The sequence below is a fragment of the Papaver somniferum genome, chromosome 10 (genome assembly GCF_003573695.1).
Source record: "Papaver somniferum cultivar HN1 chromosome 10, ASM357369v1, whole genome shotgun sequence".
In the NCBI taxonomy this organism is placed as follows: domain Eukaryota; kingdom Viridiplantae; phylum Streptophyta; class Magnoliopsida; order Ranunculales; family Papaveraceae; genus Papaver; species Papaver somniferum.
Window position 1 is genome coordinate 23,499,074 of NC_039367.1, and position 72,089 is coordinate 23,571,162.

Here is a 72,089-nt window from a genome sequence, read left to right on the forward strand (position 1 = left end):
TTGGGGTCGAGAGGAGGTCCAGAGAAGCAGAAATCAAGAGTTGATGAAACTCTGTTTCCGCTGCTGCTGATGATGAAGAACACCAAGAACACGAAGAACGGACTTGCAAGGACAGTGGTTTATCAACAGTGTCTAAGACGCACAACCGTGGGTCGCAGTGCAGTCTAAAGAGCAGCAGCACTTGTGTTTTATCGTTCATTATGTGACGCTTTTTGTGCGTCGCAGATTACAGTTTTACACCATTTTCTCCTTTTCTCTTCATTGTAAACACCATTTGAGCAATAAATAAATATTTTGAGCATTCTTTTATCATGATGAGCTAAATCCAACACTTGGACGACGGAGGAGGGTGAATTTCATACACGGGTAAATTTATTTTATTCTTTTTTATGACTTTTGCATTAATTTAAAATTGAAATATGATTTTAATTAATTGGTTGTTATTTAATTTGATGATGTATGCTTAGCTTAGGTGTTTTGATACATCATGCTTAGGACTTACAATCGATGTTTTGAGAATCTATCTTGGCAAAATCAGAGTCTGTGTTAATTTTATTGAGTTTTAATTGTCAAAGAATATATGAATGAACCCTGTGTAGTGAATTCAGCCAAATCCTTAGTCCCAGTACCTCTTACCATTGTTAATATTTTATTGTATATATTTATCTTTTTTATTAAGTCTAAAAAATTATCCTTCACAAATCCGAGAGTTTGAACCTCATTACTACAACCCACAACGAAAAATCATTAATCATTTTGGCGTCGCCGACGCGGATTTGTGTTTAGGTAGAATTTTTAGGTTTTTATTATTCCATTTGTTCTTTTTACGTCTCTTTGGTATGTCTTTGTATTACAGGTTTGAAGTTGGATACTAAAGACCTTGGAATCAAAGCTTAAAGCTAAAAGAGAAGGAAAAAAGACAAAGCAAAAAAAAAGAGAAAAAAAAAGAGAGAAAAAAAAAGAGAGATTTTTTTAAAAGAGACTTTCCATTTTTTTTTTTTGTAATTGTTATTTTTATTTATTTATTTATTTTCTTTGGACTGGACAATCGGGACATTATTTATTTTATTTTTTTTAAACCCTACGGAAGGGTTATATATAAAAAAAAAATTATATATAAACTGTGTGCAGGGAAGGACGACGATTACTATATCGTCTCGGCTCCTCGGGTTCGTACATGACATAGGAGTCGTGGCCCGAGTCGACTTCAACGGTTCATCCCCCGTCTGGTACGGGAGGTAAGTCCACCGAAACACTCGCGAATCTCCTGTAAGCGAGTTATTGTATTCCTTAAGGTGATTCATTGATTGAGGACGAATTTGGACTTTTTTTAAATTCCTAGTAAAGGGAAAGGCCTGGCCAATACAAGATAAGGGTTCGGATTTCATCACCGCTCCCTTCTTGCCCGCCTTAGGAAAACGAAACCTAACGCGAACCCAAGATTAAAATTTGGAATAGAACGAGACCGATAGGGTAACGAGCTTAATAGGAAACTTGTTCGAAAAATATTGGTTGCTCTTTAAGCACACTCCAAAGTTCATGATGGTTTCTGTGAGTTGAATGCGTGACTGCGCCGCCTTGTGATAGCGGTGAGGCCTTGGGTATCAAAGCTCCACTGAGCTTCCCTCGCCTCAATTCAACTCACTTTGACTCGGATTGATTCCAGAGGGGTTTGCTTAAATTGTGACGAATTCCCTTTCGAAAGATAGAAGCTGGTCTAGAAACAATCTAAGTGGAGCCATCATGCTTTTTGTTTGCTAGATTTTATAGGTTTGATTTGGTCGAGTCAGCCTTGTTTGTGATTGTGTAGAATTCCCTTACAATTAAGAATGTCGAGCTGGTATGATAGAAGCCAATACAATGAATATCGACCTGAATTTGAATATGGACATCATCAGTTTTATTACCATGGTGGTAATAGTGGTTGGGAACGCCAAACTTTTCAAGGTAATGGTTCATACCATGGTGAGCCCAATCACTATCCTCACAACCATCAGTCATACGAGAAAAATTCTGATAATTCCTCTTTACTTGAGTCGACACGTAAGTTAGCTAAGACAGCACGTAAGTTCGCTGAAATGAATAACTTAGTTATGGACGAAAATAATGCAATGAGTGAACTTTCTTTACCTGATTTCCTAGATTACGTCAGGAATTCATGTGAGTCGGCCCAAAAGCTTTTGTTAGAGACCCAGAATAGAACTTCTCTAAAAGATCTAAATTTCCAAAATAGTGTTTCCAATTTTACCCTTGATGTAAATAGTGAATATTTGCCTAATTTAGAGGACGAGGTTAGAATAAAAGACACTACTTATTTAGATAAGGTTCAATCATCTTCGTACTATGATGATGAGGATAGCAGTAATGAAGAATCTGAAATATGTAGGCATAGTGATCAGGAGTCTAGTAATCCAATTGAGTTGTATAGTGATTATATTATTTCTAGTTCAAATCCAAATAATTTTTATGATTATTCACCTATTCAAAAGGACGAGGATTTGATTAGGGATACCACCGTTTTAGACGATGTGGTTTTTCCTTTTGATTACGAAGCCGATAGTGGTTTAGAGGAACGGGTTCATTTCGAAAATACTGTTTTAGAGTCTAGCGACTTAGAAACAATAGTCTTGGAAGAAGAAGATAGACCCGTAGAGATGAGTAAAGATGCACTACCTGATAATAACTTAGAAGAATCTCTTGAATATTTTAAGGACTCTGAAGATACGGAAATTCAAGAAATAATTAGAGGTCTATCTAGAGACACTGAAAACTCTAAGTTTGGGGGTGATTATCATTTTCCTAGTGCCTTACCTTTAACTCTCAAAAATTCCCCACACTTAGGACTTGATATCTCTGCCTCGACCATTTTGCAAGATTACCTTCATACTCGTTTTCCCGAACCTAATGATGTCCAGGAAGAAGTTCAGTCGTTAGAAACCCATCCTCTGGTTGATGTGGTTTGCCCAGGCTATGATACCCAGATTGACTTTGTTTTCCCACCAAATAGTTTTCTTCCAAATGTGGGAACGTTTATATTTCAAATGTGTCGAATATTAAGTTGTGAGACTAAACCTAAATGCTTTAGGAAATTAGAATCGACACATTTGCTTAAGAATGACCACTACTCTCATTTTGGTCAATATTGTAAGTCAAATCTTATTGACTTAGAGGATCCTCAGTTATTTAGGTTATTATTGTGCGCTTCTAAGATCATATTTGAGTTTTTCCAGACTCTAGGACCTAATGATTCGGATCCCACCTATGAAGAAACGCAACCTATGAAAATATTTTATTTAGACCCTTTCTTAGAACCTGAAACTGAACCACAATTAGATATAAATATCTTAATCAGGAAACTAGATAAGGGCATGTTAACCTTGTTCACTTTCTTGGGTTATTGTAGTTTCCTTTGGTCAGCTCTTTTTGGTTTTGAAGACTCACAGTTATTTCGGCTGTTACTTTTTGATTCTATGAGGTGACTAATTCCTTCCGATGTCTGGTTGAATACTTTAAACTTAGCACTTCTTGGGAGGTAACCCAATCTCATGCAACACGGTAATATCTTTCCTTATCTCTTTTGCTTCAAATGGTAACAGTTTCTCCTTGTTCATGCTTTTAATTTCATCTTTAGAACATTGAGGATAATGTTAGATTTAAGTTTGGGGGTATGGGAAAACTTTTTAGTTGCAGTACGAATAAATAAACTCCAGAGCCTAGAAATTTATGCGTATTTAGGATGGCACTAACCAATCTAAGTGGATGGAAACATTTTGGTTGTAGGAGTTGGGGAACCAATCTGAATAGATGGAAACATCTAAAGAGTCTATTCATAAAATCACAGAGCTCAGGTGTTAGAAATAACATGATAGTTTCACCATATCTCGTTGAGTCCTTTTCACTTCTATTTTTATTTTATTTTGTTTTTAAACCATGTTTCTCTAAGTGATAGGTGGGGCCCACGATTCAGGTTGTTACCAATGCTAGGATGAATTAGAGTGATTGAGTTATCAAAAAAAAAAAAAAGTTGAAAAAAAATTGAAAAAAAAAAGTTGAAAAAAAAATTGAGACCAGCCCATTCGACCAAAAGGAAAATTCAATAAAGTCGACCACTGGTACCCTTGTATATGCCAGTTGTGTTGACCTAGAGTTAGGTTATCGACCACTGGTACCCTTGTATATGCCAGTGTGTTGATATTAGTCAGACTAGTATCTCAATCCATTAGGATAGGTTCATTTTGGCGGAGGCCTTCAGACAGATATGGGAAACGCCGTTCACTTAGTAAACATCAAAACCATCTATGTTTTTCTATATCCATCTCTTAATCTTTCCATGTGATTAGTTTGACTCTGAATATGATGTCTATAGTGCAACTATCTGAGTAGAGCTCTGTCACTTATATATGAATTTTAGTATGCTTGAGTGCAAACTCGTGTACATCAATTGGAATTTCGCATCAGGGTACTTCCTCTTGTAGTCAATAAGTATGCCAACCAAGGAGATTCTTTAGTGCCTTCCAAGGTTCGTTGTAGATAGCTAGGGTCTGGAGTATTGGTTTTGTGGGTACACCTCTGGTAAACCCTCCCGAGATTAACTCGGTCACTAGGGACACCTAGTGAGTTAGGATTTTATTTTCAATATTATTTTTGCTCCAGGACTAGCAAATAATAAGTTTAGGGGTGTTGATAGACACATTTATGTGTCTAATATGTCTCAATTGTATGTACTCGATATTCTATTTATTTTGTTATTTTATGTCTTTATAGGTATTTTTAGAGAAATAAGCTCTTGCGGCAAAAATTGGCTCAAAAAGTGGTGTTTTACACCCTAGGATAAAGTACTAAAGACACTCCAGAAATGCACCGGAAGAACCCCAGAAATGTCCCGGAGGAACCCCAGAGAAATGTCCCGGAGGGACCCCAGGAATGGATTAGGGGGAGGTCACTTTCTTCCCAGAATTTGAAAATATTTTTGGCGGGAAAATTATTTCATACACTGGCAGATTTTACGGGCATGATTTGAAAGGGTTATGAGTAGACTAAAGAGCTGAAAATCAAGGGATAGACTCCTTATGGGTATATAAATATATTTTGAGTGTTGGAATGGCCTGAGTTGGGCCCAATCGCCGGATATTTTTCACAACAGTTAAAAAAGGAAAATAGGGTTTCAAGTTGATTTATGGAAATTAAAGGAGACTAAAGGCAAGAAAAATAATTCTGAGGATTCATATACATATTTAGAAGATATTGGAATGATCTAAACATCTCAGAAACGCGTGGAGAAAGAAAATATAGAAATTATTGCCCGTGGAAAATATTTGTGTTCAATGAAGATTATTTGGAGTTATGACGAGATTCAATGCGTGATATGGGTATAAATAGTCTCTTAGGGTGATGTAGAAGCGGTGTCGAGAGTTTGGGGTCGAGAGGAGGTCCAGAGAAGCAGAAATCAAGAGTTGATGAAACTTTGTTTCTGCTGCTGCTGATGATGAAGAACACCAAGAACACGAAGAACGGACTTGCAAGGACAGTGGTTTATCAACAGTGTCTAAGACGCACAACCGTGGGTCGCAGTGCAGTCTAAAGAGCAGCAGCACTTGTGTTTTATCGTTCATTCTGTGACGCTTTTTGTGCGTCGCAGATTACAGTTTTACACCATTTTCTCCTTTTCTCTTCATTGTAAACACCATTTGAGCAATAAATAAATATTTTGAGCGTGCTTTTATCATGATGAGCTAAACCCAACACTGGGACGATGGAGGAGGGTGAATTTCATACACGGGTAAATTTATTTTATTCTTTTTTATGACTTTTGCATTAATTTAAAATTGAAATATGATTTGAATTAATTGGTTGTTATTTAATTTGTTGATGTATGCTTAACTTAGGTGTTTTGATACATCATGCTTAGGACTTACAATCGATGTTTTGAGAATCTATCTTGGCAAAATCAGAGTCTGTGTTAATTTTATTGAGTTTTAATTGTCAAAGAATATATGAATGAACCCTGTGTAGTGAATTCAACCAAATCCTTAGTCCCAGTACCTCTTACCATTGTTAATATTTTATTGTATATATTTATCTTTTTTATTAAGCCTAAAAAATTATCCTTCACAAATCCGAGAGTTTGAACCTCATTACTACAACCCACAACGAAAAATCATTAATCAATCTAGCTAAAGGATTGAAGGTTTAAAATCCATTTTTCAGCCTTACCATCGAGATGTATAGCCGTCATATTCACCTTTTGCATTTCATCTCTGATGTTATGGAGCTGGAAGTGGTGGTTTCGTTTTTGAACCCATCCCCTTGGATTACCACCATTAAAGCGTGGGAAATCAAGTTTAGGCATACAATGTTGTGATATAGTTTCTCAACCTCCAGTTTGAAAGGCGAAGACAGATTCATCATCTTCATTGTCAAATCTATCATTTGAGGTATTGTTCTTCATGGATCTAAAGGATGAGATGGTTTGTATGAATTTTGTTTTGCAAAGGACTCCATTTTTAGTTTGAAATCCTCTTTAGTAATTATCTTATTGATCTTGCCACTCAAGGAATTGATCTGTATCTGTTGCGAATCATACTTATTTTGCAAATCTTTACGACTTGGATTGTCACTGCCTCGCATGATAAAAAAACAAGAAAGAACGTCTCTGATGACAATGATTGTGTTACCACAACAATGAAACAAACAGAAGATAGCGTTTATTCCCAAACCTCATGGAGACAGCCTGCTAGTTCGATTGAACCAGTTTGAGAAGATATTACTGTTAGAGCATTGGTCGGTCGAACTCACAAGTGTTTCTATATCAAGCTTGTTTTCAAATTTAGATGTAAAAATATATCTTGATTTCTAGTCTACAATTAGTTAAGTCTCAGTCTAGTATATTGGAGTTGAGAAATGAGCCAGTCATCATTTTCGTTCTACTGTTTGAAGGCGAAGATCAACCGAAACTCTTAGAGAACTTCATCAACAAAAGGTAAGTGAAGACTGAACCACCTATTTCTCAATTTATATTCACTTTTCTATCTTGAGACAATTGTTTCATAACTAATTAGACTAAGCTTGCATAGACAAGAATTTCGAGTCGAGAACTTATTATTTAGTTTACGAATTTCTCGAAATATAATGATTAGGCTTAATGAACATTTCTTCATACTTGATCAAATTCGGTGGAGAAAAATTTATTGTTTGGAACCAAATCATGATTCAAGTTCATCATTCGAAAATAGCCTGGAACAATGAAGTGTCATTGTTGTTACTCAGGAATGTTTCGAATTCATTTAAAGAAATATAGAACTACTATATTCCGAATACAAGAATAGCGTATCAGTCTTACAAACTGAGAAAACTGTTATATGTCTGAAGCCATATTAAATGTATTCGTACACATAGCAGAATAGATATATATCGACTTTCAGATTTGTGTGATGTGCATATTTGTATGTACATCATAGGAAAATCTGTTTGTTTCGTGATCCGAGTAGGTTTGTATATTCATATACAAACAATTTTTGAACTGTGGTAAGGTAACCGGGTTAAAATAATCAAACCGGTATGCGAACAAAACAGTTTTGTGTTCTAGAACCAGTTTAGTACCCAAACCGGTACGCAAGCTGATTGGTCTGTGAACTCCGAAATCGGCAAAGGTCTAAGAGTTTGCAAACCGGTACATGAACTAAAACATTCTGTAGACTCCGGAACTTTGAATTGGGTTAAAGTTTGAAAACCGGTACGTGAACTGAAAAGTTTTTTAAGAGTCCGTAACTTGGTAATTGCATAAGTGTGCAAACCGGTTTATGAACTGAAAAGTTCTACTGACTCCGGAACTCCGTAATTGCATATGAGTTTGTAAACCGATACGTGTATTGTGACTCGGACGATTCACGAATGGTTCGAGTAACTTGTACATTTACAAAATATGTTGATCATGATTCGATTGTGATTAAATTATTTCTATGAAGTAATTTGCATTTGATATGTTCTCTACTTAATACTAGACTCAACTGATCACATGATTGTGACTCAATCTTAATGTCTTAGTGAAGATGAAAATGAGTGTTAAGCTTTTAAGTTCAAATCGTCTAGTTTCGGCTAACTATGTTGAACATATTTTTTGTTACACGGTTCGGTTACGGTTTACCCACCCATACTGTATATCTTGTATATGTGACTAAGATTCATAGCTTTCATCTAACAGTGGATATTATTTACTTGGTTCTAAAGCTATATTAGCTTAAACCTAAAGAAACCTGGGCTTTGAAGTCTATATAAGGGAAACTCTTGGCAACTTGGATTTTTGAATCCCGACGCTACATTTTGGTGTGTCGTAGTTATATCTAGAGTCGTCCTCTCCAGAAACCCTTTTGGAGTTTAGCGACTATAAATACTTCACAAGGATTCGTGAAGCCAGGTCCAGATATCTTTTATCTTGATAACTTGAGTATCCTGATCTTGATTGTTTGTAGAGCTTGCTCCAATGATCAACTAATCAACAGAGTCTCTTCGTGTCATACTTTGTTGATTTTGCAAGTTTTATACTTGTGAGGTGAATAATAATCTAGGCTACACTTAGGTTTGCATAAGTTTAGATTTTGAGGATAGCCAGACTTTTGTCTAAGTTGTTATCGATCTCCATCACCTGGCTATCTTTTGATCTGATCATCCGTTTAGGTCGTAAATCAGAAAATCAATTGTAGGCTTAATCTCTGGGAGGCAGATTTGGTTTATAGTTTTCAATTTTGATTGAAGCAACTCTTAGTTGTGGGTGACATCAGCTAAGGGAATCAATTGTGCAGAGTCTTGCGAGATTCAAGAGGCGTAAAGAGCGCGATTGTACCTTAATCGGTGGATTTCCTTTAGGGCTTAAGTACATTCCAGATCAAAGTTAATTGGTAGTAGGCTAGTATTTATAGCGGTTTAATATAGTGTGGTGTTCAATATGGACCAGGTCTCGGGGTTTCTGCATTTGTGGTTTCCTCGTTAACAAAAATTATGGTGTCTGTGTTATTTTTTCCCACATTATATTGTTTATCTTTATAATTGAAATATCACAGGTTGTGCGTTGATCAATCACAGTATCTAGGTCCAACTTTGTTAGTTGGAAAAGACTTGATTGATCTTGGACATTGGTCTTTGGTATTGTTCAAGAACTCTCCTTGCAGTTAGGTTCACGGATTCAATTCTCTGTAAACTTTCTAACAACAAGAGAAAGAGGGATAACTCTAGGCACTTTCCTTGATTGATTTTTTTACTCTCGGAGTAGTGTTGAGTTTGTTCATACATATTGCTTAAGAAAAAGTTGGTGATGTATCTTGGTACCCCCTTGAGTTTTCAGTTGGTATCAGAGCAGGCAAACACGTTAAGACCTAATAAGTCTGTGTTTGAAGCAGTCTAACTATATGGACATAGACAAAACCTCTACAAACACGCACCAGAATTCCTTAGTGATTGTTCAGGATCTGTTCTCCTCAAGACTTAATGTCTCACAGGATGATCTCGATTCACTTAAGATTCATAATATTTTGAGTGAGTGTAAAAAATCGATGAAAAAATTTAAAGAATCCTCTGCAATGGTTAAAAACGAGAAACGTCTTGTTAAGAGTAAGAAGCTTCGATGTCTTAAAAGATTGTTGAATAGTCTGTTTAAGGAATGCAACGTAATAGGATCTGTTGACGAAGATCTTTTTATGGATTTTGAAAAAACATTTAAGTTCTTGGAATACATTGTTGTGATCATAAGTAAGGAGGTGCCCCTTCATAATTCTGTCTCTGAAAAAACTTGCTATCAGTGTGGGAAACCTGGGCATGACAGAAAAACGTGTATAACTGCTACAGTTTTGACTTCTTTGGATAACATTGGAAAATCATCTCTTGATCACCATGAAGATGAAGAACTACTCTAGAAAAATGTCACGCCAGATTGGATTGTGAGCTGACTGCTCATCCAACCTCTTGTTAGCAAGATTCTGGCTTCACCCCATCATGTATCATTTAAGATGGGGAAATTTGTTGTAAAGGGTTGTTTCTTCCATTCTTTTAACATCCATATTCTATCTATCTTATGTTTAATATTCCTGACCAAATATCTAAAAGAAGAAACTTGCAACAATTTATGATCATAACATCACAAGTTGTTGAGCTGGCTCCGATTTCATGATGTCGAAAGATCAATATAAATTACGGGTCTATCTTTGTGTGTTCCATAATCCTTTTTCTTGTGCTCTGGAATTTTTCCAGAAAGCTAAAATAAAATTAATTATCTTATTGAAATTGATAAGTTTGACAATTTTTGGGGTTGATCCGGAATTCAAAAACATGGTATGATTGTATCTTCTGACGAAAAAGGGGAAGTTTGAACTTGAAGTCCCACACCCGAACCCGTCCAAACCCATTGAGGGATTATTAATAGAGTAGCGTACTCCCATACTCCTTTTTCTTCCGTGATCTCACGAACGGGATTAGAATTTGAGGTTAGGGTTTCCAAGCCGGTGTGATGTCTTCATAATTCAATTCATAATTGTTGGATCCTTCACTTTAAAAAGGTACATCAAGAAGGAGCAAATCAAGAAATCGTCTTCAAAAGGAGCTATTCAAGTAAGATCAAATCTTTTCTATTTGTGTTTTTATGGCAAGAACAAAAGGAGTTAGTAAAAAACCCAAACTTAAGAAAATTCCTGAAGAACCCAGGATCCGTTTTATTAACACGAATTGTAATGAGACTTTTGAAAGAATTGCAACTAGGGAAATTATTCTAGAAAATAAATTAGATGAAGGGTATGCTAAAACGAAAGATTTTGCCTGTTTTAATGAATATGATTTAGGAGACATCTTTAGTGGACTTGGGAAAGGTTTTGATCTTCTTACTAGAATGTTTTATGCGAACATGTATGATGTTACCCTCAATAAGATGATTGGGGGAAGAAAAATTATTGTTAATCGAGATTTCATCTTGTAACTCATAAATATTCCTCTTGGTGATTTTCAACTTCCAATACCTAAAGAAGAAAAATCATCCCTTGAAACCATTTCTCTTGAACTTTGTGAAAATAATGTTGGTTGGAAAGATGGGAAGTTTCCTACTTCAGAGCTTAGAATGCCTCTTAAGGTGTTTGGCAAGTTGGGTATCCCTAAAATTTGTCCATCCAAAATTGGGGATGCATATTGGAGTCATGATTTTGCGGAGTTATTTTATTTCTTTAAAACGAGAACTAAAAATATTGACATATGTGGGTTGATCATTTATCAAATGGTATCGATGACGGTATCCAAGAAGATTTTAGGGTTTCCTTCTCTGATTGGACGCAGTTGTGAAGAACTTGATATTGATCCAATTGGAAACTTCATTGGAGCTCCCACTTTAGTATGTTCGAACGTATGAGAACGAATGACAACAAAAGAAAGTGAGCATCTATTTCATCTCTTGACGGTTCTTGTGATCCAAAACATTGAGTCTTCTTCAACGTGTTCACGAGGGTGTATGCAGGTTCAACTCAAAGTTAAAAGGTATATAAAAACAATTATTGATTGCTAAAAAATTTCCCGTCATCAAGGACGAAATAGACAAGATTCAAGCTTTTATGGGTGATTCTGATAATGTAATTCTTTGACATTTTATTTTTATCTAAGAAACGTCTTTTGAGGATTTTATTCTTGAAAAGGATAACTATGGTTTGGTATAGCAAAGATTACGATTACACATAGCTATTTCTAACGTTTTTCATCTTGCATGTTTTTAGATTTATTTATTTAAATTCTAGAGTTGTTGGAAGATGAACTTGCAGTATGTAATCATTATTGGTTCAATTATTGCAAAAATCTTATGAAATATTTGTGCTTTTACGTTCTCGGGAATCGAGCTAATATTTTCACATATGCTCAGAAGTTAAATCTATTATGTTTTAGTAAACGGAAAATAGAACAAATTCTTTGAGATTTTTCTCGCAGTATTGATCTTTTTGATCACGCCTTTGTGTTTTGCTTCTTGACACACTCCGTAAGATTCTCTTATATTGAGTAAAATCGAGTAAAATTTTCTCGTTGTCCGTAACTAGCCTTGAGATTAATTTATGTCGATACTTTGGATACAAATCCTTGTGATTTGTTAATGTCCACAAATCCTTGTTTTTCGCGAAAGAAAGGTCACTCATGTTGTTCTCTCGGGAATGGCATTTTATGTGGGAGAGTTACTAAATGAACTTGTGCTTAGTTGCTATATCTTTGTGGGGAGTATAGTTGTGGAATTATAAAGGGGATGCTTGTATCTTTTTAATCTCCTAGGATGAGTGCTAAGTATTTATTATTATGTGATATCATCTAAAACAAGTTGAAATGAGGAGTAGTATGTCCATCTTCCTTAAGTTTGAGATATCTTTTGGTTGTATTCATTATGATCCCGCGATTTACGTACTTTTGTTAATTTTATTGAGAAAAAGAGGGAGAATTATTTAGTAGGTTCATAGTACATACATATGGTTTAAGGATCATTACGTAAGGGGGAGTGAATCATTTAAGCAAGGTTTACTTAGTAAACAAAAGATGTAAGTGTTGATTAAGGGGGAAAACATATCACCGTAGTATTACTTCAGAGTTGAGATACAATTGAACTTTGGACAGAAGATAATAATATTATGTGTCTGCATAATAACGATTGAGAATATTTTATTTTCAAAAAGTTGTTATCGCTATGGAATCGGTTCTTCAATAACAATGATGCTGAGTTGAACACATTCAGAATCACTTGAAATAACGAAGAGTTCAAAGAAAGTAGGAGAAACCAAGGAAATCAAGAAGACATGGTGGATCGAGGAGTTTTTTTTTTTCAAAACTTTATTTTTTATACATATGTATTAAATAGTTTTGTCACTAAAATTGACAAAGGGGAAGATTGTTAGAGCATTGCTCGGTCGAACTTACAAGTGTTGCTATTTCAAGCTTATTGTCAAAACTATATCTTGATTTCGAGTCTAAAATTAGTTAAGTCTCGGTCTAGGATAGTGGAGTTAAGAAATGAGCAGTCATGATTTGCGTTCTACTATTTGAAGGCGAAGATAAACCAAAGCTTTTAGAGAACTTCATCAACAAAAGGTAAGTGAATACTGAACCACCTATTTCTCAAGTTATATTCACTTTTCTATCTTGAGATGATTTTCGCATAACTAATTAGACTAAGCTTATATAGACAAGAATTTCGAGTCCAGAACTTATTATTTAGTTTACGAGTTTCTCGAAATATAATGACTAGGCTTAATGACCGTTTTTTCATACTTTATCAAATTCGGTGGAGAACAATTTATTGTTCGGAACCAAATAATTTTTCAAGTTCATCATTCGGAAATAGCCTGGAACAGTGAAGCGGCATTGTTGTTACTCAGGAATGTTTTGAATTTATTTAGAGAAATATAGAACTACTATATTCAGAATACAATAACAGTGTTATCAATCTTATAAACTGAGAAAAATGTTATATTTCTGAAGCCGTATTACATGTATTCGTACATATAGCAGATTAGCTATATATCGACTTTCAGATTTATGTGATATGCATATTTGTATGTACATCACGGGAAAAATCTGTTTGTTTCGTGATCCGGATAGGTTTGTATATTCGTACACGAATAATTGTGGAACTGTGGTAAGGGAACCGGGTTAAAATAATCAAACCAGTATGCGAATCAAAACAATTCTATGTTCTAGAACCAGTTTAGTACCCAAACCGGTACGCAAGCTAATTGTTCTATGAACTCCAGAATCGGAAAAGGTCTAATAGTTTGCAAATCGATACATGAACTAAAAAGTTTTGTAGACTTCGGAACTTTGAGTTGGGTCAAAGTTTGAAAACCGATACGTGAACTGAAATGTTTTGTAAGAGTCCGGAACTTGTTAATTGCATAAGTGTGCAAACCGGTTTATGAACTGATAAGTTTTGCTGACTCCGGAACTCGATAATTGCATATAAGTTTGCAAACCGGTCCGCGTACTGTGACTCGGACGATTCACGAGCGGTTCAAGTAATTGTACAAAAAAACAAACTATGTCGATCATGATTCAATTGCGATTAAATTATTTCTATGCAGTAATTTGCATTTTATCTTTTCTCTAATTAACACTAGACTCAATTGATCACATGATTGTGACTCAATCTTAATGTCTTAGTGAAGATGAAAATGAGTGTTTGATGCGTGTCGTTAAATATATTTCCCACTAATTGACTGGTAATATAGCGGTAGTAAGAGATCGCTCCCGCAGAGAGCTGTGTAATTGATAGGTTATTTGTATTAGCAAAATAAAGTAAATAACAAAGGGGGATTGGTTTAAAGATAATAGAAAGACAATAAAGAAGAAAGAGATGATTAAGGAATCCTTCGCTGTTACCAAACCTTAACAGGATTAGAATACTTATCTGTTATTCGTAAAAACCATTCATCACCAACCGTAGAATAACAGCTAGATCAGTGTTATCCCCAAAACTCCTTCAATCACTGGATACAGAAGTTCTCGACTACCAGATTCTATCCAACGAACCACCAAGTAGTAGATCACTCAAGGTGTAATCCAATCGAACGCCTTAAGATTTGTGAATTTAGGTTGATCCCAGTAGGTAAACTCTTAGATCAAGGTTTACTTGCTGGTGTTGTCTATACACATGATTTCTCCACAGAATCCCTCTGTAAGATCCCGCGATTTCTACTTGTGTAGAGAGTTAATCGACGATTACTTATCTCATAACTTCTACTTGCGATAGAACAATCAATAGACTAATCTAGTATGCATCCCAAATCAATCTAAAAATCACTCATAAACCCTAGATATGGTAAAGACAAACGATGATGATTATAACCTCAAATAGACTTGTATCATTAATAAAGCTTCACGCTTAGAACATTGAATTCATCCTTAATCAACAAAGGATTTAGCTACTCATATTACAAAGAAAATGAAGAATGGTGGTTTCCCCCTAAAGGGGTAAACCCTAAGTTTTGATGTAGAACTGGTGATATGAGATGATCGATCTTCGATTGATTATGTGAAAGGCCTAGTACCTATTTATATAGGTTTACATTGATTAGTCATCAAGTATCTAGTTCGGTTCAAGAACCCGAACCGAAAATACAAAATAAGGACCCAACAGTGAGTTTTTGCCTTCCAAGGTACGCATACCCATTTGCATACTTGTTAAGTATGCGTACCTAAAATTCCAGCAGAAATTTTTGGAACTAAGTATGCGTCCCGTTTTCATACTTGCTTGTCTTCGGTATTGGATAGAAAGCTTATTTGGCTACAACTTCTTCGTCCGAATTCGGAATGACCTCATTATTTTTTCATTATTTTTCTCTTTCAATTATATTCAATATGGTGGTGATAAATCCTTAATTTGAATGAGTTAAGCTTGGTCTTTGGCCCGTCTCTTGATTTTGAGCGTTTTGATCCTTTTCGTCGTACTTCTTACAATTCTCTTGGACTTGGGTACTTGGAATACTTCTCTTCATAAGTCCTTTCAGAACTTTGTATCTCCTTTTTGTATGCTTCATCTATTAGAGACAAACAAGATAAAACAAGAGTAATAATACGAAAATATGCAAGAATAATAGCTAAAACAAGTATGGAATGGACACTAAAATCATATGAATTATGCACTTATCAAATTCTGCCACACTTATATTTTGCTAGTACTAGAGCAAACTAAATAAAACTAATCCTAAATACAACAACTGCATGTCGTTGAGAACACAGTTATACTTGAGGGATTACAAGAGGTATACCCACAAAAACTACTCCAATTTCTCGCCTTGGAAGAACCACTAAGGATAGACACGAAGTAGTAGCTAATAAGATAATCAGCCTACATAAGTTCTTTAGCTGCAAACATCCCACACACATTCCAATCATCACATATAAGCAATTACTTATGTGTGACATTCAACCTGATTGTAAAACTCTACTAAGATATTCATCGTACTTGTTGCAACGTTTTTCACAACACTCGCATACTGAAATCACATGGATAGATAAGAAAATCGAAATAGAAAAGCGAAGTGTGCAAATGTTGACTAAAGTGAAAGATGTTACCCACAATACTTGTATAAATATCGTCAAAGGATATATATTTATAGCGCAATAGTTGAGAGAAGCACCCATTTAACTCGACCACATGATTAGATACTCTAAGCGCATGTTCCTTTTCAGCAAGTACGTGATAGTTTCTTTGGATCCTGCATTCCACGCTTGTTTAAGCGACGGAGATAGGGACAACGTTTCACACATACTGCTATCCAAGTGTCGAGAACCTCATCAATAGTATTTTTGACTTGCTATATAATGATGATAGGTTTTTATTTTCATTGACTACATGATTAGTCCGCAATTCCGATCATTTATTAGTGTGGATAAATGAAGAAGAGCCTTATATATATTTTTATTTTTATTTTTTCTTATTTATTTATTTATTTATTTATTTTGGCTCACTTTTTACCAGTGTAAGACAATTGTTTATGGGGCTTTTATATACTCAACCAATGATTACCTTGCTACAACATCAACGGCAGTATCAGGATCCCACCAAATCACTTTAAAGAAACATATAACTGCAAAAAATAAAAAGAAACTGATTCAACAATTATTTATTGCGAGGATGAATCTTTCAAACGACTACCATAGCTGAGTTTCACATTCAATTATGAACGCATATATAAGGATTGTAGAATGATAAAATGGAACTTAATATACAGTCGTAAGAACTGTTTCAACCTGAAAAGGTTTAGAGTGTCATCCTAAATAGCTCATAGTTAACTCCAAAAGATGAAGTCTCAAGAATGCAAGAAATCAAAGATTATCTATATTTGTTTATATATGTGTATATGCAAATAGTATGATACTAAATGATCCCCCACACTTAAACTCAATGTTGTCATCAATGTTCAAAACCGAAAATTCTGATTTCTGACATAACAACCCTGAAAAACTCGAAAACTGTACCAATGGGTAAGGAACTGGGAAAAACATCCTAAATTAAAGTTGTTCGCCTACATCTTTTCTATAACGTGTCAAAAGGGAATATTGTTTTGATAAACGGTCTGACTTTTATGGCCTCTGGACTGGCTGACATGCAATCTGAAAAAGTTCTGGAAAATTACCGAAACTCAAATCTCCAGGCCTATCGTTCCAACTTAACAGACTCCGAATTCATATTTTCTTTTTGGAAAATAAAGTTGAGTCTGTCCTCTTTAAAATTTGTGGTCAACCAATCAAATCGTACTTCGTATGAAGTCTCGAGAGATATTTTCGTGACAAGTGCACAGTCATAATTTTCTGACGAAAATTCGTCAAAACTTTAATTATAGATATAGGAATTTGTAAAATATAAGATGAGAATGCAAGATATGATATGAAAAACTAAGAAAAATAAAAATAAAAGATATAGAGATACAAAACCTATGTGTTTCCTCCCACGTAGCGCTTGGTTTAACGTCGTCAGCGCGACATTATTGTTATCGCCCGTACACCAATAATCTGAAAATTTGGAAGTCTTTCCAAATAACAATCTGCAATTCATATAACAGCTTCAAAAAACCATTAGCACAAAATATAAATATTGAAGCTATCACTTTATTGAAGTTTCCCCCACACTTAGTCCTTTCTACACTCGAAAGTGGATATATAACATAAAATTCGAGAACTTCAAAAGGTTCCTCAGCTTAGTGAACCTGCATAATACTCGAATCAAACACATCAAGTGGTGGATACTTAAAAGCAAAATAATTCGTTAAAACTTTTGAAACACACAACTCCAATCCTAAGTGAGGTATTTTCCTAAAATTTGGGTTAACTCTTTCGGAAACTACTTCAATAGGATGGAAAGGATCAATAGATATATAATTATGCAAAGGATTAGACAAACCTTGTTTTGGATCCTCATTCATAATTAACAGTGAATTATTTACCTCAAGTATATCGTGGTCCTCTATCAAACTATTATTATCTAGCTCAATTGGGTCTTCCACGACTTCAATCAATTTGGTTTCATTCTAAATCTTCGTCTCTTCAGCAACCTCGTCATCGGAATAGGAATCCTCTCCTAAACGTCTAGTTCATTTATGCAACTCCTAATTTCTTCGTTTGAGTACGTTACACCATTTATAACAATAGATATGTCATACCCGATCTCCTCATATTGAATAGGCGAGTGATCATTTTAACGATCCGGAGTTGAAATAATCGTATTATTCTTACAAGAACTTTCGAGAGGTTGTTCATCTTCATCAGAATCATTGTAAACCTCAAAATCGTCAACATCCCAACGACGTTCGAATTCATGTATATGGACTTCTTCATTTCGTCAAGAGTCTCTTGTGATGCACCAGCTTCTTCCAGTTGGTTGTATCGCGCATATAGTTTTCTGATGTTAACACGCTTTCCACCGTTATGCACAATCTTCTCTTTTGGAAAGAATGAAGGAAAAGCACGATAAAGAGGAGTAGGTATGGATTCAGTGTCATAACTTTTTAGTTCCATACTCTCTGTTATCTGCACATTACTAGAAAATAATTGATCAGAAACATAATTATCCTTCCATCCTCGTGATTGTTCACTTACATGTCCGTCATAAAGTTGTTGACATGTATGAGAATATCCATAAGGTTTCTTGGGATATTGATCATAGCCAAAAGATTGGTTTTTATTACACCCATAGGATGGTTGGTAGTTTTCATATGAGTGAGATTGAAAACCATATTAATTAACACTGTCATATGAGTGATCTTGTGCTCTGTACATGTTATTTCCGTAATGAAACATGACGACTCACAAGAGCAAAAGAGAAAATTAAAAAAAAAATCTAAAAACGAAAATAAAAACAAGCTAAATAAATAACAAATCAATTAGCAACTGCTCCCAAGCAGCAACGCCAAAATTTGATTTATGTCGCTAATGCAACAAATTAATAAATATATTTCCCACTAATTAACTAGTAATATAGCGGTAGTAAGAGGTCTTTCCCACAGACAGGTGTGTAGTTGATAGGTTATTTATATTAGCAAAATAAAGTAAATAACAAAAGGGGATTGGTTTAAAGATAATAGAAAGACAATAAATAAGAAAGAGATGATTAAGGAATCCTTCGCCGTTACCAAGCATTAACATGCTTAGAATACTTATCTATTGTTTGTAAGAACCATTCATCACCAACTGTAGAATAACAGCTAGATCAGTGTTATCCCCAAAACTCCTTCAATTACTGGATACAGAAGTTCTCGACTACCAGATTCTATCCAACGAACCACCAAGTAGTAGATAACTCAAGGTTTAATCCAATCGAACGCCTTAAGCTTTGTGAATTTAGGTTGATCCCAGCAGTTAAACTCTTAGATCAAGGTTTACTTGCTGGTGTTGTCTTCACACACGATTGCTCCACAGAATCCCTCTGTAAGGTCCCGCGATTTCTACTTGTGTAGAGAGTTAATCGACGATTACTTATCTCATAACTCCTACTAGCGATAGAACAATCAATAGACTAATCTAGTATGCATCCCAAATCAATCTAAAAATCACTCATAAACCCTAGATATGGTAAAGACAAACGATGATGATTAAAACCTCAAATAGACTTGTATTATTAATAAAGCTTCATGCTTAGAACACTGAATTCATCCTTAATGAACAAAGGATTTAGCTACTCATATTACAAAGAAGATGAAGAATGGTGGTTTCCCCCTAAAGGGGTAAACCCTAGGTTTTGATGTAGAACTCGTGATATGAGATGATCGATCTTCGATTGATTATATGAAAGTCCCAGTACCTATTTATATATGTTTACATTTCTTGGCCATCAAGTATCTAGTTCGGTTCAAGAACCCGAACCGAAAATACGAAATAAGGACCCAACCTTGAGTTTTTGCCTTCCAAGGTATGCCTACCCGTATGCATACTTGTTAAGTATGCGTACTGGTATGCATACCTCAAATTCCAACAAAAATTTTCGGAACTAAGTATGCGTACCCGTTTGCATACTTGCTTGTTTTCGATATTGGATAAAAAACTTGTTTTGGCCACAACTTCTTTGTCCAAAATCGGAATGACCTCATTCTTTTTGAATTATTTTCCTCTTTCAATTTTATTCAACATGGTGGTGAGAAATCCTTTATTTGAATGAGTTAAGCTTGGTATTTGGCCCATCTCTTGATTTTGAGCGTTTTGCTCCTTTTCATCGCACTTCTTACACTTGGACTTGGGCACTTGGATACTTGGAGTACTTCTCTTCTCAACTATTTTCAGCACTTTGTAGCTCATTTTTGGATGCTTCACCTATTAGAGACAAACAAGAGAAAACAAGAGTAATAATACGAAAATATGTAAGAATAATAGCTAAAACAGATATGGAATGGACACTAAAGTCATATGAATTATGCACTTATCAGTGTTACACTTTTAAGTTCAAATCGGCTAATTTCGGCTAACCATGTTGAACATAGTATTTATACATGGTTCAGTTATGGTTTACCAAACCATAGCGTATATCTTGTATTAAGATTAAGATTCAAAGCTTTCATCTAACGGTGGATATTGTTTGCTTGGTTCCAAAGCTATCTTAGCTTAAAACTAAAGCAACCTAGGCTTTGAAGTCTATATAAAGGGAACTATTGGCAACTTTGATTTTTGAATCCCGACACTGTTAGAGCACTGCTCGGTTGAACTCGCAAGTGTTGCTATCTCAAGATTGTTTGTCAAGTTTAGTTTCCAAAACTATAAGTCTTGATTTCTAATCTACTTATATCTAAGTCTCGGATTAGGATAGAGTGTGTAGTTGAAGACGAAGAACTATTAAGGGGATCTTGTGGAACTTCGTCAACAAAAGGTATGTGGAGACTTGAACTCATATATCACTCAAAAGTCTATCTACTCTATCTCCTATTTGAGACAAAAGTCGTATAGCTATATAGGCTTTAATTATGCACATTTGATATTTCGAGCTGAGCTTAACTCGCTTACATATTTTTCGAAATATGTGTTGGTAAGCTTTTGCTTTAACCAAGTTCATCTTATATTTTTGACGAAAGTCAAAATATGATCATGTAAAAATCGTCTGGTAACATCTTACATGATTTGTGTGAGACAGTCATTTGATGTAGACTCGGAATGTTTCGTATTGATCATTCGATCAATTGAAAATTTCTTTGAAGATAATAATTTGTGTGATAAAGATATTGTCGTCTTCCGAGAATGTTTCAATAGTTGAAATGAGAGTTTAGAACAATTAGATATAAGCACAGTATGCGTACTTGCATATGTGTGATCCAAGTCTGGGAACCATGGTATGGATACCCGTATGCATACTGATTGGTTTAGTTGAGGTCCGAGAACTAAGTACGCATACTTGTACGTGTACTGGCGTGAGGTTCAAGTTCCGAGACTTTACTGAGTTTGGTGGTATGCGTACCCATTCGCATACTGGCGAACCCAAACTTAGTTCGGCCACTAAGGTATGAGTACCCGTTTGCATACTTGAGTGGTTTATGTTCTAACATCGGTTTGTTCATGAACTGATACATTTATATAATAAGGAATGCAATCTTTTGCAAACCGTGGCTATAATGTTCACGACTTGATTTGAGTGAATCAAAATCGATTTTTCTTCAATTGTGTCTTGTATGATTCTATGAGAATATAAACAATTGAACAACTCTAGAACTAGTTTCATTTGAGTCATTTGAACTAGTTATGGTTAAGATGAATAAGGTTGATATGAAAGTGTTCGTATGGGTAACTTCGGTTAACTATTGTTGAGCCAACAAAGGTGTACACATTTAGGTACGGTCACTCATATCTAAATGAATTCACTTTTCATTTGTGTGTAACAAGCTAAGTTCTATCTAATGATTGAAAGATATTAGCTTGAATCTAATCAGGTTTTCATCTAACGGTGAATATTGAATACTTTGTTACCAAGGTAACATTGATTGCAAACCCTGATTTCAAGACTATATAAAGGAGAACTCTAGCAACCGGGAAACCTAATCCCCACACCTCCGTTGTGATACTAGTCGCGACTAGAGTAGATTCTCCTTTAACCTTAGGCTTTTCTTAAACCCTGTTAGGTTAACGACTTGAAGACTTCATTAGGATTGTGAAGCCAGACCCAACTATTTTCTCTGTAGTTGCATGTTTTGATCTTGTTGTTTTCTATCGTGATTGAGTACTATCTTCTCTAAGATTTGATCGAGATTTAGTCTCCGATAGGCAAGATAAAAAGTAGTCACAAACATCTTCGTCTCATCGTTTGTGATTCCACAATATCTTGTTTCGCTACCATACGATTATTATGAGATCAACTAAGGGAATCAAGTGCGTAGAGTCCTGCTGGGATTCAGAGACGTAAGGAGCGCAACTGTACCTTGATCAGTGTGAGATTGGTTAGGGATCAACTACATTCCATTTTGAAGTTAACTTGGAGTAGGTTGGTGTCTGTAACGTCTTAATACAGTGTGGTGTTCAAATCCGGACTAGGGCCCGAGGTTTTTCTGCATTTTCGGTTTCCTCATTAACAAAACTTCTGGTGTCTGTGTTATTTCTTTTCCAGATTATATTTGTTTATATAATTGAAATATCACAGGTTGCGCGTAAGTTCAATCAACTGTGAATCCAACCTTTGGTTGTTAATTAAATTGATTGACACTTGGATATTGTTTTTTGATACCATCCAAGTTATTTCTTATATTCAATTGGGCTCGCAAATTTCTATTTGTTTGATTGTCGATTGAATTGATAAATTGAGATATAACTGTTTGATATACTTTTCTTAAGGTTGATTCTGACTGTCTAGTTGATTCTCTTGAAAGTATATTGGAGTTGGTCCATACCAATTGCTAAGCGAAATATTGGGTGTGGTTGTTAGACCCCCACTTTTTCAGACACTACTTTTTGGTGTGTCCTAATTATCTCTGGAGTCGTCATCTCCAGAAACCCTTTTAGGGTTTAGCGACTATAAAGACTTCACATGGATTCGTGAAGCCAGGTCCAGTTATCTTTTATCTTGATAACTTGAGTATTCTGATCTTGATAGTTTATAGAGTTTGCTCCATTATCAAGATAGATAGTAATCAACAGAGTCTCTTCGTCTCATACTTGTGAGGTGAATAGTAATCAACAGAGTCTCTTCGTCTCATACTTGTGAGGTGAATAGTAATCTAGGCTGCATTTCGGGTTGCATAAGTCTGGATTTTGAGGATAACCATACTTTTGTCTAAGTTGTTATCGATTTCCATCACCAGGATCTATCGTTTGATATGATCATTCGTTTAGATCGTAAATCAAGAAATCAATTATAGGCTTAATCTGTGGGATGCAGATTTGGTTCAAAGTCTTCAATTGAGGTTGAAGCAACTCTTAGTTTTGGGTGACATCAGCTAAGGGAATCAATTGCGCAGAGTCTTGCGAGATTCAAGAGGCGTAAGGAGCGCGACTGTACCTTAATCGGTGGATTTCCTTTTAGGTCTCAACTACATTCCAGACCAAAGTTAATTGGTAGTAGGCTAGTGTCTGTAGCGGTTTAATACAGTGCGGTGTTCAATCTGGACTAGGTCCCTGGGTTTTTCTGCATTTGCGGTTTCCTCGTTAACAAAACTTCGGGTGTTTTTGTTATTTCTTTTCAATATTATATTGTTTATATTTATAATTGAAATATCACAGGTTGTGCGTTGGTCAATCACAGTAACTAGGTCCAACCTTGTTAGTTGAAAAAGACTTGATTGATCCTTGGACATTGGTCTTTGGTACCATCCAAGAACTCTCCTTGTAGTTAGGTTCACAGATTCAATTTTGTAAACGTTCTAACAACAAGAGAGAGAGAGAGAGAGAGAGATAGCTCTAGGCAATTTCCTTGATTGAGTTTTTACTCTCGAAGTTGTGTTGAGTTTGTCCATACATACAGATTGCCTAAGAAAAAGTTGGTGGTGTATCATGGTACCCCCTATGTTTTCAGTTATTGAAAATAAGTTGATTAATAATTGATGATGAACAAAACCGCCTTCTTTTATATACTTATAATGACTAAATCTATTTCGAGAAGGCAACACAATCCAGATAGTACACCTGGTGACATCCTACCGGTGCACAACGACTATACTAATCACCCTAATGATTACTAACGGCTATCTTATTAAATGAATAACTTTCCATGCATAAGGACACCCACTAGACTGACTACTAAAATCACCCAGGCATATGACATCATCCCTTTAGTACCACAACATAAGTGAATTTGCATCTAGAAAGGAATTGTTACAAATGTTGCAATGCTATCAATTGTAGTTTAGGAGATGTTAAGTAGCCAACAAATTATGACATTTATGATTGTCTTGAACTTCTCAAAACTTTTAATAAGTGAGGAAGATCGAAGACTTAATGACACAGACCGTGCAAACATATACCTAAAGAGTCTAATAATAAATTATGGGTATCGAGACGGATCATCGATTAGAGAAAACAAAATCAAAGATGACATTAGAAGACAAAGATTAGAGTGGTTCGGCACTAACGCCTACATCCACTATGAAACCCCGTAGGGTGAATTGGATTGATCTACATGCTTACTGGGATGATTATATTCGCTTTAGTTAATCCTACTTATAGATGATAGGATACTAAACCTAGGTAAAACTAGGATATCTAGAATACAAGATTTACAACTGACTTGATCCTATTTTCTAGTATGTGACTTGACTTGACCCCACTTCACTTCACTTATCTTGATTCGAGTCCACAGTATTCATTTCAGTTGCACCATAATAGCATATACGTGTGATACTTCAACACCCCCCCTCAAGTTGGACACTGAGAGAATGGAAGTGTTCAACTTGAACAATTTCTTCAAATTAATCTTGTAACATAACTTCTGATCGAATCTTGTAACACGAACTTTGGTTACCACCAGTCACTTGATCTTCTATCTTATCGGCAGTTGATTTTCACAACTTCAATATTATAGCTTGATTGCCTAACAGGCTCAGAAAAGGATAGATGAGTACAATGGGTTTAACGGGATTGGTTTGGTAATTACTAACCAAGGCAAGATATGATAGATAAACCAATGAATAAATGATGGTCGTCTAAGACAAAGTTTTCACTTGTGAAAACTATAGATTTAGAACTAAGAAAAAGGTTTACAATTGGTTAAAAAATTTGTTATGCTTGACAGGTAAGTTCTCTGTATAGAATAACATACATAACAAGCGAGCAGTACAGTCTTCCTGCTCACAACTTGCTACTGAACTTGATAAAAGTACAAGAGTGAATAAATACCTTCAATTTGATTGTTCAAATGATAATGCCGAATGGACAAGGCAACCAACTAGTTATAACTAGTATAAGATATGCCCATATTGAGAAACAACACAAATAGACACCAAAGATAACTTTGGTGTATGAAATATTAGTTGGGCTAACAAGCTGCGATTAACCCAATCAATAATCTTCCGAGATGAAGAGAATCCTGATGATTAATGGATTATGATTTAGAATCCCCTAAAATATATGGGACAAGAGAGGTGATTAACCAGTAAGCAATATTACTGGTTACCAAAATATTATGAGGATATTATGACCAAAAACAAAAATTGGGGAAATATTGTTGACAGGGAGATATTTAGTAGGATCTCCCGAATCATAAGTTTATGAAATCCAAGATTGGTATTGCCGAGATATGGCTTCGAACAAAGAAGCAGAAAAATACCATGTGTAATGGGAGTACCACCATTTGTAGTATCATTTTAGAGATAGAGTAATCTTGATCAGCAAGATTAACTCATTTGATGACTCATTGAGAGAAACAAATCCGAGTGTGATCATAACTTTGATCATCATTAGGTCTATTGCTATTCCCTCAGCAGGAACCCATAGAAGAAACTTATGATGTGGATAGAGAACGCCATCACGATGCAAAGATATTGAGAGCATACAACACATGATTAGCTCTATATGTTTGATACCCATTAACTATGAGAAGAAACTCATAACTTTGAGAGAGAATAATAAATTAGTTTGATAACACAACAAAGGAAGATATTGATGCCTTAATACCGGAAGGTCATACAGCCTCTTGTATGTTGGATTGTGGTTTGATGATTAAGCCCTAATATAGAGACAAGAGAAGGACATTTGAAAACGAAAAAATAGTATTCGGATTTATACTGGTTCCAATGTTCTTAACAAAAGAAACAGGCTGAAAATTGAAAAAAAAAATATTGACGAGTTCAGGATCATCTGATACATCGAACTATAGAATGCCGGATATGGCAGAATTGTTGATACGAAAATGCGGAAATAATTTTCGGCTGTATGGTGCTTAACCATTTTTAACTTCAAAAAAGTACAATTATGAAAACAAGATGAAGAAAAAATGGTTGATGTGAAAAATAAAGTTTTAGTTTTGTTGCGGAAGCGATTCGGATCTCCCCGCTCTGATACCATAATAAATTATGGGTATCGAGATAGACATCGATTAGAGAAAACAAAATCAAAGATGACATTAGAAGACAAAGATTAGAGTGGTTCGGCACTAACGCCTACATCCACTATGAAACCCCGTAGGGTGAATTGGATTGATCTCCATGCTTACTGGGATGATTATATTCGCTTTAGTTAATCCTACTTATAGATGATAGGATACTAAACCTAGGTAAAACTAGGATATCTAGAATACAAGATTTACAACTGATTTGGTCCTATTTTCTAGTATGTGACTTGACTTGACCCCACTTCACTTCACTTATCTTGATTCGAGTCCACAGTCTTCATTTCAGTTGCACCATAATAGCATATACGTGTGATACTTCAACACCCCCCTCAAGTTGGACACTGAGAGAATGAAAGTGTTCAACTTGAACAATTTCTTCAAATTAATCTTGTAACATAACTTCTGATCGAATCTTGTAACACGAACTTTGGTTATCACCAGTCACTTGATCTTCTATCTTATCGGCAGTTGATCTTCACAACTTCAATATTATAGCTTGATTGCCTAACAGGCTTAGAAAAGGATAGATGAGTACAATGGGTTTAACGGGCTTGGTTTGGTAATTACTAACCAAGGAAAGACATGATAGATAAACCAATGAATAAATGATGGTCGTCTAAGACAAAGTTTTCACTTGTGAAAACTATAGATTTAGAACTAAGAAAAAGGTTTACAATTGATTAAAAAATTTGTTATGCTTGACAGGTAAGATCTCTGTATAGAATAACATAAATAACAAGCGAGCAGTACAGTCTTCCTGCTCACAACTTGCTACTGAACTTGATAAAAGTACAAGAGTGAATAAATACCTTCAATTCGATTGTTCAAATGATAATGCCGAATGGACAAGGCAACCAACTAGTTAGAACTAGTATCAGATATGCCCATATTGAGAAATAACACAAATGGACACCAAAGATAACTTTGGTGTATGAAATATTAGTTGGGCTAACAAGATGCGATTAACCCAATCAATAATCTTCCGAGATGAAGAAAATCCTGATGATTAATGGATTATGATTTAGAATCCCCTAAAAGATATGGGACAAGAGAGGTGATTAACCAGTAAGGAATATTACTGGTTACCAAAATATTATGACGATATTACGACCCACAAAAAAATAATTGGGGAAATATTGTTGACAGGGAGATATTTAGTAGGATCTCCCGAATCATAGGTTTATGAAATTCAAGATTGGTATTGCCGAGATATGGCTTCGAACAAAGAAGCAGAAAAATACCATGTGTAATGGGAGTACCACCATTTGTAGTACCATTTTAGAGATAGAGTAATCTTGATCAGCAAGATTAAATCATTTGATGACTCATTGAGAGCAACAAATCCGAGTGTGATCATAACTTTGATCATCATTAGGTCTATTGTTATTCCCTCAGCCGGAACCCATAGAAGAAACTTATGATATGGATAGAGAACGCCATCACGATGCAAAGATATTGAGAGCATACAACACATGATTAGCTCTATATGTTTGATACCCATTAACTATGAGAAGAAACTCATAACTTTGAGAGAGAACAATAAATTAGTTTGATAACACAACAAAGGAAGATATTGATACCTTAATACCGGAAGGTCATACAGCCTCTTGTATGTTGGATTGTGGTTTGATGATTAAGCCCTAATATAGAGACAAGAGAAGGACATTTGAAAACGAAAAAATAGTATTCGGATTTATACTGGTTCCAATGTTCTTAACAAAAGAAACAGGCTGAAAATTGAAAAAAAAAATATTGACGAGTTCAGGATCATCTGATACATCGAACTATAGAATGCCGGATATGGCAGAATTGTTGATACGAAAATTTTGAAATAATTTTCGGCTGTATGGTGCTTAACCATTTTTAACTTCAAAAAAGTACAATTATGAAAACAAGATGAAGAAAAAATGGTTGATGTAAAAAATAAAGTTTTAGTTTTGTTGCGGAAGCGATTCAGATCTCCCCGCTCTGATACCATAATAAATTATGGGTATCGAGACAGACATCGATTAGAGAAAACAAAATCAAAGATGACATTAGAAGACAAAGATTAGAGTGGTTCGGCACTAACGCCTACCGCTACACTAAAACATCCGATTTGTGACGGATATAAGCGTTGCAATGAATTTCACCAACGCGCATATCTGTTGAAAACATGGCGTAGCAAATTTATGTGCAACGCGAGCTTACCAACGTTATCTGAGCAAAGGATTCTTTAATTTGTACTCTAATTTGAGCAACACTTATATACGTTGCACACCCATTTACAGGTGAAAAAAATAAAATCCGATGATAATTCCGACAATAATTCCGGTAGATTTCTATACCTTCATATACCATTGTAAATAAACTAAAAGACCCAATTTGATCAGATAATCACTAATCCTTACAACAACATAAACTAAGTTTGAAAAAAATACAATGAAATTCCACTCCGGAACATAAGAAATATTGTTATGAAGCTATTGTTTCCAGTTGTTACTCCAAATATGCTCACAGTACTAGCTTAGTCCTAGCTTTAAGGATTAGAGCAACAAGAAAATAGTGGGACTGTGTACGTTGGTACACTACAGGACTTTCCCAAGTTTCAACTAGCCTCTAAGAGCTACCTCGATTCTTTTGCTGCAGCTGGGCACAATGACATGATGTAATCGACCAATCCATCCATAAATTACCAGCTTCATAGCATCTTTTCTGCAGAAAGAAAAATCAAAATGTTAATTACAAATCATAAGAAAACAAATATGAACCTATTACAAAGAAAATGAGTATAGAATCGATAATGTTCATTCCACCAACAAACACTTAGCAGTACGGTCACAGGGCCATCAAATCAAACCATACAAGCACATATATCATGTCACACAAAATATCACTGTATTGCCATAGAGTGATGCCACTTCAGATGCAGATTTACGGCATGTGGTACTCTGGAAAATAGAACAAAGTTTGCTGTGAGGAAAATTACCTTATCTTGGGTAGAAGCACCTGAAGTTACACCTGTAGTGACAAGACCCTCCTTTGGCCGATTTTCTTTGTCAACCAACTTACCATGCTGCTGCAACATCAAGAGACAACATATTAACTTGAAGATCTAATTCACAAAATATAACTCATATCATATTCATCAAGAGTAATTTAACTGATTACCAAAAGACGAAAATCAAAGAGAACAAGTATATATGCTGTTGGCATAGTACAATGCTTATATGTTGTACATGAGCGTTTTATTCAAATTTTAGAGAGTAGTTCATACATATAGATTGTGGAAGGAACCAGTGAGTAAAAGTAGTAAAGAACTGATAAACCCATAAGTGTTCAAGTACGATGATTTAACAGAACTGAACTAACAAAAAATCACATAAACACAAGTAGAGCATAAAAATATCACCTGTTTAAGTAGCAGATCCCACCACGAGGACAACTTTCAGCATACCGTAACCCAACATTTCCACCAAAATACGCAAGGTATTGAGCACTTCTGGAATACTCGTCAGCAAGTGATTGACCTTTAGCGGAGGTCACTACTGAAATTCATCTCATTCCTCAACATCAGCTCAACCCATTCATTCAACTGCAACACCATATTTGTTGTTCTTCCTTGTTTACACATCACCAAGACAGTCCATTCTGTTGATAACAATAAGATTCAAGCACAGCACATTTCGAGGCCTCTCTGCTGCTCAACCATCTCCATCTCATACATCCACTGCATCAGCACAGGCTCTAAGCATCAGCAAAAATATAACCCACTGTTTCTCTGCATTTTATCCACATACAGCTTCAAAAACAAACCATCTCATCAACACTAGCAGTTCCATCTCCATCTCAGATTCCTCAACAATCAATCACCAACATAACCACCAGAAACTGCCATTTCAGTACATATCTTCTCCATCCATTAGCAGTAACCAAATCCATATCCTGAACCTGTAACTTCAACTTCAGACTAAAACTGCAAAACCCATTTCATCTTCTGTTGCTCCAAACACCAGCAGTTCTATGCATTATCTCTACCATTCCTCACCTGAAAACCATTGCAAACACTCCTAAACTCCACCATCTGAAGCAACTACCACCAATCAAATTCGATCCCCCTCTTCTTTCTCTATTCTCAGCTCGCATCTACCAGAACACCACATACAAACAGTATCTTTAGAACACCATCACCATAAAATTTAAATTAAAAGAAAACCCATACTTAAACTCACCTAATACATTAAACGGAAAAAAAGTTTGCAAAATCTTTAAAGAATATCACCTAGTACCCATACTTATTAGCAATTCATCATCGTGAACAATCCAATTAATTTCTAACATAAAAAGATAAAGTAAGACACAGGGTTTTGTTGAGATAGAATCCTAGAAAATCTCTTAAGTAAATAAAGCCATAATTCTTTACTTACCTTCTTCGTATTTTTCGTGATGTAAAATAAGATTCACATAAATAAAATTTCAGATCAGAGAGTTTTCATTGAGGTTGGTATTCAACTATGCAAAATAAACTTGACTCACAAAATCAATTACAATGAAATAAGGGTTTCACCGGTAAACGCATTTCATTTAAGCAAAAATCACATATCTAGGGTTTAAAGCGAAATTTGGGTAAGTGAAATTAGGTTTGATTTCTGACGGGTTTTGATTTATAGCAAATTGAGTTTGTTTAAAACGAAATTTTGGTAAGTGAAATTAGGTTTGATTTCTGATGGGTTTTGATTTATAGCAAATTGAATTTGATTTATATCTACAAAGGACAGTTTTGATTTTAACAGATCTAGGTTTAGCTGAGGATAATATTGGTTCACAAGTTTTCGCTGAGGGAGAGGGACATAGGATTTTGATTCCCAAGATCTCTGTTCAGAAGAAAATGAGGAGGAGAACAAGATAAGTTTTGGTTTGGGTGATGGAGAGGGATAGAGAAAAGAACGAAAATAGAAGAAAAATAAGAAAAATTAGATATAATCACTTTCAGTAGACATTTAAGCCCCCAACAATTCTAACAAAGGCAAGCGTGTCCTATTTCCATTTTTTTATTTCTTTTCTTTTGGAATATCCGGATATGGTGCAACGTATTCTAGATTATCAGCAACGGATTATGGTCCCCAACGTTAATATGCGTTGCAAACCCAAAAAACGAAATGTTGCAAAATCCCTGATACGGTGTAGTGTACATCCACTATGAAACCCCGTAGGGTGAATTGGATTGATCTACAGGCTCACTGGGATGATTACATTCGCTTTAGTTAATCTTATTTATAGATGATAGGATACTAAATCTAAGTAAAACTAGGATATCTAGAATACAGGATTTACAACTGACTTGATCCTATTTTCTAGTACATGACTTGACTTGACTCCGCTTCACTTATCTTGATTCGAGTCCACGTCTTCATTTCAGTTGCACCATAATAGCATATACGTTTGATACTTCAACATCTAATGAGGTGGCCGGTACACTAGCAAGAGTTGCTAGATTCAGATATATCTCAATTTCCTGGGCTCATAATTTCCTGTTTGGCGAGAATCTCTCACCCGAGAGAAACTTGATCTGTATCTATTTAAGTTAATAATGCAGTTTTCTCTCCCCTTGAAAAACAAAATGCAAAGAAGAAATACAGTGTAACCTAATAAATACCGCTGGGGCCGGAGACAAATATTTAGAGGGGTTATTTATTTCTTAATAAAATAATATATTATTTATTTATCGGTAAATAAATATTTTTATTTAAAGAGTATTATAGTGTTTTACATATATAATTGATGTTTTAAAGCCAGAAATTTATCATTTAGAAGAATACATTCAAGAATTAACTAGATGTAGTTATGGAATCGCCTATGCACGAGAAACGTATTGAATCAGTAATAAATGGTGAGAATAATGCTGAACCGGATGATAAAAGTGATATACAATCGAAAGAAGCATTTCAAGTAGTAATTACCATAAAAAAAAGAGTTTTGAAAGTACGAGCAAAATATTTCAGCAGTCACACATTACGAAAAATTAAAGATGAGATACATTTTAGATTAGATGGAAGGAAAAGTAATCAACATTGGATACACTTTTTGAGAAGAAATTTACTGAAAAAAACTAGAAAACGATTCAGTCGAAATTATTCATTTAACCCCTCAGTCCAAATTGGATACACTTTGGTTGTAATCACTTTTTGCTTAGTCTTTTTTTTATCACATTTTCTTTCTTAGACTATGTTTGTTTACTCCTGACTCATCTACGTCGTCTGGATCTGAGTCATCTGGATCTGAGTGAAATCACCTGACTCATCTGGATCTGACTCAATATGTTTGTTTTGAGTCAGATTTGACTCATCTGACCCAAAAAACATGGATCAATGATTTGGTCCCGTGAGTCAGGGGTATTTTGTTACCTGACTCAAATGGGTCCGAGTCAGGGGTTATGTCTGAGTCATATATCGAGTCAGATCTGACTCAAAATGCAAAACAAACGGTCTGACTGCTGACTCGGCCCGAATCAGAGGTTGACTCAGATCCAGACGTCGAGTCAGCTGCAAACAAACAAGATGTTAGACTGATATTTTGTAGTTGGAGCCATCATAATGCCCCTCGCTTAATTCTAGATATGAAATGCTTCAAAAGAAAAAGAAAAAACAATGATTACAATCCTCCTTTGTGGCTGCTATCATGGATTGAAACATAATGTTTTACCAAATTTGAGAAATGCTGTCAAGTGTCTACTCTTTGCAAAGTCTATTTTGTTAGGACCTCAAATTAACTAAACAAAAATCAACTGATTTAAACCGACCGTATGAAAGTTAGTTATTTGGTTAGCAAGTTGGACTCTGTAATTTTTGTTCATAGGTACGGAGAAGGAAACTCGGTAGCGGATGTTCTTGCTAAAAAAAAAAGCAGCAAATGAATGTATAGACGTTACATGGTTCAATACTCCTCTGGCTGAAATGGCCCATATAAGCTGTTTATAAGAAATTTCCCCTAAACGTGATTAAATGCTCTACATTATGGTTTAGAACACTAACTTAACTTAGCATCTGCTGCTCTACAAAAGATGAGAATACTCAATAAAATGTAACAGATTGACATACAAGTACCCTCTCGCACATTTTAACAGATTATTCTGGAAGCAACAACAAAAAATTGGACAAACCATAGCAAAAGATAAACATACCTGGCGTCACACGTAAACATGAAGAAGTCCTCATTACATTTGACTTGCGCGACAACTTCAAGGTTCAAGAGATTCACCCGCTTCCTCATCATCCATTCCATTTGTACGGCTTTCCTTCTGCGCCCCCCTGCTCCCTTTTTTTCCACCCTTGCCTCCTCTTTTGGATTTTGCTGTCTTGCCAGTAGATTTGGTGCTTTTGTTGGCCCCTTCCTCATCATCAATTTCCTTTGTAGAGCTTTCCTTCTCCGTTCTTCCGCTCCTTTTTCCACCCTTGCCTCCTCCTCTTTTGGATTTTGCTGTCTTGCCAGTAGATTTGGTGCTTTTGTTGGCACCTTCCTCCCCCACTTCCTCATCGCCCATTCCCTCTGTAGGGTTATCCTTCTTCGCTCTTCGGCTCCCTTTTTTTCCACCCTTGCCTCCTCTTTTGGGTTTTGCTTTCTTGCCAGTAGATTCGGTGTCGGTACTCTCCTCTTCCCTGAACAAACATAAAATGACTTGGTTGAAGTACCTGAACTAACTTGTACTAGATCATTCTATGTTGGGTGAGATTCTCATTTTTCTAAGGAAGTTAAAAATACGTAGCCCATTTGAACCCTAAAGGTGGTTCTCTCCCAGCTTCCCAAATGTTTTCAGTAGCTCATGCACAAGTCACTAATATTGCTTGTGTTTGCAGATCGAGATAATAACTAGGCGGCTGAAAATACACAAAAGATCTTACTTATATGGGTCTATCACAGTATCCACAGCATGTCTGACAGCATAGAGGATCATTTTCTTGACCTGTAATTGCAGACATTTAGTTTAGAGTTTTCAGTAAAAAGAACAAGCAGAACACCATTGTAAATAACGTCAAAGATAATTACAACTTGAAAATGCAACCTCAACCATCACACACACACACACACCAATAATTGCAAACTAACGGTTATTTGAAGGAAGGAGGATCTGTTGAAAGAAGAAGAAGCGAATGGAGGATGTGTTCAATACTGTACCTCCAATTTGTCTTCCTTAGCCCCATGGTTTTGAGGAAGCAAACGAAACTCCTCAGCCAACCGCATGCATTCCGGAACATTCTCAGGTGAAACAAAATCAACTGCGACTTTAATGCAGGACTGCAAAAAGTAATTGAAATTTTCAGTGAAATTTTGTTGGTTAAGTTTCAACTTTTCGGTGCATGGTCATGTTCAAACTAAAACAAAAAGAAAATGTCATCTTGATCAGTCATCAAAAAATACCTTCAAGTTACGAACTTGATGAGGACACCCAGCAGGAATGAACACTGCCTCATCCAATTCTTGCACAAAGGTCCATGGTTCAATTCCTATTCCAAAAGGAAAGGCATAGATTAATAAATTTTATATACGAATTTTATTTTGCCAAGGCATGAGTACATGGGGAAGGAAATTCTAAAAAGGCATAAATTACCATATTCCTCCTTGAGCTTCCTTTTGTGCTCAAAAGTCAAGTAGAACGTCTGGTCGTGGATCGGATGACTTACCTGTAACATAAAGAGAAAGTTAATGTAATAATGACAAGTGAGGATATTCTACTACATAAATAAGAGAACAAGAAAGCATTGGAAGGGTGAGATTCTAGGTGAACATCCACATTCAAAGACAACAAAATACATCAATTGTTACCTGCTCAACTCGAGAACTGTATACATGTCGGAATTCCCAAGAATGCTTTCTGAGGTATTCCTGAAGCTTTGGAACATCTTCTCTGCGGAAGATATCCCAGAGAGCACCACCAGAACTTCTAGAGTAATGATCAGATTCAAAAACATCACATTCTTTTCCATCTTCAGTATTGTTAGCATTGCAGTTCCCAACCTTGGCGTACTCTTCTCTTTTATCCTGGGCCATGTGCCTCTTTTTCAATTTTTTGATCGCATCAAGCTGTGTATCTTCTAGAGATACCTCATGTACGTGCATCAACACATTCACCTAAGTGTATTGAAGCAGAACCAACAAATTAGTAACACCGCAATCATCATGTGAATAAATATCAATTTATGCAACAGACATAAACATGGAACCAAATAAAATCAGTAATATATTTACTTGGTTTTTTTGCCAGGGTTGGCTTAATGGAATTAAGGTATTCACAAGAAGAACATAATTAATTATTTGTTAACTTATTATCGAGATAATAAGATAGGTTCATACTTCCAGATTCTCTTAAAACTAAGAGATGCTATCAAAAGGTTCGACTTAGTCTCCGAATAAGAGAGTAATACGTTGGAAGGTAGGAAGAAACAGGGGTCCTCAGCACAACTTAACTATTCTACCTAGACTGCAATCCAGACTTCACTCATTTAGGGTAGGATCAAACCCATTCAAGTTTCTAACCATGATAAAGTTGTCAATACTATAAAGCCATCTAATCGTGGTTCTAAATTTATTTATACATATTAATCAAATTGAACAATACTGCGAGACAGCAAAATGAGGAGCAATATGTAATAAATCTATACATACCGCGTCAGACATGTCCAAATGGAGTTTGGTAACAGAGTCACCCCGACCAAGCTCTTCGCCATGCCCATAGGCAATGTATGACTTCGGACCTAAATCTGGTTTCAGGGATTTTGGTGGCAGCTTGGTAGCAAGATTAAGAAAGCCCCGCTTTATGTTTGTCTACTGTTGATAGGGTAAGGAACTAACAAACTCAACACAATGATGCGGTAACCGCTCCTCAAACATATCCGAAGGAGGCCAGTCCTTCAGTTTGTGCATCTTTGGCCACATATTTGGGTACATACGACCTTCTGAATAGCCTTTGAAAAAGTCATTTATCTTAACCTCAACCTGCAATACAAAGAAGAAATAACATTGAGAAAAAATGTATCAGCTATAGCTAGTAGTCATGGAAAAAGGAGGAAAGATAACAGTAAGAACTGAGAAGGACAATTCGGGATGAAGCTAACCTGGCACCAATCCAAACAATTCATTGCTGTCACTTCTAAGTGACCTTCACCTTTCATCACCCTTGAATTAGACTTCTCTCGCAACGCTTTGTTCATAACCAGGGGAGCCCAGCTTAAGCAAGAGGTCAGTTCTTTCACCTTGCGAACAATCACTGGCTCTCCTTTGAGCCAGTGCTTCTGGAAGTGTTACATGTCTCCGTGTTGGACGTCTTTAGCAGTCGGACAATACAAATAGTTGTCATCCACTTGCCTTGAAGCAGCTTTGCGTAGGTTATCTTTGTTAATGTCTGCATCACCAACTGGTTTGGAACAGGAGCACTGCTCTGTAGCAGTCACTGGAACATCAAAAATATTGAATTCTCTTGCTACTTCGTCCGCACTTTTTTCCAATTCAGACAGCCAATCTTCTGGAAGGACAGACTTCAGTTCTAGAAGACCAGAACCACAAGATGCACAAGGGATGCTACCATCATCCATCACTTTCCAATCAGACTTTAGCTTCACATGTCCCTCAAGGATATCAGTAGGTTCTTCCGGTTCCGCATCAGTTGATTTACCACACTTTTCTGCATCAAGTTTAGCTCTTGACCTGGCTGTACCTTTCAAAGGGCATTTTGCTGCATCAAGTTTAGCTCTTGACCTGGCTGTACCTTTCAAAGGGCATTTTGCTGCATCAAGTTTTGCTCTTGACCTTGCTGTACCTTTCAGAGGTTCTTCAGGTTCTGCATGCATATACCGACTCCCTCTGTCAACACAATCCACATTTACTTCCTCACCACCCCCTTGAAAGGAACCATCACGAATCTCTCGGCAACAGGTAAGACAGAGATCATAATCACAGTTTGGGCAGCTCCTGTGATAGTCGACTATAGAAGTTTTGCAGTTGTTGCTGTTCATAAGCCATGTGTCAAAGTCAGTAACTAAATAGAAAAAAAGGACAAGGCCATAGTGAACCACCAAACTGAAACACCTACCAATACATGCGCTCGTCGACTGCACAATATGCACTCTTTATTTTTACTTCTGATGGTGATGATCCTGCGCAGTAGAGATATATAATTGGAACGTGATAAGCTAATACATACAGTTTCCACCATATGATATTGTCTCAGTGGTGACAGGTGGTTGATGAGGAAGACATATTAGTAGGATAGTATAACAATTCTTATAACATTTTGTTTTGGCAACAATGTGTAGAGTCATCTAATACATATTTTAGACTAGAATCGAAGTACCACAATAAATAAAACCAACTTCACTAATTTACTAAGTCATAATTATAGCATTGTATCCTGCTAGCATTTACTAAGTCATAATTATAGTGTAGTATCCTGCTAGCATGATTTGCTTCATAAGTCAATAAACTGTCACAAGGCATGCAATCAAACATTCTGGAAACACGGATAATTTAACTAAACAAGACCAGAATCAAGCAAAGGTGATAGTAATAATTGTTGCCAAGGCTATACAGGTGGATACCTTGAATGGTAGCCTCAAGCTCCTTTTCAAGTATTTGTTCCTCGTGAATCTGCTTCACCACGGGGAGCAGAAACTTCAACAAATATTTTGAATACTCAACTTTCTCTTCAGGTCCAAGTTTCTTTTTTGAGGCCTCCTACACATGAATCACAAGATAGAAATAAGACTTTTAAGGTAAGTAATTACACAGGCACCAAAAAAAAGAAATGCAAGGTGATGCAACACCAACCACTGATTTTAAGTACACGCGCAAGCAATTTTTGCAGTTGCAAATTCCAGCGCAAACAGGGCAACCATCTGTTAAGGAATCTGGTGAGGTACCAGTACCAGGATACCTGTATTTAATGATAAGGCAGAATAAGAATTATTGGAAACCAGTATTAATTAGCAAATACCATCTACAAGCTGATTAAAATGAATGTCGGGAAAACAAAATAGTCCTGTGGAGGAGATTCAACATTCCCTATGAATGCAAAATAGATACATGGACAAATAAATCAACTGAGATGAGGGTCTAACTACGTGATTTCTTTGCAATGTCTCCATGCCTTGGCTACTAGTACTACTTCAGATTTTATAATCCACATAAATTGTAGGGAAAAAAAAAACAAATTTACAAACAATGGCCAGAATTCAGTTCTTTTATGCAAAACTGTAACTTATCATGTGAAATCATAACATAAGACAAATGCTAATTAGAAAAGGCTAACCATTTCTTTATACATCCCTGGCAAAACCGCTTATTTGGGCAAACTTTGCAACTTACAACAACCCCTGGTCGATCGTTTCGTTGACATTGGTGGCACATGTTTGATATTTTCATTACCCCCTGGATATACACAATCACAAACATACCAATTAGAGGTAAAAACACAAATGCATTTAAAATAAGCGTTGAAGCGAAGTGCTGACTTACATCAACGAACGTAACAAGAATCCTCTGATCCCCTACTTGAATCCATTTCCTTCTTTCAGGGGTAGTACTTCATCTGAAACTTCTTTCTTCACTTTCACTTTCTTCTTTATTTTGGTTGACGATTGATGATAAACCTCTCTGGGTAGACTTGTTTTTTCGGTATATGTACCCTGAGGTTTGATCGATCTCGATCGCCTTGGTCTCCTCAGTCCGTCTTCCTCCTCCTTACCATCTACTATCTCTGAGTGCTGGCCTATTTCTTCCACAATAGCAGCCAATTTGTCCCCTTTCATCCTCTTCTTTGATTGATGCTGTTCATTTTCATCATCTTGCTTTACCTTTCTCTTCCATTTCCCGTTATGACCTTCTTCTTTATCTTCCAAAGTCCTGTCACAACCCTTGATTTCAACAGAAACACCCAAACCCGCCTCTGATCTCTTCTTCAAATGTTTCCTTCGGCAGTAAACGATGATAGTTTCGCCGCACGAATCATCATCTGATTTAACTACCGGATCAACATCCACCGGATTCTGTTCACCTTGGATAGTACTTTCACTAGTTTTTTTACTACATCTGCCTTTGTCTATTTTATCATCATCAATGGCAGCGCCATGACCAACTCCATCACCATCAGATTTTTCTATCATTTTTAACCTTATCTCTCTATCTGTCTCTTCAATTTCCCTCTGGTTATTTTTTCTCTCTTTCTTTGTTTTTCTTCTCTCTATGTTTTGGTTAGTGAGTGGGGTTAATGGGTTTATATAAATGAATTAATTAGGAATTCCGTTAACTTCTCAAATTAGGAAAGCCGATTCGACTTATCCCGCCCAAACCCTAATTTAATCCGGGTTTTTGAAATTTGAATTTAGAAATTAGCGTTAATCATCCCGCCAATCCCGCCGTTTCGTTTTTTTGGCTCGTGAAATTGCAACTCTGCTAATAGGGGGTCCAATTTGATTGGGGTGTACTAAATTAATACAAGAAAAAAACATCCCCCACCAATAGATTGGTACGCCCCAAGCAAAGTGTTATCCCCTTTTAGCAATGTTGGTTTTGGGCTCCAAACCTGAACCTGACTTTCTAGTTTTAGATATATAACCAAACGAGAATATACAAATCCAACCCCAAAAATAAAAAACAACAAAATTTGCGGACAAGTCATCCTCTACTGAAGTCGGAACACTATCGACCAACTCATGTTTCCTGAATTTTCCGATCTGAGTCTCAACCTTAGTAGTATTCATCAATCTCTTCAGCTCATTGTGATTCTCATTAGCAGTTATATTATCTACAGATCCTTGTTCTTTCAAATCAATTTTAAAAACAGAAAAGCATTGCAAAAGGATGCTAAATCCAACATAAACAAGTCCAAGTCCTATCCAAACATCCTTGATTTTAACACCAAACACTTCATAGATTTGTACACTAAGAGTTTAAAATTTTGCATTCAGCATTACATCCCAACTTTCTTAACAAACTCTCAAAAGATTAAAGTCCCAAAATACCAAAATCTCAAACCTGTTACTGAATGTCACACTACTATTATCCAAATCCTAACAACTATTGAACATTGTAACATTCCTTGAAAAACCATAACAACTTCAAATTTCAAACACTGCAACCAGAAAACACCCCTGAATAACATCACTTTTTCACATCCACACCACCAAAAAGTTAAAAAAGCTGACCGATTTTACAACCACCAGAAAAAGAATAAGCTTTACATCATCTACACCAACACCAAAAAAGTAAGGAAAGGGAAAATTTACCAGAAAAACTGTTTTGTTAAAAACTTGTTGTTCGTTTTCAAGCTTTACGCAATGCTTGAAAAACTAGTTTTTCCTGGTAAACTTGAAGAGATTACAACCAATCATCTTCATCAGTGTCCAATCCTTCCTCTTCATAGTGCTCGTTATCACTGTCAGATGAAGCATCACCCCTATCTTCCTCATCTTCATCTTCGGAATCAGACACATTTAAACTTACATTCAATCTTTCTGATTCACCCTCATTCTTGTTTTTTGAGAAGATCTTGGGGTTGGAAATTTCATACTCAAATCAGCTCCTTAAATGCTTCTCATCATACACATTCTTCCATGATTGTCCTCTTCTTGACCCCCACAAGCATCTGAATCCAAATCAATGGTCCCCATCTCTCCCCCAACCTCAAACCCATCAGTTGACTCAGAATCACTTTCAGTTACACTTCCATACTTGGGTGCCTTTGCTTGTTTCTCCGCTTGCTTCTCCTCCCACTCTTCATCTTTTCTCTCTTGCTTCTCAAAATATTTGGCAGCCATGCATCATACAATCTCTCAAGCCTTCTCTCTTCTCGTTCTCGTTCTCGAGCAGCCTTCTCTTCCTCCCTTTGTTGGAGTTGAAGTTTCAACTGCCGATCGGTCTAAGATCGCACATCCTCATGTAGCTTCTGTAACTCTGCAATCCTCAGTGAAGAAAGAAGAGCCTTGGCTTGTGTATATTCTGGTGAATCTAGAGATGCAGCAGATAATGGCTCTTCAGGAACTCCCACAACCCTGCACTCTGAGAAGGCTTGCCGGTTATTTTTTAGACTTTCTGAATTCTCCCTAAACCTTTCCTTTTCTGTTGATAGAAAGATAATTTTCTGCTCTGAATATGTTAATTACCCCTAAAAACCACCTTTTAAAGCCCTCGCCATACCTATTCATTGCCATTTAAGGCGCTTGGTTAAGCGTCATGTCGCTTTGTTTACCACGCCTCTTCAAAGCCATGCGTCTGATTTTACCCATCCAAATCATAATTATCCTATCAAGACCTATTTTCAACACCTAATCTTCATTTAGACCTTTAATTCCTTTGGATTTACCATTAAGGGAGTATCTGGTGGGTTACCAAACTTTGATATTTATCTTTGGGGGTCTAATTAACACTTTATGTTTTATGCAGACTAGGAGATGGCAGCACCAGTTGGGAGGCTTCACCGCAACCTGGGGCATATTAGACATAAACGTCTTTAGTCTATCCATCAAACCTAACCACCCAGCAAGCACAAAAAATCTTCCCCCTTACCACCCATCCAGACAAAAAAAAATTCCCCCATTTTCTACCATTATTACGTTTGGCAGTTTACATCATCACCTCAACGTCATCATGAATAATGACAAACACAATAAATACTCAACAACCCATATCCATGTCACCTATCCTCAATCCAATCTGTCTCAAATGTTCCAGCAAGGTACTATGATGTGATTTCAAATTGAGTTGTAGTAAAAAGTTCGTTGAGACTTGTGAAAGAAATCGATTTTAGACTTAATTTTAAAGCAAAGAAAATAAAGCAATTAAATGTTGATATGTTGTGAAAATTATGGAGAGGATGGAGGTAGGATTTCACCATTCATCAATACTTATGTGGTTTTAAATTAATTTATATCATGCAATCTAAATAATTGATTCGATTTTAAAGTATTACCAAAATCAGATTCCAAAAATATCAAATGTTAGTCGCAAGTATAACGCATCAAGAGTCTAAAAACTAAGCATCCATCATCAAGAGAAAACACATTTGATTAATAAGAATCATTTAATTTATTTTTTTATCAATGCAATTAATCTTATAAAAATATTGCATAAATTTATTAAATTAATATTACCACATAATTCTTGAGAGAATGGCTTCCTCCGTCGCCCCAAGGATTGGGTTTAGCTCATCATTAAGAAAACATGCTCAAAAATTCATTTTTTATTGCTCAAAGGTGGTGTACAAATGATGAAATGGGAGAAACAATGATAATCGGATTTGCAACAGTTATAAGTGTTACAAACTGAAAAGAACGATAGAACAATACTGTCGATGATTCTCGACCCACGCTCGTGTGTCGTTTCCACTGTTGAAAAACGACTGTCTTGGATGGCCTGTTCTTCGCGTTCTTCAGATGAACAGCAGCAGAAAAATATTTCTGGAACTTGATTTTTTTCGACTCTGTGATGCTCTATAATCTCCCAAACTCTCGGTCAACCTTCTATGACCACCGAACACTCTTTATATACTATATATACAGGGCCTAAAAATCGATGTAATAACTCCATATAATCTTCATTAACTCCGTTTATTCTCTTCTTCCTGTCACGGGAATAATTTCCTTTTGCAGCTCCTACACGCGTCTTCATGTACTCTGTACACTCCCAACAACATCATACGCGCTCCATAAGAGTTTTAGCACGCTGAAAATTCTCACAGACCTTTCAAAATATCACAGAAGTTTCCCGAGAATGTGCATGCCCTGTTTAGTCGAGATTACATGAAATCTTCCCCTATGATCGAATTCAAAGCACTTACCAATCCTGTTGTGATGTAACAGGCTGGTATATATCCAAACTAAGAGAAAAACCCAATGGAATCTCGTCTGAATCAGTTCCAGAAGAAATCGCAGGTGACTTGGTTAACTTTCCCTCTTTCACTTCGAACGAAATATCCAGCCAAATATGATCCAACCAAACACCCATAACACGCCTGTCTGGCCCAAACGATTAAACCCATTTGATTACAGCCCTTTAATCTCACTGAAACAAGGTCAAATAGCAAACCCTAATATTGTTGTTCCGCTGCCAAATTTCCCGCCAAATTATGCGGTTTAAATGTGGAAGAAGAAGGTCGCCCCCTATCTGTCTGTTGAGTGTAAATAGTAGGTGTCCAACTGAGGTGCTGAGGATGAATTTGGGATACGCATAACCTTGGGTTCCCCTTATCCAAATTTGGGGTCCGTATAACAAATGTCCTCCAGGGGTCCAAATAGCACTTTTTGAGCAACTTTTTCCACACAGGTGTATTTCTCCAAAAACACCTACACAAACATAAAAACACCATAATAAGTACAAAATCAAGCACTAGCAATAGAGACACTGAGGACAATTCAGACACAAAAATGTGTCTATCAAATACCCCCGAACCTATTATTTGCTAGTCCTCGAGCAAAACTAATAAAAATAAAAGCCTAAATCACTAGGTGGCCCTAGTGACCGAGATATAGTCTCAGGAGGGTTTACCAGAGGTGTACCCACAAAACCATGACTTCTAATTGGTCACAAGTATCCAAAGAGCTATGAGGACATACAGATTCTCAACCTATCTCCAAGTAACTAGAATTCCAGAGAAATTAAAGGTGCCAGCTCTAAAGCTGAACAAAGAATAGGGGATACACATCCGCAACACTGCTAGGTAAAGAGATATCTGCTACACAACAAGATAAACATTGTAAGATGCGTCCGCTTTACAACTGGATAAAATTATGAGAGAGATAAAAATGAGAGGGACATCTGCTACACAGCTGGACTAATTACATGTGATGAGGTGAACCAGTGCTAGAAAGATCTTGTGCCAGATGGAAAGTGGACTAACAAAGCAACCAATATGCATCTCTCCTCGACTCTCTCATAGTGCTCAGTAGAAACAACGTCTTCTTCGGTCTTCAACTGTTGATGATAAACTCTCGAACTTCGTAGAACCTTGACAATTAATTCTTCTCTTCGATTTCTTGCTTGAAACTTCCTTATAGATTTCTACTTCCCTATGGCCTTATTAAACAAATTTTGAATGTACTTTTTTTTTTAACAAAAATAACAAGACATCAATTTACATGGCCATTAGAGAAGGACTTTAGAACCTGGATCTTCACAACTTGTAATGTATTGGTATCATGAACTTCAACAATGTATGTCGTTTGATTTTCTTTGCTCTTGTAACTCAATCTTCAACTTTGATTTTTTTGAATTATTCCTTTCTATTGTTGCTTCTAAACCTTAAACGTCTTCAACTTTCTTCATAGATTTTTATGTCGCTCCGCTTGTTGATGATGATAAGTTTCTACTGAGAGAGAGTCGTAATCCAGTAACTAAGACTACATTGTGAGGTTGCTTTGTCTTTCTGGCATTTCCTTCTAACCTACTTGCCTTTCCGTCATGGATGGTTAGGTCCATCACGGTTACCTCTAAAAGGAACAAGTTCTCTCCTGAATGTCAAAGATCTCAATGTCTTTTTCTCTAATGTCTCAGAAGAATGTTATCCCTAGCAATTCCAATTTCCATCTTTTCGGTGAGAAAACATATGTAAACTTAGCTAACCGGATACTATGTGACGCTAGAAGTTTCAAAAATGCAACTAAAAAGTTCTTCCCCGCCCCCAAAATTAAATCTAACATTGTCCTCAATGTTTCTAATGAAAGAGCAGTACCAAAAGTAAAATAACACGAGGAGAAGTTGGAAATATAGTACCTGGGTGAAGGGAGAAATCAAAAACTAATATACAACACACAATCGCCTCGATGGTCAATCAAGGGTAAACAGGGACCTCCTCAACATCACCTGTAGGAAAGGGATCTCAAAAGGGTTTCAATCTCTGACCGTTAACCTTCGAAGAACTACTACCATCCGGTGTCTCAATCTCAACAGCTCCATGAGGAAAGACAGTGCGAACAATAAAAGGACCCGTCCACCGAGAACGTAACTTCCCAGGGAAAAGATGCAAGAGGGTATCATACAGAAGAACTTTTTGACCTGGAGAAAATGACTTTCTTAAAATATTTCTATCATGCACAAGTTTCATTTTGTTCTTATACTCCTTCGCACTATCGTAAGCATCTATATGAATCTCTTCCAACTCATTGATCTGGAGTTTCCTATGGGCTCCTGCCTTGTCAAGTGAAAAATTTAGCTGCTTAACAGCCCAATAAGCTTTATGTTCTAACTCAACAGGTAAATGACATGCCTTGCCATACACAAGCCGATAAGGTGACATTCCAATGGGGGTCTTAAACGCAGTACAGTAAGCCCATAAGGCATCAGTAAGCCTAGACGACCAGTCTTTCCGATTAGGATTAACTGTTTCCTCTAATATACGCTTTATCTCCCTATTGGAAACCTCTACCTAACCACTAGTCTGTGGATGATATGGGGTAGCTACCTTATGTGTAATACCATATTTCTTTATCAAAAGCCTAAAAGCTCCATTACAAAAATGCGTCCCTCCATCACTAATTATAGCTCGCGGTGTACCAAAACGTGTAAGTATATTATTTTTCAAGAACTCAATCACAACCCTATGGTCATTTGTCTTACATGCAAACGCCTCAATCCACGGACCCATAAAGTCAATACCCCACACATCAAAGACCTCAACAACTAAAATAGGGTTCAAGGGCATCATGTTCCTACGGGAAATGGTTTCTAATTTTTGGTAACGTTCACAAGTAACACAGTAACTGTGGGAGTCTTTAAACAACAAAGGCCAATAGAATCCACACTGCAATATTTTAGCAGCAGTCTTCTTAGCACTAAAGTGACCCCCACAAGCATGATCATGACAAAAGGAAATAATACTGGACTGGTCATTCTCAGGTATACATCTCCTAATAATATGGTATGGATAATACTTAAACAAGTAAGGATCATCCCAAAAGAAGTGCTTCACCTCGGCTAAAAACCTAGAACGATCTTGTTTGCTCCAATGTTGGGGCATTCGACCAGTAACAAGATAATTCACTATATTCGCATACCAAGGTGCTTGGGTAACAAAGAACAGTTTTTCATCAGAAAAACTATCCCTAACAGGAGGAGAATCATTAAGGGTATCCACAACAAGCCTAGACAAGTGGTCTGCTACTACATTTTCTGCACCTTTTTTTATCTCTAATGTCTAAGGAAAATTCCTGCAACAATAGGATCCATCTAATCAATCTAGGTTTAGTATCCTTCTTGGAAAGAAGATACTTCAAAGCAGCATGATCAGTAAAGATTATGACCTTAGAACCTAAGAGGTAGGATCTAAACTTGTCTAAGGAAAACACAATAGCTAATAGTTCCTTCTCCGTAGTGGTATAGTTCAACTGGGCATCATTCAGAGTTTTGCTAGCATAGTAAATCACATGAAGTAACTTATTTTCTCGCTGACCTAGCACAACACCAATAGCATAACCTGAAGCATCACACATGATCTCCAAGGGTAGGTTCCATTTGGGTGTCTGGACTATGGGGGCAGTAGTGAGTAAATTCTTAAGATTCTCAAAAGCCTCTAAACAAGCATCATCAAAGACAAACTTAACGTCTTTTGCAAGCAAATTGCAAAGAGGTCTAGAAATTAAGCTAAAATCCTTAATGAATCGACGATAAAAACCTGCATGCCCTAAGAATGACCTAATATCTCTTACGATTTTTAGGACCTGTAAAGTTTTAATGAGGTAACCTTTGGCTCTATCTACCTCTATACCCTTCGAAGATACGATATGCCCTAGAAAAATTCCTGAACGAACCATGAAGTGACATTTCTCCCAATTAAGCACTAAATTATTTTCCTTACACCTAGTCAAAACTAATGACAAATGATGCAAGCACTCATCGAAAGACGAACCAAACACTGAAAAATCATCCATAAAGACCTCTAAGAACCGTTCTACCATGTCAGAAAATATGCTCAACATACAACTATGAAAGGTCGCAGGGGCATTACATAGCCCGAAAGGCATGCGTCTGTACGCAAAGGTACCAAAGGGACAGGTAAAAGTGGTTTTATCTTGGTCTTCTAGGGCTATGATAATCTTATTATAGCCGCAGTATCCATATAAAAACCAATAATGGCTACGTCCATCTAATCTCTCTAGCATTTGGTCGATGAAGGGAAGGGGAAAGTGGTCCTTCCTAGTGACCTTGTTCAATTTCTTATAGTCAATACAGACACGCCAACCCGTGGTCACCCGGGTTGGGATTAACTCATTTTTATCATTCTGGACTACAGTAATACCAGATTTCTTGGGAACAACCTGAACGGGGCTGACCCACTTAATGTCTGAAATGGGGTAGATAATGCCTGCATTTAACAGCTTAAGAACCTCGGTTCGAACTACTTCTTTCATATTAGGGTTCATTCGATGTTGCATATCCCTAGAATGTTTGGTGTCACTCTCTAAATAGATATGATGCATAAAATCAGTAGGACTTATACCCTTAATGTCTGTTACAGTCCACCCTAAAGCTTCCTTGTTATTCCGAAGGACGGTCACTAGCCTACTTTCCTGATCACTATCCAAGTCGGATGCTATAATCGCAAGTAAAGTTTCAGATGGGTCTAAAAACACATACTTAAGGGAACCTGGTAATGGTTTAAGGTCCAACTTAGGAGGCTTTTCTAACGAAGGAACTAGGGTAGACTCAGAAACGGGTAGAGGTTCGAACTTAGGTTTCCAGCCATTAATAGTGTCTAACGAAGGGGGTTGAATCTAATAAAGCATTCACCTCATTAATCACATTGTCATCATCAAAATCAATCCCAAAGTGGACCAGGCATTTTTCTAATGGATTTTCTAACAAAGTGTTTGGTAATGACTCCTCGACTAATGTTCCTATCATGTTCACCTCTTCTATGCTCGAGTCATCTAGTTCAGAGGGTAGCTTACTAATATTAAAAAATTTCAGATCAATAGTCATATTACCAAAAGACAAATTCATAATACCATTTCGACAGTTAATGATCGCATTGGATGTATCTAAAAACGGGCAACCTAAAATCACTGGTATTTGGTTCTCTGGGTTAGGGACATGTTGGGTATCTAGGATAACAAAATCCACTGGATAAATAAACTTGTCGACCTCAATAAGAACGTCCTCAATCACACCACGAGGAATTTTAACGGACCTATCAGCTAAATGAAGTGTCATGTAGGTTTCATCTCACCAAGTCCTAGCTTAAGGTACACATGGTATGGCAGTAAGTTCACACTGGCTCCTAAGTCAAGCAAAGATTTCTCGACACAGTATTTACCTATTGTGCAAGAAATAGTAGGGGAACCTGGGTCTTTTATACTTAGGAGTAGTGGTATTCTGAATAATAGAACTCACATGACTAGCTAGGAAGGCTTTCTTCTGGACACTAAGTTTTCGCTTTCGCGTACACATATCCTTAAGAAACTTGGCATAAGCGGGAATCTGCTTAATCGCATCTAACAATGGGAGGTTGATAGTAACCTGCTTAAAAACCTCCAATATATCATTAAAGTTGGACTCCCTCTTAGTTGGAACTAGCAGCTGGGGGAACGGGGCTCTGGGAACAAAGCCGGGCTCAGCATGACCCTCATTGGTCTCTTTGGAGAATCTATCAGTCTCCTCATTTTCTGGCTCAGAAGGGTGAACTACAGTATGTTCACTATCAGGCATGGCAACCTTATTGTCAACTTTCTTTCCACTCCTAAGGGTTGTTATAGAATTCACATGATTGTACGATTTCTATCCTTTAGGGTTAGGATCAGTTTGACTAGGGAACCTTCCATCTTCTCTTTTACTAAGAAACTTAGCTATTTGGCCAACTTGAAGTTCTAAGTTAGCAAGAGATTGGGAATTATTCTTAAAATTCTGCCTGGTTTCTTCTTGAAAACCACAGTGGTTCTTTGATAACATCTCATGGTTCTTTGCTAACATGGTACGGGTTTCTTCTAAGGTGGAGATCTTTTTCTCATTCTGAAAATGGGGTTGACCTGAAGAGTTCTTAGCATAACCAAAACCTGGGGGGAGGATGAGAATTACTAGACTGTCCTTGATTCTGACCCTTAGACCAAGAAAAATTAGGATGGTTTCTCCAACCAGGGTTGTAAGTCTCTGATTATGGGTCAAACTTCTGACGGTTCTCAAACCTAGCATTGTCATAGACAGCATGGGCTTGCTCTTCACTAACCCGACCTTCCCAAAAAGAGTTATTGGTTTCTACTCCACAACTAGACACTTGAGAGTCTCTAAAACCTATCATCAGGTTCAACAAGAGACCTATGTTTAGGATGATTCAATTCCAAAGCTTCTAACCTTATAGACAAAGCAGCAAACTTAGCATCAGATCCGAAGCTTGTATCTACCACATTTTGCTACTGCTATTGACCAAGAGTCTTTTGGGGGGTTCAACACAAGACTCCCACTGTTGGGATTTTTCAGCGACAACTCCTAAGAAGGTAAAAGCATCATCAACACTTTTACTAGTGAACTCACCAGCGCACATAGACTCAACCATGTCTTTGGTTGATAGTCTAAACCATCATAAATAATCTCTACGAGTTTCATCTTATTGATAGACACATTTTTGTGTCCGATTTGTCTCGATTCTATATGTTGTTAGGGCTCATTTTTGTACTTATTATGGTGTTTTATTTATTTGTAGGTATTTTTGGCCAATAAACATTTTTGGAAAAAATTGGCTCGAAAAGTTGTCGGAAAGCACCCGGAGGACATTTGCTATTCGGACTCTCACTTTGGATAAGGGGTAACCTAATTACTAAGGGGCATCCCATTTCCAGGCAGTTGCTAATCGCACCCCTACTCTGGATAAGGGGCAACCATCTTCAACATTCAAAAATCATATTTTTGGCGGGAAAAAAGTGCAGTTAAAGAGCAGTTTTGGCAATCGTGATTTGAAGGAGTTCGAGGTCGATTAAACCTCTGATTTTCATAGGATAGACTCCTTATGGGTCTAGGAATCTGATATGGGTGTTTAAATCTATTAGAATGGGCTCAATCGACGGATTTTTCTCACAACAAGAAAATATGGAAAGTCACGTGTGTGACCTGTTTTAGGGAATTTTAGAGAGATTAAAGCGCAGTAAACCTTCCAAAGATTTGTATCTATCTAAGGAAGAGTTTAAAATAAAAAGGAAAGCTCAGAAACGCGTAGAAATCCTAAAACAAGAAATTGCCGCAACTTGGCCGTGAAGAGAATGAAAGAGATTTTGGAAGATTTGGGAGAGATTTAATCGGTATTTTTGATATAAATAGATGTCTTGGGTCATGTAGAAGAGGTGTCGAGAGTTTGGGAACCTAAGGAGAGACAGAGAAGAAGAAATCAGAGCTTTACCAAACTCTGTTTCTGCTGCTGCTGCTGCTGAAGAAGAAGAACGCGAAGAACATTGACGCTCGGTAGATAGTCGCAGAAAAGTGTCGTTGTTTAACAGCTGAAGAACATTAAGCTGTTCAGGGCAGTCTTATTCTAGGGTCTTAAAATCAGCGACAAAGCAACAGTTTTTCTGTAACAGTTCCATTGTAACAGTTGTTTTGCAACACCAATACATTGTTGCAAACAGTCTGTGTTATTACTTTTCACTCTTTTAATCATCTTTTGAGCAACAAACACATATTTTGAGATCATGATTAATATGAGGAGCTAAACCCCATTATTGAGGCGATAGAGGAAGCTATTTTTCCAACAAAAAGTGGTATATTCTATTTTATCTTTTTATTTGCAATAATTATATGATTATTTGCCTTGAACTATTATTGAATATGATTTTTATTTGAGTGATTGTGATCTATTTTGATGGAGTATGCTTAGTTTTAAGAATTTCGATGCTTCATACTTGGTATTTATAATTATTACTTTTGAAAATCTACTTGTTGCAATATTTTAGAATCAAATTAAACAAGAAAATTGCACAAATATAAGTATTGATTTAATCACTTTGAATTTGGAAAATAGTGGAATCTTAGCCTTAGTGTTTCTTTTAGTATTGATATCATCTTTGATTGAGTTTGCTATAATTTTTAGTGAGTTTTCTATTCTAATATTAGAATTTAATTTTAATTAATATTCTTCACAAGTCTGAGAATTGAACCACTTTTACCACTATCTACAAATCACATCAATTTTTGGCGCCGCCGACGCGGACTTGTTTTTAGGGTTTTAGATTATTTATTTTTTTAATTATTATTATTATTTTTGTCATTTTTTATCTTTTTGGGTATTTATCTTGTGTCTACAGGTTCTGGATCATAAAGAACATTGAGCCAAGGAGTTTGGTGATTTCATAAAGACTTGGAGCTAAAGATTAAAGCAAAAGAACATAAAAGAAGACAATTTTATTTTAGACAATTTTAGTTTAGGGTTTGTTTATTTTATTTAAAAAAATGTATTAGGGTTTATTATTTTTGTAATTTTTCTTTATCTTTTTGGACTTTTGGACTTTTGGACTTTGGGACATTATTTTTTTTATTACCCTACGGAAGGGTACTTTAAATATAAATTGTTTGCAGAGAAGGAGGACAATTACGATATTGTCTCTGCACCTTGGGTTCGTACACTAGACATCGGAGTCAGTGGCCCGAATCGACTACAACCGATTCATCCCCCGTCTGGAACGGGAGGTAAGATTTTAAACACTCGCGAATCCCCTGTCAGCGAGCTACTGGACTCCTTCGTATGCATATATGTTGAGGACTGAATACAGACATTTATTTTTCTAGTAAAGGGCAAGGCCTGGCCATACAAGATAAGGGTTCGGATTTCATCACCGTTCTCTTCTTGCCCGCTTTAGGAACACGTAACCTACGCGAACCTAAGCCTAAAATTTTGACTAAAACGGGACCGATAGGGTAACGAGCTTAACAGGAAAGTCATTCGAAAAATATTGGTTACTCTTTTAAGCATACTTCGAAGTTCTTGACGGTTTCTGTAAGTTGAATGCGTGACTGTGCCGCCTTGTAATACCGGTGAGGCCTTGGGTATCAAAGCTCCACCGATCTTCCCTCGCCTCTATTCAACTTACGTTAACTCGGATTGATTCTAGAGGGGTTTGCTTAAATTGTAACGAATTCCCGTTCGAAGGATTAGAAGCTGGTCTAGAAACAATCTAAGTGGAGCCATCATGCTTTTTGTTTGCTAGAAATCAATAGGTTTGATTTGGTTGAGTCGGCCTTAATCTGTGTTTGCTTACCCTTCCAATTTAGAAAATTCTATTGTATGCCTGAACGTAAAAGAGACGCACTAGGTAGATTTGTTAAAGAGAAACCTAGTAGTTCGAAGCGTCTCGATTACCTTAATCTACAAAGTCCGGCTTTTGAAGAGTCTGTTTTTAAACGTTCTTTGACTGAGGAGAGAATCCTTGTTGCTCCGATAGCGCCAGAAATGGCAACTTTGAAAGCTTTGTTTAATCCAACTAGGACTACCCGTCCTTCGTGTATTAAGTTAGCTGAAACGGAGGCACCCTATGAACTGAAACCCGAGACCTTACAGATGCTCCCAATATTTTTAGGGAAAGAAAATGAAAACCCTTATTACCATGTTAGGGATTTTGAGGAAATTTGTAGTACTATAAGAATTTGAGGCTTAGATGATGATGCTTTGAAACTTAGGTTATACCCATTTTCCTTGAAAGATAAGGCCAAGTCGTGGCTGTATACTTTGGACTCCGAGTCAATTGAGACATATGAACAACTTACATCTGCCTTTTTTTAATAAGTTTTTCCCTAGGCACAAAACATCGTCTATTAGGACGCAAACATGCACATTTTCACAACAAGAGGGAGAATCTCTATATAGGTATTTGGAAAGGTTCAATGATTTTTTATCCCAGTGTCCTCATCATGGTTTAGAAAAGGTTAGGCTAGTTCAGATCATTTATGAGGGTTTAGATTATTCCACAACGACCATGGTTGAGTCTCTATGCACTGGTGGATTTGAAAACCAAACTGTTGATGCGGCGATGGAATTTTTGGGAAGGCCAGACTAGTGGGTAGAGTGGAGCCTTTTTGGGAAGGCCAGAATATTGAAGAGAAGGCCAATGCTCTTTATAATAACACTAGATTTTATAATCGTCAAAAGATTGACCCATATTCAGAAACCTATAATCCTGGTTGGAGAAACCATTCGAACCTTTCGTGGTCTAAGGGCCAAAGTCAAGGTCAGTTTAGTTATTCTAATGCTCCCCTAGGTTTTGGCTATACTAAGAATCCTTCAGGACTAGCTCAGTTTCAGAATCAGTCAGATAAGAAAATCCTAAGTTTAGAGGAATCTCCTGCCTTGTTACATCAGCAAACTGCAAAATTCCAGTTATTCGTAGAACAGAGTCTACAAGCTAGTAACAGGATAGGACAAGAAAATAGTCAGGCTATTTCCGAGTTAAAAACCAAGGTTGGTTTGATAAGTGATTCTTTGAGAGAAAAAGGTAAGTTTCCTAGTCAAACACAACCCAACCCTAGAGGAGTTCATGAATTAGGTGCAAAACCATCGAATCAATTGAATGTTGTTAGAACCCTTAGAAGTGGTAGAGTTGTAGACAATAAGGTAACCATGCCCGATAGTGAACATACTGTAGTTCACCCCTCAGGATCTCACCTCTCAGGACCAGTAGCTGAAGAGACTGATAAAGTTTCTGATGATGTGAATTCGGTTCCTGAAAGGTCTGATTTTAGGCCTAGAGCCCCATTTCCTCAGCTACTAGTACCAACAAAGAAGGAATCGAACTTTAATGACATAGTGGAGGTTTTTAAGCAAGTTACCGTAAACCTTCCCTTATTAGATGCAATTAGGCAAATTCTGCTTATGCCAAGTTCCTTAAGGATATGTGTACGCGAAAGCGAAAACTTAACGTCCATAAAAAAGCCTTTTTAGCTAGTCACGTAAGTTCAATCATTCAAAACACCACAACTCCAAAGTACAAAGACCCAGGTTCTCCTACCATTGCTTGCACAATAGGTAACTTCTGGGTAGAAAAATCTTTACTTGACTTAGGAGCCAGTGTGAACTTACTGCCATTCCATGTATACTTACAGCTAGGACTTGATGAAATGAAACCTACTCAAATGACACTGCAGTTAGTTGATAGGTCTGTTAAATTCCCTCGAGTTGTTATCGAGGATGTTCTTATTGAGGTCGACAAGTTTATTTATCCAGTGGATTTCGTGGTCCTAGATACCTAACCTGTCCCTGACCCAGAGAACCAGATACCTGTGATTTTAGGTCGCCCATTTTTAGCTACGTCTAATGCGATCATTAACTGTCGAAATGGTGTGATGAGTTTATCTTTTGCCAATATGACTATGGAGATGAACATTTTTAATATCAGTAAGCAACCTCATGAGCTAGATGACACATGTGTTGAGGAGGTGAACATGATAGAAGCCTTAGTTCAGGAGTCATTACCAAACATCTTGTATGAAGACCCATTAGAAAGTTGTCTATCCCATTTTGGTTTCGATTTTGACGACGATAGCACTATTGAACAGGTGAATGCTCTATTAGATTCTACCCCTGTGTTAGACACTGATAGATGGAAATCTAGGTTCGAATCGTTACCAGTTTCTGAGACTACCCTAATTCCTTCTTTAGAAGAGCCCCCAAATTTGGACCTTAAACCGCTACCCGATACTCTAAAGTATGTGTTTTTAGGCCCATCTGAGACTTTACCTGTGATTGTAGCTTCCAATTTGGATAGTGATCAGGAAAGTAGGCTAGTAAATGTACTTCAAGACAATAAGGAAGCTTTAGGGTGGACTATAGCAGACATTAAGGGTATAAGTCCTACTGTGTGTATGCATCAGATTCATTTAGAGGAAGACTCCAAACCTTCTAGGGAGATGCAACGTCGACTGAACCCTAACATGAAAAGGTAGTTCGAAAAAGGTGCTTAAGTTGTTAGATGCGGGTATTATTTACCCAATTTCAGACAAAGTGGGTCAGCCCTGTTCAGGTTGTCCCCAAGAAATCAGGTATCACTGTAGTCCAGAATGATAATAATGAATTAATCCCAACCCGAGTGACCACGGGATGGCGTGTGTATTGACTATAGGAAATTGAACAAGGTCACAAGGAAGGATCACTTTCCCCTTCCTTTTATCGACCAAATGCTAGAGCGATTAGCTGGACATAGTCACTATTGCTTCTTAGATGGCTACTCCGGTTATAATCAGATCGTTATTGCCCCAGAAGACCAAGAGAAAACCACTTTTACCTGTCCCTTTGGTACCTTTGCGTATAGACGCATGCCTTTCGGGCTATGTAATGCCCCTGCAACTTTTCAGCGTTGTATGATGAGCATATTTTCTGATATGGTAGAACGGTTCTTAGAGGTCTTTATGGATGATTTTTCAGTGTTTGGTTCATCTTTCGATGAGTGCTTGCATCATTTGACATTAGTGTTGACTAGGTGTAAGGAAAAAAATTTAGTGCTTAATTGGGAAAAATGCCATTTCATGGTTAAATCAGGAATTGTATTAGGGCACATCGTCTCTTCGAAGGGTATATAGGTAGACAAAGCCAAAGTTGACCTTATTAAGACTTTACAGGTCCCAAAAACCGTAAAATATATTAGGTCATTCCTAGGGCATGCAAGTTTTTACCGTCGATTCATTAAGGATTTTAGCTTGATTTCTAGACCTCTTTGCAACTTGCTTGCAAAAGATGTTAAGTTTGTCTTTGATGATGCTTGTTTAGAGGCTTTTGAGAAGCTTAAAACTTTACTCACTACTTCCCCGATAGTCCAGGCACCTAACTGGAACCTACCCTTTGGGATTATGTGTGATTCTTCAGATTATGCTATAGGCGTCGTTTTAGGACAACGAGAAAACAAATTACTTCATGTGATTTATTATGCTAGCAAAACTCTGAATGATGCCCAAATGAACTACACAACTACCGAGAAGGAACTTTTAACCATCGTGTTTTCCTTGGATAAGTTTAGGTCCTACCTATTAGGTCTAAGATCATAATCTATACAGATCATGCTGCTTTAAAATACCTTTTATCTAAGAAGGATACCAAACCTAGATTGATTAGATGGATCCTATTGTTACAGGAATTTTCCCCAGACATTAGAGATAAAAAGGGTGCAAAAAGTGTAGTAGCAGATCACTTGTCTAGGCTAGTTGTTAGTTCCCCTAGTGATTCCTTTCCTATAAGGGATAACTTTCCTGATGAACAATTGTTCTCTGTTTCCCAATCACCTTGGTATGCAAATATAGTGAATTATCTTGTTACTGGTCGAACCCCTCAACATTGGGGTAAGCAAGATCGTTCTAGGTTTTTAGCCGAGGTTAAGCATTTCTTTTGGGACGATCCTTATCTGTTTAAGTATTGTCCGGACCAGATTATTAGGAGATGTGTTTCTGAGAGTGACCAGTCTAGTATTATCTCCTTTTGCCATGAACATGCATGTGGGGGTCATTTTAGTGCTAAGAAGACTGCTGCTAAGATTTTGCAGTGTGGATTTTACTGGCCTTCGTTGTTTAAAGATTCCCATAGTCATTGTGTTTCTTGTGAGCGTTGCCAGAAGTTAGGAACCATTTCCCGTAGAAGATTAGGTGTTTTTTTTTGACATTATTTTTGTGCCTTTGAACCCTATTTTAGTGATTGAGGTCTTTGATGTATGGGGCATTGATTTTATGGGTCCATTTCCTATTTCGTTTGGTTATCTTTACATACTTGTCGCTGTAGACTATGTGTCTAAGTGGGTTGAGGCGGTTCCGTGTAGAACGAATGACCACAGGGTCGTAGTCCAGTTTTTGAAAGAGAATATACTTACACGTTTTGGTACACCGCGAGCTATAATTAGTGATGGAGGTTCACACTTTTGTAATAGACCGTTTTCTCTTCTAATGAAACAATACGGTATTACCCATAAAGTAGCAACCCCATATCACCCTCAAACTAGTGGTCAGGTAGAGGTTTCCAATAGGGAAATTAAACGTATTCTAGAGAAAACAGTTAATCCAAATAGGAAAGACTGGTCGTCGAGGCTTACTGATGCCTTATGGGCTTACCGTACTGCGTTTAAGACACCTATTGGAATGCCACCTTATCGTTTAGTGTTTGGCAAGGCATGTCACCTGCCTGTTGAGTTAGAGCATCGAGCCTATTGGGATATTAAGAACTTAAACTTTTCACTTGACAAGGCAGGATCTCAAAGAAACCTCCAACTCAATGAGTTGGACGAGATTCGTAGAGATGCATACGATATTGTTAAGGAGTATAAGAACAAAATGAAACTTGTGCATGATAGGAATATTTTACGAAAGTCATTTCTCCAGGTCAAAAAAGTTCTTCTGCATGACACTCGTTTGCATCTATTCCCCGGGAAGCTGCGCTCTCGGTGGACCGGTCCTTTTGTGGTCCGTACTGTTTTTCCTCATGGCGTTGTTGAGATTGAGACACCAGATGGTAGTAGTTCTTCGAAGGTTAACGGTCGGCGATTGAAGCCCTTTTTAGAGCCTTTTCCTACAGGTGATGTTGAGTAGGTCCCTCTGGAGGACCCTGTTTACCTTGATTGACCATCGAGGCGATTTTGTATGTTGTATAATATTTTTGTAGGTTTTTTGTTACACTTCACCCAGGTACTATCTTTCCGACTTCTCTCTTTACTATTTCCTCATGTTACTTATATTTTTGGTATTGTTCTTTGATTAGAAACATTGAGGACAATGTTAGATTTAAGTTTGGGGGTGGGGTAGAACTTTTTGTTACCTTTTCGTTGCAATAAATAAACTCCAGAGCCTAGAAATTTATCCCTATTAAGGATGGCACTAACCAATCTAAGTGGATGGAAGCATTTTGGTTGTAGGAGTTGAGGAACCAATCTGACTAGATGGCAACATCTAAAGAGTCTACTCATAAAATCACAAAGCTCAGGTGTTAGAAATAACATGATAATTTCACTATATCTCGTTGAGTCCTTTTCACTTATGTTTTTATTTTGTTTTGTTTTTAAACTATGTTTCTCTAAGTGATTTGGGCTCACGATTCAAGTTGTTACCAATGCTAGGGTGAATTAGAGTGATTGAAATACAAAACAAAACAAAACAAAAAAAAAAAAAAGAAGAAAAAGAAAAAAGAAAAGAAAAAGAGACCAGACCATCAGACCAACTGGAATAAATTCAATAAAGTCGACTACTGGAACCCTTGTATATGCCAGTTGTGTTGACCTAGAGTTAGGATTATCAATCACTGGTTCCCTTGTATATGCCAGTGTGTTGATATTAGTCAGACTAGTATCTCAGTCCATTAGGATAGGTTCATTTTGGCGGAGGCCTTCAGACAGATATGAGAAACACCGTTCACCTAGTAAACATCAAAACCATCTATGTTTTTCTATATCCATCTTCTTGATCTATCCATGTGATTAGTTTTGACTCCGGATATTGATGTCCATAGTGCGACTATCTGAGTAGAGCTTTGTCACTTCATATGAATTTTAGTATGCTTGAGTGCAAACTCGTGTACAACAATTGGAATTTCGCATCAGGGTACTTCCTCCTGTAGTCAATAAGTATGCCAACCAAGGAGATTCTTTAGTTCCTTCCAAGGTTCTGTGTAGATAGCTAGGGTCTGGAGTAAAAAGGTTTTGTGGGTATACCTCTTGTAAGCCCTACGGAGACAACACTCCGCCACTAGGGACACCTACGGGTTTAAAGGCTTATTGCATACGCTAAATGCAATCGACGATGCCTGCGACAGTGAGTTAGGATTTTATTTCTATTTTATTTTTGCTCGAGGACTAGCAAATAATAGGTTTGGGGGTATTTGATAGACACATTTTTGTGTCCGATTTGTCTCGATTCTATATGTTGTTAGGGCTCATTTTTGTACTTATTATGGTGTTTTATTTATTTGTAGGTATTTTTGGCCAATAAACATTTTTGGAAAAAATTGGCTCGAAAAGTTATCGGAAAGCACCGGGAGGACATTTGCTATTCGGACTCTCATTTTGGATAAGGGGTAACCTAATTACTAAGGGGCATCCCATTTGCAGGCAGTTGCTAATCGCACCCCTACTCTGGATAAGGGGAAACCATCTTCAACATTCAAAAAATCAGGTTTTTGGCGGGAAAAAAGTGCAGTTAAAGAGCAGTTTTGGCAATCGTGATTTGAAGGAGTTTGAGGTCTATTAAACCTCTGATTTTCATATGATAGACTCCTTATGGGTCTAGGAATCTGATATGTGTTTTTAAATCGATTAGAATGGGCTCAATCGACGGATTTTTCTCACAACAAGAAAATATGGAAAGTCACGTGTGTGACCTGTTTTAGGAAATTTTAGAGAGATTAAAGCGTTGTAAACCTTCCCAAAGATTTGTATCTATCTAAGGAAGAGTTTAGATTAAAAAGGAAAGCTCAGAAACGCGTAGAAATCCTAAAACAAGAAATTGTCGCAACTTGGCCGTGAAGAGAAAGAAAGAGATTTTGGAAGATTTGGGAGAGATTTAATCGGTATTTTTGATATAAATAGATGTCTTGGGTCATATAGAGAGGTGTTGAGAGTTGGGAACCTAAGGAGAGCCAGAGAAGAAGAAATCAGAGCTTTACCAAACTCTGTTTCTGCTGCTGCTGCTGAAGAAGAAGAACGCGAAGAACATTGATGCTCGGTAGATAGTCGCAGAAAAGTGTCGTTGTTTAACAGCTGAAGAACATTAAGCTGTTCAGGGCAGTCTTATTCTAGGGTCTTAAAATCAGCGACAAAGCAACAGTTTTTCTGTAACAGTTCCATTGTAATAGCTGTTTTGCAACACCAATACATTGTTGCAAACAGTCTGTGTTATTACTTTTCACCCTTTTAATCATCTTTTGAGCAACAAACACATATTTTAAGATCATGATTAATATGAGGAGCTAAACCCCATTGCTGAGGCGATAAAGGAAGCTATTTTTCCAACAAAAAGTGGTATAATCTGTGTGCCCCAATTCTCGTGCTTCCCTCACCGTATACATAATAGGGCATTCCTTGGTGAGGATGCACTTTCAACACAAACAAGTTGTGTTGAGGTTATCTTTTTATTTGCAATAATTATATGATTATTTTCCTTGAACTAATATTGAATATGATTTTTATTTGAGTGATTGTGATCTATTTTGATGGAGTATGCTTAGTTTTAAGACTTTTGATGCTTCATACTTGGTATTTACAATTATTACTTTTCAAAATATACTTGTTGCAATATTTCAGAATCAAATTAAACAAGAAAATTGCACAAATATAAGTATTGATTTAATCACTTTGAATTTGGAAAATAGTGGAATCTTAGCCTCAGTGTTTCTTTTAGTATTGATATCATCTTTGATTGAGTTTGCTATAATTTTTAGTGAGTTTTCTATTTTAGTATTAGAATTTAAGTCTAATTAATATCCTTCACAAGTCTGAGAATCGAACCACTTTTACCACTATCTACAAATCACATCACTTATCAAATCTATGGTGAGGACACTGGGATATGAGATCATTGAATCTCTCGAAAAACCTATAAAGAGACTTTCCCTCTTGTTGCACACTAGCACTAATTTTCTGCCTAACAGACACAATTTTATGCTCAGGGTAGAATTTCATATAGAAAGCAGCAATAAGTTCCTGCCATGTTTCAATGGATTCAGATGGTAGGTTGTTCAGCCAGGTCTTGGCTTTATCTCTCAAGGAAAAGGGAAACATCTTAAGTTTCAAGACTTCATTATTAAGGTCTTTTATTCTAATTATCCCACAAATTTCCTCAAAGTCCCTAATATGAAGATAAGGGTTCTCATCATCTTTCCCTAAGAATATAGGGATCATATGAAGAATACTAGGTTTTATCTCGAAATTAGCCATAGTGGCTGGCAATTTAATGCACGAAGCTCGGGTGGACCTAGTTGGGAACATGTAATCTTTCAAAGTTGCCATTGCTAGCACAACTGAAGTACTAGGGGTATTTTCCTCACGAAGAGACAGATTCTCAAAATTGAAGTTTCCAAAAACAGGGCTCTCAAAAGAAGAGTCTTCGAGCTCCCCGCTTTCACATGAAGAACTACTAGGTTTATCACTAATCAAACGACCTATAGTGTTTCTTTTCCAAGCCCGCTATTTAATAACCTTGGGCATACACTAGAAAAACAAAAGAAAAAGAAATAAATCCTAAAAGGAAGGGAAGTTCTATGCAAACACAAACAAGGCTGACTCCACCACAGCAAACCTAATGATTTCTAGCAAAAAAAAAGCATGATGGCTCCACTTAGATTGTTCCTAGACTAGCTTCTAATCCTTCGAAAGGGAACTCGTTACAATTTAAGCAAACCCCTGTGGAATCAATACGAGTTTAAGTAAGTTGAATCGAGACGAGAGAAGCTCAATGGAGCTTTGATACCTAAGGCCTCACCGGCGTTACATGGAGGCGTATTCAACTCACAGAAACCATCATGAACTTTGAAGCATGCTTAAAAACAAGTAACCAATATTTTTCGAATGACTTTCCTATTAAGATCGTTACCCTATAGCTCTCGTTCTAGTCAAATTTTAGGCTTAGGTTCGCGTTTGGTTTCGTTTTCTTAAGGCGGGAAAGAAGGGAATGGTGATGAAATCCGAACCCTTATCTTGTATGGCGAGTCCTTTCCTTTTACTAGGAAATTAAAGCAGCCGTTTTCAAATCCTCGGCATATATGCAAACGAAGGAATACAGTAACTTGCTGACAGGAGATTTGCGAGTGTTTCGACAAACTTAGATCCCGTATCAGACGGGGATGAACCGCTGAAGTCGACTCGGGACACGACTCCTATGTCATGTACGAACCCGAGGGGACGAGGCGATATCGTAATCGCCGTCCTTCTCTGCAAACAATTGATATTCAAACAACCCTTTCGTAGGGTTTTTAAAAAAATAAATAAAGTCTCAAAGTCCACAGTTCAAAGTCCGAAAATAAAGTGCAAAAGAAAAAGATAATCTAAAAGAGATTCTAAAAAAAATAAAAATATTGTCTCTCTCTCTTCTTTTTTTTTAATTAATTTTTATTCTCCTTTTCTTTCGCTCCTTTCGCTTTTCTTTTACTCCAAATTAATAAGTATTCACCAAAAGCTTTGTCAAATTTTTCTTTCGCTCCAAATTCCAAAATCTGTAAGGAAAAGACAAAAACCCAAAAACGTAAAGAAGAACAAATAAAATAAAAATGAAAAACAAATAAAAACCTAAAAAAAAAATCTAAAAAATCTAGCCTAAAGACAAGTCCGCGTCGGCGGCGCCAAAAATTGATGTGATTTCAAATTGAGTTGTAGTAAAAAGTTCGTTGAGACTTGTGAAAGCAATCGATTTTAGGCTTAATTTTAAAGCAAAAAAAATAAAGCAAAAAAATGTTGATATGTTGTGAAACTTATGGACAGGCTGGAGCTAGGATTTCACCATTCATCAATACTTATGTGGTTCTAAATTAATATATATCATGCAATCTAAATAATTGATTCTATTCTAAAGTATTGCCAAAATCAGATTCCAAAAATATCAAATGTTAGTCGCAAGTATAACGCATCAAGAGTCTAAAAACTAAGCATGCATCATCAAGAGAAAACACATTTGATTAATAAGAATCATTTAATTTATTTATTTATCAATGCACTTAATCATATAAAAATATTGCATAAATTTATTAAATTAAGATTACCACATAATTCTTGAGAGAATGGCTTCCTCCGTCGCCCCAAGGATTGGGTTTAGCTCATCATTAAGAAAACATGCTCAAAATTCAATTTTTATTGCTCAAAGGTGGTGTACAAATGATGAAATGGGAGAAACAATGATAATCGGGTTTGCAACAGTTATAAGTGTTACAAACTGAAAAGAACGATAGAACAATACTGTCGCTGATTCTCGACCCACGCTCGTGTGTCGTTTCCACTGTTGAAAAACGACTGTCTTGGATGGCCTATTCTTCGTGTTCTTCAGATGAACAGCAGCAGAAAAATATTTCTGGAACTTGATTTTTTTCGACTATGTGATGCTCTATAATCTCCCAAACTCTCCGTCAACCTTCTATGACCACCGAACACTCTTTATATATTATACATGGCCTAAAAATCGATGTAATAACTCCATATAATCTTCATTAACTCCGTTTATTCTCTTCTTCCTGTCACGGGAATAATTTCCTTTTGCAGCTCCTACACGCGTCTTCATGTACTCTGTACACTCCCAACAACATCATACGCTCCCATAAGAGTTTTAGCACGCTAAAAATACACACAGACCTTTCAAAATATCACAGAAGTTTCCCGAGAATGTGCATGCCCTGTTTAGTTGAGATTACATGAAATCTTCCCCTTTGATCGAATTCAAAGCACTTACCAATCCTGTTGTGATATAACAGGCTGGTATATATCCAAACTAAGAAAAAAATCCAATAGAATAGCATTAATTATCCTTCCAATCCCGTCGTTTCATTTTTTTGGCCCGTGAAATTGCAACTCTGCTAATAGGGGGTCCAATTTGATTGTGGGTGTACTAAATTAATACAAGAAAACAACATCCCCCAACAATAGTTTGGTACTCCCTAAGCAAAGTGTTATCCCCTTTTAGCAATGTTGGTTTTGGGCTCCGAACCTGAACCTGACTTTCTAGTTTTAGATACATAACCAAAGGAGAATATACAAATCCAACCCCAAAAATAAAAAACAAAAAAATTTGCGGACAAGTCATCCTCTACTGAAGTCGGAACACTATCGACCAACTCATGTTTCCTGAATTTTCCGATCTGAGTCCCAACCTTTGTAGTATTCATAAATCTCTTCAGCTCATTGTGATTCTCATTAGCAGTTATATTATCTACAGATCCATGTTCTTTCAAATCAATTTTAAAAACAGAAAATCATTGCAAAAGGATACTGAATCCAACATAAACAAGTCCAAGTCCTATCCAAACATCCTTGATTTTAATACCAAACACTTCATAAATTTGTACATTAAGAGTTTAAAATTTTGCATTCAGCATTACATCCCAACTTACTTAACAAACTCTCAAAAGATTAAAGTCCCAAAATACCAAAATCTCAAACCTGTTACTGAATGTTACACTACTATTATCCAAATCCTAACAACTATTGAACATTGTAAAATTCCTGCAAAAACCATAACAACTTCAAATTTCAAACACTGCAACCAGAAAACACCCCTGAATAACATTACTTTTCACATCAACACCACCAGAAAGTTAAAAAAGCTGACCGATTCTACAACCACCAGAAAAAGAAGAAGCTTCACATCATCCACACCAACACCAAAAAAGTAAGGAAAGGGAAAATTTACCAGAAAAATTGTTTTGTTAAAAAATTGTTGTTCGTTTTCAAGCTTTACGCAATGCCTGAAAAACTAGTTTTTCCTGGTAAACCTGAAGAGATTACAACCAATCATCTTCATCAGTGTCCAATCCTTCCTCTTCATAGTGCTCGCTATCACTGTCAGATGGTGCAGGAGAAGTCTCATTGGAAGATGAAGGATCATCCCTATCTTCCCCATCTTCATCTTCGGAATCAGGCACATTCAAACTTACATTCAATCTTTCTGATTCACCCTCATTTATGGTTCTTGAGAAGATCTTGGGGTTGGAAATTTCATACTCAAATCGGCTCCTTAAATGCTTCTCATCATACACCATTCTTCCATGATTGTCCTCTTCTTGACCCCCACAAGCATCTGAATCTAAATCACTGGTCTCCATCTCTCTCCCAGCCTCAAACCCATCAGCTGACTCAGAATCACTTTCAGTTACACTTCCATACTTGGGTGTCTTTGCTTGTTTCTACGCTTGCAACTCTTCCAATTCTTCATCTTTTCTCTCTTGCCTCTCAAAATATTTGGCAGCCATGCATCATACAATCTCTCAAGCCTTCTCTCTTATCGTTCTCGTTCTCGATCATCCTTCTCTTCCTCCCTTTTTTGGATTTGAAGTTGCAACTGCCGATCGATCTCAGATCGCACATCCTCATGTAGCTTCTGTAACTCTGCAATCCTTAGTGAAAAAATAAGATCCTTGGCTTGTGTATATTCTGGTGAATCTGGAGATGCAGCAGATGATGGCAGAGGAGACTCTTCAGGAACTCCCACAATCCCTGCACTCTGGGAAGACTTGCCGACCATTTTTTAGACTTTCTGAATTCTCCCTAAACCTTTCCTTTTCTGTTGATAGAAAGATAATTTTCTGCTCTGAATATGCTAATTACCCCCCAAAACCACCTTTTAAAGACCTCACCATACCTATTCATTGCCATTTAAGGCGCTTGGTTAAGCGTCATGTCGCTTTGTTTACCACGCCTCTTCAAAGCCATGCGTCTGATTTTACCCATCCAAATCATAATTATCCTATCAAGACCTATTTTCAACACCTAATCTTCATTTAGACCTTTAATTCCTTTGGATTTACCATTAAGGGAGTATCTGGTGGGGTACCAAACTTTGATATTTATCTTTGGGGTCTAATTAACACTTTATGTTTTATGCAGACTAGGAGATGGAAGCACCAGTTGGGAGGCTTCACCGCAACCTGGGGAATATTAGACAGAAACGTCTTTAGTCTATCCATCAAACCTAACCACCCAGCAAGCACAAAAAATCTTTCCCCTTACCACCCATCCAGACAAAAACCAATTCCCCCCTTTCTACCATTATTACGTTTGGCAGTTTACATCATCACCTCAACGTCATCATGAATAATGACAAACAAAATAAATACTCAACAACCCATATCCATGTCACCTATCCTCAATCCAATCTGTCTCAAATGTTCCAGTAAGGTACTATGATGTGATTTCGAATTGAGTTGTAGTAAAAAGTTCGTTGAGACTTGTGAAAGAAATCGATTTTAGACTTAATTTTAAAGCAAAGAAAATAAAGCAAATAAATGTTGATATGTTGTGAAAATTATGGAGAGGCTGGAGCTAGGATTTCACCATTCATCAATACTTATGTGGTTCTAAATTAATTTATATCATGCAATTTAAACAATTGATTCGATTCTAAAGTATTGCCAAAATCAGATTCCAAAAATATCAAATGTTAGTCGCAAGTATAACGTATCAAGAGTCTAAAAACTAAGCATGCATCATCAAGAGAAAACACATTTGATTAATAAGAATAATTTAATTTATTTTTTTATCAATGCAATTAATCATATAAAAATATTGCATAAATTTATTAAATTAATATTACCACATAATTCTTGAGAGAATGGCTTCCTCCGTCGCCCCAAGGATTGGGTTTAGCTCATCATTAGGAAAACATGCTCAAAATTCATTTTTTATTGCTCAAAGGTAGTGTACAAATGATGAAATGGGAGAAACAATGATAACCGGGTTTGCAACAGTTATAAGTGTTACAAACTGAAAAGAACGATAAAACAGTACTGTCGCTGATTCTCGACCCACGCTCGTGTGTCGTTTCCACTGTTGAAAAACGACTGTCTTGAATGGCCTATTCTTCAGATGAACAACAACAGAAAAATATTTCTGGAACTTGATTTTTTTTCGACTCTGTGATGCTCTATAATCTCCCAAACTCTCTGTCAACCTTCTATGACCACCGAAAACTCTTTATATACTATACAGGGCCTAAAAATCGCTGTAATAACTCCATATAATCTTCATTAACTCCGTTTATTCTCTTCTTCTTGTCACGGGAATAATTTCCTTTTGCAGCTCCTACACGTGTCTTCATGTACTCTGTACACTCCCAACAACATCATACGCGCTCCATAAGAGTTTTAGCATGCTGAAAATACACACAGACCTTCTCAAAATATCACAGAAGTTTCCCGAGAATGTGCATGCCCTGTTTAGTCAAGATTACATGAAATCTTCCCCTCTGATCGAATTCAAAGCACTTACCAATCCTGTTGTGATGTAACAGGCTGATATATATCCAAACTAAGAGAAAAATCCAATGGAATCTTGTTTGAATCAGTTCCAGAAGAAATCGCAGGTGACTTGGTTAACTCTCCCTGTTTCACTTCGAACGGAATATCCAGCCAAATCTGATCCAACTAAACACCCATAACACGCCTGTCTGGCCCAAAGGATTAAACCCATTTGATTACAACCCTTTAATCTCACTGAAACAAGGTCAAATCGCAAACCCTAATATTGTTCTTCCGCTGCCAAATTTCCCGCCAAATTCTGTTGTTTAAAAGTGGAAGAAGAAGGTCGCCCCCTATCCGCCTGTGGAGTGTAAATAGTAGGTGCCCAACTGAGGTGCTGAGGATGAATTTGGGCTACGCATAACCTTGGGTTCCCCTTAGCCATATCTGGGGTCCGTATAGCAAATGTCCTTCAGGGGTCCAAATAGCACTTTTTGAGCAAATTTTTCCACACAAGTGTATTTCTCCAAAAACACCTACACAAACATAAAAACACCATAATAAGTACAAAATCAAGCACTAGCAATAGAGACACTGAGGATAATTCAGACACAAAAATGTGTCTATCGTACTATTAACCACATCCTCTTGTGGCTCTCCCCCCATAATACTCACGTGAATACCTTGGTTCGAAGACAAACTCAAAAGCATGGTAACGATAGTGACATTCCATATGTCAAACCTCTCACCCAAAGCATAACTTGCAGCTTTCCTACAACAACCTTACACCAAAACTCTCCTGAAAGTTTCTCTGACTATGGTCAACAACCTTCTCATTCCTTTTTTAAGGTTCAAATTCAAAAAAAAAAAAACCCTCCTGCATTTACCTCTTCCACATTGCCTGTTACCTTTATCAAAACAATATCAATAAAAGATTCTTCTCTCTATCTCTTCATTTTATAATAGTTACTTGGAATTCTGATCTCAATCAAATAACATTCATATATACCCATTGCCTTTATACTATAGAAATCCCCTCTTCTTCTGAGAATCCCCAAAACTTGAATCTTGAAATTCAAACCCTCTCAAACCAGATGTTTGAAAAATTAAATCTATCATCTTCTCTTACTAAACCAGTCTTCATTGATAAGAAAGTTACCCTAGCAGAAGATGATACTAACTGGAAATGGTGTATGGAAGGATATGTTTGTTGTGAAACTCTGATCCCAACCTCCTCTATCAGATTTTATATCTGCAACAATTGGCCATTAGCTCAACACCCTACTGTCACTACCTTCAATGGTCATAGGAACAAAGTTCTCATCCGCTACTTATCAGAAGAGGATTTTAACAGAATCAATTCTCAGAAACCTTGGTTCGTCTGTGGTTACCTGATGGTGCTAAAAGCTGTACCAATTGAAGGCTGGCCACCAAATCACCAACTTTATTTTGATGAAGAAATTATGTGGTTCATCTTGTGTAACGTCCCCAATGAATGCACAGAGTTTGAAGATCTTAAGCTTCTCACTCTAAATATGGGAGAACTCATAGAAGCTCAGAATCCATTTGGTAAACATCCTCATAAGAAGAATGTTAAAGCCTGCATTAGAATTCCAGTTCAGAAAGCTATACCAACAGGCATTCTGCTTTTCACAAATGGTAAGAATGAACCTTTTCTTATTGAATATAGACACATAAGATTTCCAAGATATTTCTGTACTTCCTGTCGCATCCTTGATCACAAAGATCAAAACTGTCGTGCTTGGAAACTAAAGAAAAAGAAGATTACAGATTTGGACTCTCGCTGCAATAACTACACTCTTCCGAGTGTTTCAAAGTTAATGATGCCTTCAGCAGCCAAACAAGTAACTCCCCCATCTGCTAGCAACACTGACATCAATATGCATCATTCTGAGGTTATGCCAGATACTCAAATGGGATCTACTGCTTTTGAAGTAAGTTCGAAAGGAAAAACTATAGTTGTTGATCAAAGAATGGAAAACACTTCTCAGAAAAGTTTGTAAAACACTTTTCAAATGGGCCCCTTTGTCAATAGATCTACTACCCTGAAGATTTTTGATGTTGGCCCTATTCAAAAACACCCAACTCAGATGGAACATGGCTTGCCAATTATCTTAAAGCAAGTTACAACTCAAAATGTTACTGTTGCTGCCTCAATTACTGGTTCTGAGTCTATTCCAAAGGGACCTATTCCAACTACCAACTCCTCAAGAAAATTTAAAACTGTTGTTATCCCAAATACCAGCTCTATAATCACCAGAGGAGCACGAAATTCGGTCGAACAAGAAGCTATAGCAAACCTCAAAAGAAAGATCAATCCAAGGTCTGACCTAAGAAAACGCACCATAGATGAGCCTGTCTTTGTCATTGGTGATTTTAATACTCTTTTAGGAACAGAAGATAAGAATGGTGGTCTTGAAGTTAATGATTCTGATTTTGAACATCTAGAAATTTTTGCTTTACTTTCAATTTGCATGATCCTGGGTTTTCTGGCCCAAGATTCACTTGGTCCAATATGCAACAAGGTCCTGATTTAATTTTAGAAAGGCTAGATAGATATTTTTTAAACCAAAATGTTGAGGACCTTTGTCCCAAATTATGTGTTAACAATCTCCCTAGAGATTCTTCTGATCATTGTCCCATGCATATAGGTTTTAATTCTAGACCTTTTCATTTTATGGCTATATGGATTGAGGATCCTACTTGCAGAGACATTATAGCTAACTCTTGGTCTGTCAACGTTATATGGTCTCCAGCATATAAACTAAAAGTTAAGCTTCTTAGCGCTAAAAAAGGTCTTAGAGATTGGAACAAATCCTCTTTTGGTAATATTCAAACTGATATATCTACCATTAGGAAAGATTTGTTAGAGCTACAGATTTCTGATCCCACTGATTCTATTACTACTGTTAGACTTAAAACTAGATTAGAGTACCTTTATACCTTGGAGGAACTCTACTGGAAAGATAAGTCTAGAGAAGTATGGCTCATTGAAGGTGACAAAAACACACCTTATTTTCATAGAGTCACTCTTTTCAGGAGAAAGAAGAATGCTATCAGCTGGATCAAGGATTCCTCTAATGCTATCCTAACTGATAGAGATAGTATTTGGAATTCTTTCTTAGATTATTTCAAAAATCTTTACTCTTCCCAACCCCAACAATTCCAGGATGAAATTTTAAATGATCTACCTGTTAAATTTTTTGCTGAGGATAATGATACTCTAAATCTCCCTCTCACTGCTGAGGAAATAAAAAATGTTGTTTTTCAAATGGGAGGTAAAAAAGTCCCAGGACCAGATGGTTTTACAGGCTTATTTTACCAAAATCATTGGGATATTGTGGGTGAATCCGTTGTTGATATGACCCAAACCTGCTTCAGAACAGGGCATATAGCTAAAAAGTCTTCAATCATACCAACATAGCTCTTATTCCCAAAGTTCCTCTAGTTGAATTAATCAGTCAATGCAGACCCATAGGATTATGTAATTTAATTTACAAAATTCTTTCCAAAACTCTTGCTAACATGCTTAAACCCTTTATGAATAACATCATATCCCAAAACCAAAGTGCCTTCATACCTAAGAGGAGTATTTCTGATAATATTCTCCTTGCTAATGAAGCCATATATTCTGTAAATCATAATGACAAAGTTGAGGGCACTGATGCCATTAAACTTGATATGTCAAAAGCTTATGATAAATTGGAATGGTCCTTTCTAGAAAAAGTTTTGAGAAAAATGGGGCTAGCTGAAAATTGGATTAAACTCATAAATCAGTGTGTTTCTACTGTCTCCTATTCTGTTCTTTTAAATGGTAGTCCTACTGGTTTCTTTCAACCTGAGAGAGGTCTAAGGCAAGGGGATCCTTTATCCCCTTACCTATGCATCATCTGTGCTGAGGCTTTATATTCTTACATAGATAGTCTCCAAAGAAATGGAACTCTTAAGGGCATCAAAATTTGTAAAAATGCTCCAGAAATGACTCATCTTTTGTTTGCTGATAATTCTCTTCTTTTCTCTTTTACTACTACTGAAAATTTTACTATTATAAAAGGTTATCTTCAAAAGTACTGCCTTGCCTCTGGGCAGGAAATTAATTTTGATAAATCTGGTATTCTTTTTAGTAGGAAAATCCCAGAACATGGGAAATCCCTTTTGGTTAATATTCTGGATATCCAAAGTAGAGATTTGGGTGAGAAGTACCTTGGTACTCCTATTTTCAAAGATTCTAAAATCCAAACCCATATGGGCATCCTTCAGGTTGTGGATGCCAGAATAACTGTTTGGCTTCACAAGCTCCTCTCTCAGGATGCTAGAACCACTTTGGTGCAACATATAGGCCAAGCTATCCCCTTGTACCAGATGGGGGCTTTTCTCATCCCAAAGCACCTCTGCAGACAGATGGATGCCCCATCTCTGCAAATTCTGGTGGGGAGAATCTCTTGACCTAAAAGATAGAAAGCTTCATCTTTTGGGTTGGGATACTCTGTGCTCCCCCAAAATCTGAAGGTGGTTTGGGCTTCAGAAAAGCTGAGATGAATAATTTTGCCATGTTAGCTAGGAATGCTTGGAAAATTATTCAAAACCATGATTGCATGTTGAATAAGATTTTAAAAGTTAGATATTTCCCTAGGACTGATTTTCTGAATGCCAAATGTCCTGATAAATGCTCCTGGACCTGGAAATGCCTTCATGCTATAAAGGAGTTGATTAAACCCTTTCTTTCCTGGATTGTTGGGGATGGAA

The 72,089-nt window shown here is 36.7% G+C and overlaps 1 long non-coding RNA gene and 2 pseudogenes across 2 annotated transcripts; all 3 read right to left on the reverse strand.

The window, feature by feature from the left end:
* Window positions 1–28,777: 28,777 nt before the first annotated feature.
* Window positions 28,778–31,408, reverse strand: LOC113319745. Of its 2 annotated transcripts, none has more exons than XR_003345779.1 (4): window positions 30,910–31,408; window positions 29,895–30,628; window positions 29,472–29,561; window positions 28,778–29,197 (listed from the first exon to the last, which is right to left on the reverse strand). It is a non-coding gene; the product is annotated as an uncharacterized LOC113319745 (long non-coding RNA). The 2 variants fall into 2 exon arrangements; XR_003345780.1 differs by lacking the exon at window positions 30,910–31,408 and adding an exon at window positions 30,715–30,887.
* Window positions 31,409–33,719: 2,311 nt separating this feature from the next.
* On the reverse strand, window positions 33,720–39,110 carry LOC113315404 (annotated as a pseudogene).
* A 14,141-nt stretch (window positions 39,111–53,251) lies between these two features.
* On the reverse strand, window positions 53,252–53,351 carry LOC113319793 (annotated as a pseudogene).
* Window positions 53,352–72,089: the final 18,738 nt, after the last annotated feature.